This window comes from Tamandua tetradactyla, assembly GCF_023851605.1.
Source record: "Tamandua tetradactyla isolate mTamTet1 chromosome 18 unlocalized genomic scaffold, mTamTet1.pri SUPER_18_unloc_1, whole genome shotgun sequence".
Classification (NCBI taxonomy): Eukaryota; Metazoa; Chordata; class Mammalia; order Pilosa; family Myrmecophagidae; genus Tamandua; species Tamandua tetradactyla.
This window is the reverse complement of record NW_027518250.1, coordinates 1691342-1763430: the sequence shown is the minus strand read 5'-3', so window position 1 is coordinate 1763430 and position 72089 is coordinate 1691342. Positions and strand designations below refer to the sequence as shown.

The 72089-nt window shown below is 35.7% G+C and overlaps 2 pseudogenes; both read right to left on the bottom strand.

Moving 5' to 3' along the window:
* Positions 1–30204: 30204 nt before the first annotated feature.
* Positions 30205–31141, bottom strand: LOC143672858 (olfactory receptor 5W2-like; annotated as a pseudogene).
* A 14196-nt stretch (positions 31142–45337) lies between these two features.
* On the bottom strand, positions 45338–48195 carry LOC143672855 (olfactory receptor 5W2-like; annotated as a pseudogene).
* Positions 48196–72089: the final 23894 nt, after the last annotated feature.

Sequence of the window (72089 nt, the reverse complement as noted above, 5' to 3'; positions counted from 1 at the left end):
GCCTACGTATGCCTACCTACATACCTAGGTATGATTTCTACAGGGCATCCTGTGAGAAATCATTGTACATCACTGCTTAAAGACCAGGATGGTTGCAAATTAGATTTTAATAGGTAAATTTGATGCTTCCTCTTCAATGCTTGTGAATTTGGGTAGACAAGGAGATTGCTTCCCAGATCACCCTTCAAAGAGAGACTTACTATGGAGTTGAGGAAAATGTAATCCACAGAAAGCTGGGGTCACCCCTTCCCAGGGCTGTCTCCTTCTAGTGACTGAAATTGGTGGAGCTCTAGGACACTGATAGGCAACACTTGCTCCAGTGACTTCTTTCTCAGTTGAATCCTGCTTCTTCTCCCTGTCCTTCACAAGCCTCAATCTCTCATAAACATCTTATGCCCAGAACTCTGTCCAATTTCTGCTTCTGAAGAACCCAACCTGTCACAAGAGTGGATGTTCTCAGAGAGATATGAGGATTGAGAAACCTCCCTGTTTGTACAGACATAGTTGAATGGAAAAGCAAACTCCAGAAGGAATCTGTCAGTAATACAAGCCCAAAGACCCTTGTTTTTTTTTTTTTTTTTTTTTTTTTAGAGAAAGGGAGGAAGGGAAGGAAAGACAGAGAGAAGGAAGGAAGGATGGAAGAAAGGGAAACATCTTTAAAGATTTTCTTGTTTTATTGTATTTTGTTTGTTTGTTTGTTTTTTACATGGGCTGGGGCCGGGAATCGAACCGAGGTCCTCCGGCATGGCAGGCAAGCACTTTGCCCGCTGAGCCACCGCGGCCCGCCCCCTTGTTTTTTAATTTACATAGAATTTCTTAATTGTGGGCAAGATGCTAATTCCAAAAGAAACTTGGAAATGAACAATTGCTTTGCAAATCCAGTCCTTTAATTTAGATTAAAAACAGTAGAATAGTCGTAAGCAATCTCCTTTAGGATACTTGCCCATAAGTGCTGTGTTAAGACCATTAACATTTTAATAAATAACTCAAAAATGGCCATGGTAGTGAGCTGGCAGAGCTTCATTTGTTAGATTTTTGGCACTTTCTGTGAACCATAGTCAAGAATGTTAAAAGCACCTGTGCTGGTTTGAAAGAAAGTATGTCCCCTAGAAAAGCCATGTTTTAATCAAAATACCATTTCATAAAGGTAGAATAATCCCTATTCGATACTGTATGTTTGAAACTGTAATCAGATCATCTCCCTGGATGATGTGATTTAGTCAAGAGTAGTTGTTAAGCTGGATTAGGTGATGACATGTCTCCATCCATTTGGGTGGGTCTTGATTGGTTTATTGGAGTCCTATAAAAGAGAAAACATTTTGGAGAAAGGAAGGGATTCAGAGAGAGCAGAGTAGAATGACATAACCATGAGAAGCAGAATCCACCAGCCAGCGACCTTTGGAGATGAAGAAGGAAAATGTCTCCTGGGGAGCTTCATGAAACAGGAAGCCAGGAGAAGAAACTAGCAGATGATGCCGTGTTTTCCATGTGCCCCTCCAGATGAGAGAGGAACCCTGACTGTGTTCACCATTTACCTTTCTAGTTGAGAGAGAAACTCTGACTGTGTTTGCCATGTGCCTTCTCACTTGAGAGAGAAACCCTGAACTTCATTGGCCTTCTTGAACCAAGGTATATTTCCCTGGATACCTTAGATTGGATATTTCTACAGATTTGTTTTAATTGGGACATTTTCTCAGCCTTAGAATGGTAAACTAGCAACTTATTAAATTCCCCTTTTTAAAATCCATTCTGTTTCTGGTATATTGCATTCCAGCAGCTAGCAAACTAGAACAGTACTCATTCACTATTATCACCCCCCAAACATGTCACAAAGTCCCTGAACTAAAACAACCACATCAAACCTTAAAGCAACCCTGAGAGTATTGTTTGATTCAAAAAAGCAATGGCAATAAACTGATTTATGAACCTCATAGATAAGAAGCCAAGGATCTGCAACAGGACACATAAGAGCTGAAATAATGGCTGCATTCTTTCTTATATAAGTATATATAAATATAATCATTATTTCTTATATTTATGGAACATCTATTATGTTCTGATAGGAGCCTGGATGAAACAAACAAAAAACAAACCTGCCACTGGCCTTCAGCCTTGATAATATGGTGCATAGCCATAATGAACTGTGAGTACCAATGCTTCTCTTTGCAAGGTTCTGGAACGTTAGGCAAATCTTAATTTTAAAGTTGCCTCTCCTAGGTACTTGAAGGAGGAATGAGTGTAAATTTATCTCTTATTACACAGCTGTAGCAGTTCAGTTGAGCTAAATTGAGCCAATCCCTTCCCCTCCCCCACTGCAACATGAACCATTCTTGAGACACTGTGGGTGGGCAGCAGAGGAGCCAATGGAAGGAACCATCAGCCCCATAAAGACAGGCGGCTAGTCCAAATGATGAAAACTGCCTATGTAACTTCTTTGATAAACTGAATATCAGGGGTAACACAACTTCCCAGAAGGGTATGTGACTGAGCCTCTTGGGATGGGAGCAAGAGGGGGCTGGAGGGTTATATTTTTAACATACACATTGCCATATGCACTGGGAAGTTTCATCCCTCCATGCTCCCATAACACCTACATACTTCTTTGCTAGGTCTTCCAAAGCAGTGGCTGTTAGGTGGGGTATCTAGGTTGTAAGTTAAGATATTTATTGCTCAGGAGATGCATGAACATAGTTTAGGTGTGTGAAAGTATGTGTAGGACCAACTGTACTACATTTGAATAAAGGAAGGCTGAAACCCTTTGTATTCTGATCATACAAATAAGGAAGCTGAAGCCTAGAGTTAGTAATCAACTTGTCAAAGATGACAATTGTGAAAAATTTGGAATTCATTCTAGATTCTTTGATTTCAAATCCAAGCACTGGTACCCCAGAAAAGCCATGTTTTAATCTTGATCTAATCTTGTGGAAGCAGTCATTTATTTTAATCCTGTTTCAATACTGCAGGGTGGAAGCTTTTGATTAGGTCTCCCTGGAGATCTGACATGCCCAGTTGTGGGTGTGACTTTTTGATAAGATGGAGATGTGACTCCAGCCATTCAAGGTAGGTCTTGATTAGCTTACTGAAGTTCTTTAAAAGAGGAAGCATTTTTGAGAAACAGCAGAGCCAACAGAGGGAGCCAGTGTAGACTTTTGGAAATCAAGATAGAAATAGCCCTGGAAGTTTAGCAACTACTCACAGAAATAGCCAGAACTTGAAGAGACGAAATATACAGCCCTGGCAGATACTAAACTAAGAGATAAAATTCAAATTTTTGCCCTGGAGCAGCGAAGTGAAGGCCCACAGACACCCAGTGAGGAACCCCCACAGGAAATAGAGGCCGAAAACAATGGAGCCCAGGAGCAAGAGACTAGCAGATGCCAGCCACATGCCTTCCCAGATGACAGAGGTGTTCCAGATAGCATTAGCCATTCTTGAGTGAAGGTAACCTCTTACTGGTGTCTTAATTTGGATACTTTCACAGCATTAGAAATGTAATTTTGTATCTTATTATATCCCCTTTTTAAAACATCATTCCATTTCTGGTATATTGAATTCTGGCAGCTTAACAAACTAATACAAAACTGCATTGAAGGGATAGGAAGGGGACAAGATTTATTAAACACTTTATAGGATCCAGGCACCAAGCAAGGCTCTTTACTTGTGTTAACTTATTTAATCTCAGTAATCCTGGATGGTAGATATTATTCTCATTAATTCAGTCTGACATTGAATATTTATTGCCGTGACTCAGAGTCATATATGAATTTGACTCTGTATTCTCTGATTAAGAAGAATTGCATATATATAATGCCTGGAAATTATTTTAGTTGTTTGGAAAATTTGTTTGTGTTGAAGAGTCACCCTCTGTCAATGTTAAACAAATTTTTACTGTATGACGATTATGACCAACCATTTTCTCCAAACAAGTCATAGTAGTATTTTTAATATCCATTAAAAAGTGGGCATTAAGTAAACTAAGATTTATTTCAACTTGGACAAATTATGAAGCTGGGTATTGTTCAATGGGCTCAGAGAACAGAGCTCATTGCCTTGGATTTCACTTCCCTTTAGAACAATGTTTGTTGGCATGTCATGTCTGAACACTGGATGAGTTCTAAAGAATCCAATGTATATGTGAAATCTAATTTGCTGATATGTTTTTCTTGGTTTTCCAATACAAAACTTGCTGGAAAAATGTGGTAATATAAATATTTGTATTAAGCAAAATTAAAGTACTGACAGCCAGGATAATAACTTGAAATAAAAACTCCTCTTTAACCAACATTAATTGTCAAACAGGCTATATGTTGAGAAAGAGAAAGAAAATTTTTTTGATTTGTAACTTTCAGGTTAAACAGTTTGTAGCTAACCTGAATTGTTTTTGTTTTTTACATTGACCTTATCACTTTTTTATTAATAGTTTTTTTATAAAGAAGTTGTAGGTTTACAGAAAAATCATACAGAAAGTACAGAGTTCCTATGTACCCCTCCTCCTTGTACACAGTTCCCCCTATTATTACCACATTGCACTAGTGTGGCAACTTTGTTACAATTGATTAAGCAATATTATTATAATTATTCTGTGAATTATAGTCCATCATTTACATTAAGGTTTGTTTTTTGTGCTGTACAGCCTACAATATTTTTTTCTATTCTGGATAACATATATACAAGTTAAACTCTCCTTTTAACCACATTCCAGTGTTACTCAATGATGTTATTTATGCTCACAGTATTTTGCTACCATTACCATCATCCATTACCAAAAGTTTCTGCTACCCTTAAGAGAAATTTAATGCCAATTAAATGTGAATTCCCTGTTCCCTATGCCTGCCCCAGCCCCTGGTAACCTGTGTTCTAGCTTTTGACATCATGAATTTGCTTCTTCTAATTTTTTCATGTTGGTGAGATCATGCAATATTTGTCCATTTGTGCCTGAATTATTTCCTTCATGATGTCTTCAAGGATCATCCACATTGTCACATGTATCAGAAATATTTTCCTTTTTATGGCTGAATGATATTCCATTGTGTATATGTACCACATTTCTATGTCCACTAAGTGTTAATGGACACTTAGGTTGCTTCCACTTTTGGCAATTGTGAGTAATGCTGTTATGAACATTGGTGTGCAAATATCCATTCAAATCTCTTCTTTCAATTTTTTTGGATATATACCTAGAAGTGGGCTTTATGGTAATTCTATATTTAAACTTTCAGAGGAACCACCAAGCTGTCTTGCATGGCAAGTACACCATTTTATATTACCATGATGAATGAGAGTGCCTATTTCTCCACATATTCTCTGTATTAGTTAGGGTTCTCTAGAGAAACAGAATCAACAGCAACACTTGCAAATAAAAATTTATAAAAAGTGTCTCACATAACTGCAGGAATGTAGCGTCCAAAATCCGCAGGGCAAGCTGTGAAGCCAACGACTCCGATGGAAGGTGTAGATGAACTCCACAGAAGAGACTCGCCATCCAAAGCAGGAATAGAGTCTGTCTCTTCTGAATCCTCCTTAAAAGGCTTCCCATGATTAGATTAAGCATCACTTATTAAAGAAGACACTCCCCTTTGGCTGATTACAAATGGCATCAGCTGTGGATGCAGCTGACGTGATCATGATCTAATTCTATGAAATGTCCTCATTGCAACAGTCAAGCCAGCACTTCCCCAACCAGACAAACAGGTACCACAACTTGGTCAAGTTGACACATGAACCTGACCATGACACTCTCCAACACTGATTATTCTTTTTTTTTTTTTTTGGCATAGTAACCATTCTAGTGGATGCATAATGGTATCTCATTGTGGCTGTGATTTGCATTTCTCTAACGGCTAAAGGTGTTGAACATGTTTTCACGCACTTTTTGTCCATTTGTATATCTTCTCTGGATAAACATCTATTCAAGCCTTCTGCCAATTTTAAATTGGGCTTATGGTCTTTTTGCTGTTGAATTGTAAGATTTATTTATATGCTCTGAATATTAAACCTTATCAGATATGTGGAGAAAAAATATTTTCTCCCTTCTATAGGTTGCCTTTTTGCTTTCATGGTGTAGTTCTTTAGTGAATGAAATATTTATATATTTTTCTTCTGTTTCTCATGCTTTTGGTATCATATCCAGTTTTGACAGCACCATTAGTTAAACAGACCATTCTTTTCCCATTGAGTGGACCTGTCACTCTTATCAATATCAGATGACCATAGAGGTGAGGGTTTATTTTTGAACTCTGGATTTGATAAGTCTGTTCTTGTGCTAGTACCATGCTGTTTTGATTACTATAGCTTATTAATCTTTTAAATCAGGAAATGTCCTCCAAATGCATTCTTCTTTTTCAAGATTGTGTTGGTCATTTGGGGCCACTTACCTGTCTATAAAATTTTGATGATTGGATTTTCTTTTTTTTTTTTTCCAAAGAAGGTTGTTGAAAATTTTTGATTGGGATTGCATTGAATTTATAAATTACTTTGGATGGTATTGACATCTTTTTAAAAATGTTTTTTATTGTAAAATATAACATATATACAAAGCAAAAAAAAAAAGAAAGAGCAATAATTTTCAAAGCACACTTCAACAAGCAGTTACAGAACAGATCTGTCATGAGTTATTCCATCATCTCAGATTTTTCCTTCTAGCTGCTTAGAAGTCAATAGATACAAGAATGGAATGATCATATGGTAAGAATGTTTGTTTGTATGTGATTATGTATCATAAATTTAAAAAAAAATTAAAAAAGGAAATAAATATATCTTGAGGGTCTACCAAAAAAAAAAAAGTAAATACGAATGATGTTGATTGGAGTTTAGCAAACCATGGCAATTAGCACTATTTAACTGAAGCTTGCATGAGAGTAGCTTCCAAAATAGCCTCTTGACTCCATTTGATCTTTCTTGGCCACTCATGCTTTATTTTATTATACTTCTTTTCCCCCTTTTGGTCAGGAAGTTTTTGTCAATCACAGGCTGCCAGGGCCAGACTCATCCCTGGGAGTCATGCCCCACATTTTGAGGGAGATCTTTACCCTTGAATGTCATGTCCCAGAGGAGAACAATGATTTTCCTTGCAGAGTTGGGCTTAGAGAGAAAGAGAGAGGACACATCTGAGCAACAAAGAAACTTAGGCCTCTATATGGGTAGTATTAGCTTGTCCCCTACAGAAATAACTTTCATAAGGGCAAGATTCAAAACCCAGGACTTGGCCTATTTTCTTGTGAGTCCCCAGGGTTGAGAGGGTACCCAAGGTTTCCCAGATGGGAGAGTTTAAAAATTCCATATATATTTATATACACACAAATATATTACTCCCCTCCCTTCAGACCCTCAAAGGACTCTACCAATATATTTTAGCTATCAGCCCACCATAGTCTGAGATGTATCCTAGTGTTACATTAGGCTATACAGAATTATATATTCTGTATATAAAATGGGAAAGTCATTCCCATTCAGGACTTTCGGGGTTTAGGTTGTTTAACTGAGTTATCCAGAGTGGTTGATTTAAATTATATTTACAGAAAATTTAGGTTCTAGATATAACAAACCTCTTTGTCTTTGGTCTTATACAGTAGCTGAAAGTCTAGAGTACATACATCATCATCTTTTACCCTGCATTCTAATTTACCTTGGACCAAGCCAGACTGGCTTCATTTTAGAGTCTAATTGAGCCCTGATCACTTTTTTGGTTACTTTAACTGTTATTTATGTATAGCTATACTAATTTTCAGGGGCTGCAGCACTCCATTTCTGGGTCTTAGGTGTCACAGAGTTACTCAAATTTCCAGGAAAATAACCAGCTGATACACATATAGCTGAGCATCTCAGCATCTAGAAATACATTTACAACATCACACTCAGTGTGGTTGTTATAAGGCTTACAATCTAGATTCCTATTTTCTTATAAGTGTTTTCTGAAAGAGACCTTAGGGTATTTGTTCTTTTATTTCTGGCTTTTTTGCATAACATATTTTCCCCAAGCTTTATTCAGTTTGTTGTGTGCCTCTTGATGCCCTTCCTTTATTTGACTGCACCATATTCAATCATACAAATATATTGCTGCCATTGTGCTTCTTGGTCATTGTATCCTTTGGGTCCTCCATCTGTTGGGCATCATGGATAGCATCCAAAATAAATAAATCATGTCCTACCATATCCTTGCTAGGTTGTGTTATCAACAGTACTCTCAATTTAGAGTTTTCATTGGTCCATAATGACAAATACAATGTCACCAACTATCAAATCAAAAGTACTCCTTATCATTTTGCCCTATGCCCCAATTAATTGCCCCTGGTCATGCCGTGGTACTATTAATGCCTTCCTGTTAACTATTGGCCATAGCATACAGTTTTAGGTTTCTCCCTATATCCCTCTACTCTTGACTCTTTGTCCACTACCAAACCATTGAAATAGTTCAGGTGAAAACTTATTTATAATTGTAGATTTAATCATTGGGATACATGGCATTATACATCCCCTTTTAATCATATTCACCTTCAGTATAGCAATGTTACTTATCAACTAACTAATTAGTTACCATCACTTCTATCCTTCCCCTTGCATTTAGATTCTACCTCTTTTGGTAGTCTTACCTCCTTCTCTAAACTTTGTGTACCTCTAAGTCTGCAATATGGTACAATGTAAACTCTGAGGTTACCTTTATCAGAGTCATAATAGTAGAATCATACAGTATCTATCCTTTTGTGTCTGACTTATTTCACTCAGCATTATGTCCTCAAGGTTCATCCATGTTATCATATGCTTTGGGACCTCAGTTCATCTTATTGCTCTATAATATTCCATCATATGTATATACCACATGTTTAAATTCACATATCTGTTGATGGGCACTTGGACTGTTTCCATCTTTTGGCAATTGTGCATAGTGCTGCTATGAGCATCTGTGTGAAAATGTCTGTGTCACTGCTCTCCATTTTTCTGAATATATGCCAAGTATTGGTATTGCCAGGCCATGGGGTAACTCAATATTTAGTTTTCTGAGGAATTGCCAAACTGGCTTGCACAGTGGGTACACCATTATAGTTTCCCACCAACAGTGAATAAGTGTTCTATTCTTTTTCCAGATCTTCTCCAATATTTGTAGTTTTCTGTTTGTTTAATAGCAGCCATTTTCATAGGTGCAAGGTGGGTGATATTATTGTCTTAATTTGCATTTCCCTTATAGATAGTGAAAATGAGCATCTTTTCATATGCTTTTTAGACATCTGTAATTGCTGTTCAGAAAAGTATCTATTCATATTCTCTGCCTGTTTTATAATTGGGTTGTTCATTCTTCTGTTGTTCAGCTGTATAATTTCTTTATGTACACAGGATATCAAGTTTTTATCAGATAAGTGGTTTCCAAATATTTTCTACCATGAATTGGCTGCCTCTTCACCTTTTTGACAAAGTTCTTTGAAACAAAGAAGCTCTTGATCTTAAGGAGTTCCCATTTGTTTATTTTTTATTTCACTGCTTGTGTTTTAGGTGTAAAGTTTAAGAAACTACCTCTTCCTACTAGATCTTGAAGATATTTTGCTCATTTTCTTCAGAAGTTTTATGGTACTAGTTCTTACATTTAGGTCTTAAATTCATTTTGAATTAATTTTGGTATGGGGCATAAGCTGGGGGTCCTCTTTCATTTCTTTTTGCTATTGATATCCAATTCTCCCATGCCCATTTATTGAAGAGACTATTCTGTCCACAGTCAGTGGATTTGGGAACCTTATCGAAGATTAGTTTTCCAAAAATTTGGTGGTCTATTTCTGCACTCTCACTTCAATTCCATTGGTCAATACTTCTGTTTTTGTGCCAGTACCACACTATTTTGACCACTGTGGTTTTTAGTAAGCTTGAAGGTCAGAAAGTGTTAGTCCTCCCATTTTTCTCTTTTTTAAGGGGGTCTTTAGCTATTCATGGTCTATTTCCCTTCCAAATAAATTTGATAATTGGAAGATGGCAGCTTAGTAAGATGCACAGATCTTAGTTCCTCCTCTAGAACAGCTACTAGGGGAGCAGAAATGATACAGAACAGCTCCCGGAGCCACGACAGAGATAAAAAAGACAGCATACCCCATCCTGGAACGGCTGACTGGCTGAGAGAACCCACTCCAGTGAGATCGCCGAGGGGAGTGGGCTTCCCTGGGCTGGGGTGGCAGGCGGCCGGAGTCCCTCCCTTACTCCTTCCCGGGCCAGCTGGGACAATTGGACAGGTGGTCCCCTCAAGCTGTGGCAGCTGGCGCCCCCCCCATGCCTGGCCCCCCGGACCAACTGGGAGAATTGGATCGGAGATACCCAGGCCGCGGAGAATGGTGACCGGGGTCCCTTCCAAACCCGTGACTTCCCGGTCCAGCTGGGAATGGTGCACTCTCCTGGGCCGTGGCAGCTGGTGCCCTCCCACCACACTTGGTGACCCAGGCCGACTAGGAGATTCGGACGGGTGCTCTCCCGGGCTGTGGCAGCCAGCGACCCTCCCCGTGTTCAGATCCCCGGGCCAGCTGGCACTCTTCCAAGCCACTTCGGCTGGTGAACCTCCCCCAAGGCGAGAGTTTTTCAAAGTTTAAGGACCCACAGCACCTTTTACTGGTGGACCCACAGACAAACGTGTGCCACGAGCTCCACCTACTGGGCAGGATAAGAAAAACAGAACCCAGAGATTTCACAGAAAAATCTTTCAACCTGTTGGGTCCAACACCCAGGGAAATCTGACTAAATGCCCAGACACCAGCAGAAGATAATGGATCACGCTCAGAAAATTGAAAATATGGCCCAGTCAAAAGAACAAACCAATAGTTCAAATGAAATACAGGAGCTGAGACAACTAATGCTGAATATATGAACAGAAATGGAAAATCTCTTCAAAAATGAAATCGATAAATTGAGGGAGGACATGAAGAAGACATGGGCTGAACAAAAAGAAGAAATAGAAAAACTGAAAAAACAAATCACAGAACTTATGTAAGTGAAGGACAAAGTAGAAAAGATGGAAAAAACAGTGGATACATACAATGATAGATTTAAAGAGACAGAAGATAGAATTAGTGAACTGGAGGATGGAACATCTGAATTCCAAAAAGAAACAAAAACTATAGGGAAAAGAATGGAAAAATTTGAACAGGGGATCAGGGAACTGAAGGACAATATGAACTGCACAAATATACGTGTTGTGGGTGTCCCAGAAGGAGAAGAGAAGGGAAAAGGAGGAGAAAAACTAATGGAAGAAATTATCACTGAAAATTTCCCAACTCTTATGAAAGACCTAAAATTACAGATCCAAGAAGTGCAGCGCACTCCAAAGAGATTAGACCCAAATAGGCATTCTCCAAGACACTTACTAGTTAGAATGTCAGAGGTCAAAGAGAAAGAGAGGATCTTGAAAGCAGCAAGAGAAAAACAATCCATCACATACAAGGGAAACCCAATAAGACTATGTGTAGATTTCTCAGCAGAAACCATGGAAGCTAGAAGACAGTGGGATGATATATTTAAATTACTAAAAGAGAAAAACTGCCAACCAAGACTCTTATATCCAGCAACATTGTCCTTCAAAAATGAGGGAGAAATTAAAACACTCTCAGACAAAAAGTCACTGAGAGAATTTGTGACCAAGAGACCAGATCTGCAAGAAATACTAAAGGGAGCACTAGAGTCAGATACGAAAAGACAGAAGAGAGAGGTATGGATAAGAGTGTAGAAAGAAGGAAAGTCAGATATGATGTATATAATACAAAAGGCAAAATGGTAGAGGAAAATATTATCCAAACAGTAATAACACTAAATGTTAATGGACTGAATTCCCCAATCAAAAGACATAGACTGGCAGAATGGATTAAATTTGATAACTAACTTTTCCAATTCTTTAAAGTGGGTTGTTGGGATTTTGATTGGTATTGCATTGAATCTGTAGATCAATTTGAGTAGAATTGACAGCTTAATGACATTTAACCTTCTTATCCATGAGCATGGAATGTCTCCCCATCTATTTAGGTCTTTTAAAATTACTTTTAACAACTTTTTTGGGTAATATTCCATGTGCAAATCTTTTTAATGTGTCACTGGATTGATTGCTCGTATTTTGTTAAGAATTTTTACATCTATGTTCATTAGGGAGCTTGGTCTGTAGTTTTCCTTTCTTGTAGTGTCTGTTTTTTGGGGGGTATTAGAGTGGTTAACATCATAAAATGAGTTAGGTAGTGTTCCTTTTTCCTCATTTTTTTTGGAAGCATTTGAGTAAGATTGGTGTTAGTTCTTTTTGAAATGTTTGATAAAATTCCTCTGTGAAGCCATTTGGTCCTGGGCTTTTTTGACAACTGATCAATTCTCTTTACTTGTAATTGGTTTGTTGAGATTTTCTATTTCTTCTCAAGTCAGTATATATTGTTCAGTTTCTAGGAATTTGTCCATTTCATCTAAGTTATCCAGTTTTTTGACACATAGTTGTTCATAATATTCTCTTATGATTTTTAAAATTTATTCAGGATCCATGGCAACAGCTTCCCTCCCATTTCTGATTTTGTTATTTGTGACCCCTCTTTCTTTTTCTTTTTTAGTCTAACTAGGGGTCCACCAATTTTCTTAAAGAGCCAACTTTTGGTTTTATTGATTCTTCCTATGTTTTACTGTTCTCCAGTTTGTTTATTTCTGTTTTAATCATTGCCATTTCTCATTTTTTATTTGCTTTGGGGTTAGTTTTCTGTTCTCTCTCTAAATTGTCCAAGTAAGCAGTTAAGTCCTTAAGGTTTGCTGGTTCTTACTTTTTAATATAAACATTTAGTTCAATAAAATTCCCTCTCAGCACTTCCTTTGCCACATCCCATAAGTTTTGATATGTTGTATTCTCATTATCATTCATTTCCATGTATTCACCAATTTCTCTATCAATTTCTCCCTTGACCCACTGATTATTTAAGAATGTGTGGTTTAATCTCTACATATTTGTGAAAGCTCTGCTTCTTTGCTGCTTATTTATTTTCAGCTTCATTCTGCTGTGGTCAGAGAAAGTGCTTTGTATAATTTCAATCTTAATAAATTTATAAAGACTCAGTTTGTGTCTTAGCACATGATCTATCCTAGAGAATTTTTTGGGTCTAATGATCTATATATGCTTATTAGGCCTAATTCATTTATCCCATTATTTAAGTTGTTTACTTCCTTGTTGATTCTCTGTCTGATTGTTTTACTACAGTGGAGAGAGGTGAATTGAAGTTTCTCACTATGATTTTGAAATATCTTATAACTCCCTTCAGTTTTGCCAATGTTTGCCTCATGTAATTCAGAACTCCCTGATTGGAAGTGTAAAGATTTATGATTATTGCCTCTTGGTTTATTGTCCCTTTTATTAAAATAGAGTGACTCCTTTGTCTCTCATCTTTACATTTAAAGTTGATTTGATCTGATATTGATACAAGAACTTCTGCTTTCTTTCATTCACAGTTTACATAAAATGTCTCTTTCCATTCTCTCACTTTCAATCTAATTGTGTCATTGGGTTTAAGATGTATCTCTTGTAAACAGCATATAGATGGTTTATATTTTTTAATCCATTCTGCCAGTCTGTGTCTTTTAATTGGTGAGTTTAGTCTGTTAACATTCAAATTACTGTAAAAGCAGTTCTTGAATCTACCACTGCCTTCTTGTTTCCATGGTGACTGTTGAGTAGTCTGAAGTCAGTTTGGTGTGTTTTCCCTTGTATGTAGTCAATTGCTTTTCATGTGCTGCTTTCAGGACTTTCTATTTCTCTTCAACATTTGACTGTTTGATTAATATATGTCTTGGAGTAGGCCTATTCAGATATATTCTATTTGGAGTTTATTTGACCTCTCTGATTAGCATATTTATGCCTTTTGTCCGGGTTGGGAAGTTTTCCATGATTATATCTTCAACTAACTGTCCCAGCCCTTTACTCTGTTCTTCTCCTTCTGAGATACCAATGATTCTTATATTTGTGCACCTTTATTGTCTATCATTTCCCTAAGATCAAGTTCTACTTTTTCCCATATTTCATGCCATTTATTCTTTTGCATGCTCTAGTTCAATTGTTCTGTCTACCTAACTTATTCTTCCTTCTGCTTCTTCAAATATGTTATCATGTTTCTCTAGTAGTATAATTCTAATTTGGTCTACTGTATCTTTCATTTCTGTGAGGTCTGCCATTTTTTATTTAATCTTTCAAATTCTTCTTTATGCTATTCTAGTATCTTCCTAACATCTGTTATTTCTTTATAAATATCCTTGAGTAGTTGTTCCATGTTCTGTGTCCTCTCTGGAGTTTTGATTTGGTTGTTTGGCTTGGCCATTTCTACTTGCCTCTTCACATGCTTTGTGATTTTCTGTTGTGTTCAGGGAATTAGGTTATCTTAATAAGGTTATTTTGGAAATTGGTTTTCTTCACTTATGTAAAGTTTTTACTTGGTTTTACATTGAAAATTTCCTTTTCAACTTGGTTTGTCAGATATTCCCCACCAAACCAAGGCCCAGATCTCATGTAGGGGTTACAGCTCAACTTGAGAGTGTATTAGGAACTAGGCCAAGGTACACTTCAGTAGTAGAACAGCCACTCATCACATGGGTGATCCAGGCTTGTTTCCAGGCCCACGCATCCAAAAAGATTAAGAGAAAAGAAAAGGAAATAAGAATATAATAAATATATGAAGCAACAATAACACACACCTCAACAGTAGTAGGCCTCAAAGTCAGAAGGAGACACTTGAAGATATAATGGGTATGAACTCAGACTGGTGCCTACCAAGGGGGGGGACAATTTTAGGAAAAAACCATAATAATAAAAATGAATAAATAAAATAATAAAAATATGCATATAAAATAAGAAATTAAAAATAATAATATATATAACTAAAACAATAAAACTACTAATAAATATATAGAGAAAAAATATATAACAAAGAAGGGAAAAAGAAAAAAGAATATTAGGAAAAAAATAAAAACCTAGACAGATAGGCAGTCAGCCTGCCTGCATGTACCCCTTGTTACCAGGAGGTGGTGATCCTGAGGCACCTCCTCCCCCATGTCCACCCCTCCCAGACTGCTGTGGCTGCTGGAAGACATGCATGCATGGTGCGGGGGCTGCCCCAAGCTCACCAAGGCTGGATAGTCAGTCCTGGCCTTGGGACTGGGGAGTCAACCAGAGCCCAGGGATCAGGTGACCTGGCATCTGTGGGTCCATCAGACATTGTGCCTATGAGGCTGCTTATTCTTAGCACCCATCTGGGATTGCTCTCCATGCCCAGGGACCCACCTCTGGGGTCCCCACTGGCGCTGTTGACTACGGAGCTGCTCAGGGAGCTTTCCCCAGTCAGCAGTTGAGGCAGGTTGGAGCATACCTATGATAAATTCCCTCTGATCACAGTTCCCCTCAGTGGGGATCATGGTTGGTTGACTCACCTCACTTTCCCCATTCCAATCCACCCCCTACCTCTCTTCTTCCCAAAATTACCTACAGACCCTGTTTGATTACTCATAACTTAGGAGCACAGTCCGGTCATTTTCTCCCAGTCCCCTATCTTGTTCCATGAAGCAGGATTGAATTCCATCACTCAGCTCCAGCATCTACTGGGAAGACAGTATTGACATCTTAATAACACTTAATCTTCCAATCTATGAACATGGAATGTCCTTCTATCTATTTAGGTTTTATTTGATTTGTTTAAGCAATGTTTTTATAGTTTTCCATGTATAAGTCCTTAACATCCTTGGTTAAATTTATTCGTTGACATTTGATTCTTTTAGTTGCTATTGTAAATGGAATTTTTTTCTTGATTTCAAAGTATTAGTTGTTAGTGTATAAAAATACTACTTAATGACTCTTTGTGTTGGTCTTGTACCACTTTTCTGAATTTATTAGCTCTAGTAGTAGCTTTGCTGTGGATTTTTCAGGTTTTTCTATATATAGGAGTATGTTTGCTGCAAATAGGCAAGTTTTACTTCTTCCTTTCCAATTCGGATGCCTTTTATTTCTTTTTGTCACCTAACTACTCTGGCTAGGAATTATAGTATGAAGTTAAATAATAATGATGAAACTGGGAATACTTTAGAGGAAAAGTTTTCTGTTTTTCACCACTGAATGTGATGTTAGCTGTAAGTATTTTGCAGATACCCTTTATTGTGTTGAGGAAGTTTCCTTCTATTCCTAATTTTCAGAATGATTTATCAAGATGGGGTACTGGATTTTGTAACGGTCTTTTCAGCATCAATGAGATGATTTCATGTTTTTACATTTCATTCTATGTGGTATATTACATTATTTGGTTTTCTTATGCTAGCCACCCTTGCATATTTGGAATAAATCCCACCTGATCATGGTGTATCATCTTTAAATATGCTGCTGGATTTGATTTGCTAAGGTTTATTGAGGAATTTTGCATTATCTTCATAAGGTATTTTGGCCTATAATTTTCTTCTCTTATAGTATCTTTATCTGACTTTGGTATTAGAGTGATGTTGGCCTCATAGAATGAGTTAGGGAATCTTCCCTCCTCTTCAATTTTTTGTTTGAGCAAGGTTGGTATTAAAATGTCTTGGAATGTTTGGTAAAATTCACCAGTGAAGCTATCTTATCCTGGAGTTTTTTGTTGAGAGCCTTTTGGTTACGGATTCAATCTCTTTACTAGTTATTGGTTTGTTGAAACTATCTATTTTTCTCCTTAGTCATTGTAAGTAGTTTGTGTGTTTCTAGGAATTTGTTCATTTAATCTCGGTTATCTAATTTGTTGGCATACAGCTGTTCATAGTAACCTCTTATAAATCTTTTTATTTCTAGTAAACCTGTATTAATCTCCTCCCCTTCACTTTTGATTTTAGTTATTCGTGGTCTCTCTTTTTTCTTTATCAGTCCAGTTAAATCTTCATCAATTTTATTGACCATTTCAAGAATGGTTTCATTGATTCTCTCTGTTGTGTTTTATTCTTTATTTAATTTTTTCTGCTCTTATCTTTGTTATTTCTTTCCTTCTGCTCTCTTTGGGTTTAATTTGCTCTTTTTTTTTAAATTTTTTTTATTAATCAAAAAAAAAGAAAAGAAATTAACACAACATTTAGAAATCATTCCATTCTACAAATGCACTCAGTAATTCTTAGTATCATCACATAGATGTATGATCATCATTTCTTAGTACATTTGCATCGATTTAGGAAAAGAACTAGCAAAACAGCAGAAAAAGATATAGAATGTTAATATAGAGAAGAGAATTAAAATAATAATACTAATAATATATATATATATATAAAAAGGAAAAAGAAAAAAAACAAAAACAAAAGATACAAACACACAAACAAACAAACAAAAAACCATATTTCAGGTGCAGCTTCATTCAGTGTTCCAACCTAGTTACATTACACTTAGGTATTATTGTGCTGTCCATTTTTGAGTTTTTGTATCTAGTCCTGTTGCACAGTCTGTATCCCTTCAGCTCCAATTACCCATTATCTTACCCTGTTTCTAACTCCTGCTGGTCTCTGTTACCAATGATATATTCCAAGCTGATTCTCGAATGTCGGTTCACATCAGTGGGACCATACAGTATTTGTCCTTTAGTTTTTGGCTAGACTCACTCAGCATAATGTTCTCTAGGTCCATCCATGTTATTACATGCTTCATAAGTTTAGTCTGTCTTAAAGCTGCATAATATTCCATCGTAGGTATACGCCACAGTTTGTTTAGCCACTCATCTGTTGATGGACACTTTGGCTGTTTCCATCTCTTTGCAATTGTAGATAATGCTGCTATAAACACTGGTGTGTAAATGTCCATCTGTGTCTTTGCCCTTAAGTCCTTTGAGTAGATACCTAGCAGTGGTATTGCTGGGTCGTAATCCATTCTGCCATTCTATGTCTTTTGATTGGGAAATTCAGTCCATTAACTTTTAGCATTATTACTGTTTGGATAATATTTTCCTCTACCATTTTGGCTTTTGTATTATATATATCATATCTGATTTTCCTTCTTTCTACACTTTACTCCATACCTCTCTCTTCTGTCTTTTCGTATCTGACTCTAGTGCTCCCTTTAATATTTCTTGCAGAGCTGGTCTCTTGGTCACAAATTCTCTCAGTGACTTTTTGTCTATAAATGTTTTAATTTCTCCTTCATTTTTGAAGGACAATTTTGCTGGATATAGGAGTCTTGGTTGGCAGTTTTTCTCTTTTAGTAATTTAAATATATCATCCCACTGTCTTCTAGCTTCCATGGTTTCTGCTGAGAAATCTACACATAGTCTTATTGGGTTTCCCTTGTATGTGACAGATTGTTTTTCTCTTGCTGCTTTCAAGATCCTCTCTTTCTCTTTGAACTCTGACATTCTAACTAGTAAGTGTCTTGGAGAATGCCTATTTGGGTCTATTCTCTTTGGGGTGCGCTGCACTTCTTGGATCTGCAAATTTAGGTCTTTCATAAGAGTTGGGAAATTTTCAGTGATAATTTCTTCCATTAGTTTTTCTCCTCCTTTACCCTTCTCTTCTCCTTCTGGGACACCCACAACACGTATATTTGTGCGCTTCATATTGTCATTCAGTTCCCTGATCCCCTGCTCAAGTTTTTCCATTCTTTTCCCTATAGTTTCTGTTTCTTTTTGGAATTCAGATGTTCCATCCTCCAGTTCACTAATTGTAGCTTCTGTCTCTTTAGATCTACCATTGTAGGTATCCATTGTTTTTTCCATTTTTTCTTCTTTGTCCTTCACTCCCATAAGTTCTGTGATTTGTTTTTTCAAATTTTCTATTTCTTCTTTTTGTTCAGCCCATATCTTCTTCATGTCCTCCCTCAATTTATTGATTTGGTTTTTGAAGAGTTTTTCCATTTCTGTTCGTATATTCAGCATTAGTTGTCTCAGCTCCTGTATCTCATTTGAACTATTGGTTTGGTCCTTTGACTGGGCCATATCTTCAATTTTCCGAGCGTCATCCATTATTTTCTGCTGGTGTCTGGGCATTTGATCAGATTTCCCTGGGTGTGGGACCCAGCTGGTTGAAAGCTTTTTCTGTGAAATCTCTGGGCTCTGTTTTTCTTTTCCTGCCCAGTAGGTGGCGCTCGTGGCGCTCGTCTGTCTGCACAGCAGTCGGCCCGGGAAACCACGCGTGGAGGCGGGGGTCGCTGGCCACCGCAGCTTGGGAGAGTGCCGGTCCTAATTGCCCAGCTGGCCCGAAACGCCAAGCGTGACGGGAGGGCCCCGCTATCCAATGTTCCCGGTCAGACCGGGGAGCCACGTGCGTGGAGGGGACCCCAGTCGCCAGCTGCCCCGGCTGGGAAAACGCGTGCCCCTCAGGTATCTCACCGCAGCAGATTCTCCCTGCCCGTTCAGCTGTTCCAGAATGGGGTACGCTGTCTTTTTGGTCTCTGTCGTGACTCCGGGAGCTGTTTTGTATTGTTTCTGTTTCTTTAGTTGCTTTTCTGGAGGAGGAACTAAGACTCGCGCGTCTTACTAAGCCGCCATCTTCTCCGGAAGTGCCTAATTTGCTCTTCTTTATCTAGATCCTGCAGTTGTGAGGTTAAATCTCTGATTTGAGATCTTTCCTTTTTAATGTAAGCATTTAGAGCTATACATTTCCCTCTCAGCACTGCCTTTGCTGCATCTTCTAATGACTCTGCCCTTAAGGGTGCACATACATCTGTAATTATTATGTTTTCTTATTGAACTGACCCCTTTTCAGTTTATAATGACCTTCTTTATCCCTCATAGCAGTTTTTGACTTAAAGTCTAGTTTATCTGATATTATTATAGCTGCCCCAGCTCTCATTTTGTTACTACTTGCATGGTATATATTTTTCCACCGTTCACTTTCAAGCTACTTGTTTGTTTGAATTCAAGATAAGTCTCTTGTAAACATGATATATTGGGTCATTATTTTTTAATGTGTACTTCCAATCTCTGCCTTGACTATCAAAGTCATTAAACTGTACATATATTATACCTCAATAAAGTTTACTTTTTAAAATTTGGAATGTTTCTTTTCCCTGCCTCCCTGGTGCCACCTCCACTTTGCTTTTCAGAATAAGATACCCCTAGCAGAGTTTCTTGGTTACTTTGAATCAGAAATTCTTTGAAATTCTGTTGATAAATACAGAATCACAAGAAGGCAATTTGAGCAGCTGGATATGACATTTAAATGTAGAAATTTTCAGGAAAGAAAACAACTGTTTGAATCGTGCTATGTAAAGCGTGGAACAGAGAAGACATTGCAGTACATTGTCCCTGTAGAGTTCCCTTTTTAGGGAAATGGAGAAGGCAGAGGACCAGTAGCTCATGGTCTTCTGCTTTTTTTCTTACAGCTTTCAGAACTATTTCTTTATCCTTGGCATTCAACTGTTTGATTATTATGTATCTGGTTAAGGTTCTCTTTGAGTTTATCCTGTTTGGGTTTCATTGGGCTTCCTGAATGAGCATATTTATGCCCATTCTAGCTTGTTAGCTGACAGAATACAATATACTAGAAACCCAATAGCCTTTAAAAAGTGGAATTTATGCTAGTTTACAGTTCTAAGGCTAAGAAAATGTCCCACTTAAAATGAGTCTATAGAAATGTCCAATCTAAGAGAGCCAGGGAAAGATACCTTGATTCAAGAAGGCTAAAGAAGTTCAGGGTTTCTCTCTCAAGTGGAAAGGCACATGGCAAACATGGTATCATCTGCTAGCTTCCTCTCCAGCTCCCTAAGGGGCATTTTCCTTCTTCATCTCTAAAAGTCATTGGTTGGTGAACTCTCTGCTTTGTGGGTCCTGTGGGGTTCTTTGTTCTGGCTTTCTCATGTCTCTGTCCTTCTGCTCTCTCAGAATCTCCTTCATTCTCCAAAATGTTTCTGCTTTTATAGAATTCCAGAAACTAATCAAGACCCACCAGAAAATTTCCACCTAATCTAGTTTAACAACCACTCTTGATTGAGGCACATCTCTGGGGAGATGATATAATTACACTTTCAAACATTCAGTACTGAATAGGGATTAGAGGAAACACCTGCCTTTACAAAATGGGACTAGGATTAAAACACGGCTTGGCTGTGCTGGTCTGAATCTGTGGTGGACCCCAGAAAAGTCATACCCTTTGATCCTCATTTAATATTGCTGGGTGGGAGCATTTTGATTGTTTCCATGAAGATGTGACCTGCCCAATTGTGGGTGGTAACTTTTGATTAGATGATTTCCATAGAGGTGTGTCTCCACCCACTGAAGGTGGAGTTGCTTACTGGAATCCTGTAAAAGAGGGAATATTTTGGAAAGAATTCCCTTTTGGTAGAGCCACAAGAAAGCCAGCAGATGCCACCATGTTCACCATGTGCCCTTCCAGCTGAGAGAGAAACGTTGAACGTCAGCGGCCTTCTTGAACCAAGGTATCTTTCCCTGGATGCCTTAAATTGAACATTTCTATAAACTTGTTTTAATTGGGACATTTTTTTGGCCTTAGAACTGTAAACTAGCAACTCATTAATTTTCCCTTTGGAAAAGCCATTCTGTTTCCAGTATATTGCATTCTGGCAGCTAGCAAACGAGAACACTGGCACAGTGCCTTTCATTAAATTTTGGAAGTTTTCTGCCAATTTCTTAGAATATTTCTTCTGCCCCTTTCTCTCTTTCTTTTCCTTCTGGAACTCCCATAATACATATGTTGGTACATTGATGATGTTCCACAGATCTCTTAGGCTGCATTCACTGCTTTCAAATTCTCTTTTCTTGCTGTTGCTCAGCCAGAATGATTTAAGTTGTTTTGACTGTAATTCATTCATACTTTCTTTTGACTGCCCCAATTTTCTCAAACCCTCTAGGGAAGTTTGTGTTTAATTCATTGTGGTCTTTAACTTCAGTGTTTCTATTTGGTTCTCTCTCTCTCTCTTTTTTTTTTTTAACTCTTTTTATTGTGAAATGCAACATATATACAAAAAAGCAATAAATTTCAAAGTACATTTTAACAAATAGTCGTAGATTAAATTTCAAAATATGATATGGATTACAGTTGCACAATTTCATGTTTTTCCTTCCAGTTGCTCTAAAACACTGTAAACTGTGGAGGGCCAGGAGCAATCAATCAGGCTCAAGCAGGGAAAGTCCCCACAATGTTGGGGTGGAATGTTCCCAAGAGTTAAACAATAACCAATATTAGGAAACTGAGGGAACGGGATGTGTTTTGACGACAGCTAATGGCATTCTTCTGCTTCTATGATCATGCTTGCTTGCTAGCAACTGCAAAACCATAATATGATTTTAGCCTTTATAAGCACACTTTGAAAACCTCTGGGGGTTGCTCTCTGAATCTTCTTTCTTGGAGGTTTCTGAGGCAATTGCTGGCTGGCTAATAAAGACTCCCAATTGTCTTGCAGTTTTGAATTATGTGGTCTCTCTTTTGGTGCTCCCCACAACATAAACTAAAAAGAAATATCAATATAATGATTCATAGTCATACTAATTTGTTAAATCTTATCTTCTCTGTTACAACTCTTCCTTCTTCTTTGATCCTTCTCTCCATTTTTATGGATATTTGGGCAATGACTATTCTAATATCATTTTGGAAAGAGGTGTTGAAATTATGGGGTAGGGAGATACACCTGATTGATGCTTTTGGAGAGAACTTGTAACTCTGGGTTTCAGGGCTTACTTGGCCTAGGAACTGTTTGGTTCTTTTTAAAAATTTATTTCTTTTTTTGAGATTCTCAAAAATATTGCTCATTCATTATTTTCCTGATATCCCATAGTTCTTTCTCTGTGTTTTCCTCTATCTCTTTGATCATGTTGAGGATTAAGTTTTTAAAAAATATTTGTCTGATATGCCCTTTGTCTGGTGTATCCCAGAAAAGCCATGTTTTAATCCTGATCCAATCTTGTGGGCCCAGACCTATTGTTTATGGTGGAATCTTTTGATTAGGTTATTTTCATGGAGATGTGACTCTACCCATTCAAGGTGAGTCTTTATTAGTTTGATGGAGTTCTTTAAAAGGGGAAAAACTTAGGAGAAACTTCAGATGCAGACACAGATTTTTGGAAATGCAGAAGCCCCAGGAGACGTCAGAGCTGAGAGAGCCAGCAGAAACTAGAAAAGAAATAGAGCTGACACAGATGCAGATATTTGGAGATGCTTGGCATGCCAACAGAGAGAGCAGATGCCCAGAAATAGATGTTTGGAGATTTAGAGCCCAGCATACATTGCCATGTGCCTTCCCATGAGATGATAAGAAAGCCAGAAGCCAGAAAGATCCACAGGGACTGAGAGAGCCATTTGAAACCAGAGCTGGGCAAGGCTTCAGACACCAGCTATGTGTCTTCCCAGGTGACAGCATTAGCCTTTCTTTGGAGTCAAGGTACAGCCAAGTGTTTGGGAGGGGAAGCAAAGCTACCACAAATGGTAATAAGTTTAGAACTGAGAAGTCATTTTAAGGAGAAAAGCAAAAGGAAGAGAAGAGAAGATCACAAAAATCTTAGGAGAAGATAAAGTTCTAGTGGCTTATCTGTAGGAAAAGAATAACCTGTTGTTAATTGGGACTGAAAAAGCAGTGCTTGGGACTGAATATAAAATTTCCTATCCTACAGACCTCTTCCAATGGAAACAATTGTCTCTATTTGGCCCACAAAATCTCTATTTAACCATAGCAAATTCCTCAGCAAATCATGACAATTTAACCCTTCAAATACTATGTATATTCATTCTTCTCCTCTCCACTGTTAGCTGTCAACATCAGCCAAGGTCTCATTGCTTTTCCCAAGGTCTTTTCACCTCCTGTCTTTCCTGTCTCAATTTATTGTCTTACTTTGCCAGGCGAATCTTTTTATATGGTTGAGACTATTTTATAATAAGTAGTCCAAACATCCCAATCTACTACAGAGGAGGTTATTAGTTCCCAAGCCCGGAATCCCAGGCCTTTCCCAACTGTTCGTGATTTGCTTTGCCAATCTTGTCCACTGGTTTCCTTTTCTTTCCCTAACTGAGCTATACTATTGCCTTTGTTTCCTGGCATTGCCCTTCTGATACAACAGTTTCCTCTGCCTGGAAATCCCCTCCCAACCGTTCCCAGTCCTCTGCTTATTTATATCCTCCACTCAAATGCCTTTTCCTCCATGAAAACCCCCTGATTATCACCAACCTTACACTGAAACACCACCCTTTAACTTTCTAGCTGGAAACAACCTCCAAAGTCTTTGGACTCTGTACCTTTCTCTTTCACATGCATTGGTTTAGCCTTTTATTTAAAAAACCATTTGTGGCAATTTCTTGTCTCTGCTTTTGTATTATGACCCTCTTGAAGGTGGGACTAGATTGGATTCTTCACATTATCCCCCATGCCTAGCATGGTGCTTGACACAACGAGAAAAACTTGCACCTCTGAGTGCTTCTGTAAATCGCTGCAAAGTTAGAGTCTGCAAAGGTAGCTGTTAGTAACAAGAATAATCTTAGAACAATGGTAATTCATATCACTATTTAGACAGAGAAACAACAAATCCCAAGAGGGTTTTCTCTTAATGTTTATCTTTGGAGGCCCCATGAATTATAGTTATGAGAGTCTTGGTCTTGCTCAAAATTGTTTTTTCTTCTGTATTTATGGCCCTCCCCCACCCCACTTTCTTTTTATAATGTTCTTAAAAAGTTGAGAATGGTTTATCTTAGCATTTGTAAGTTTATTTGTGGATGCAATTGGGAAGCTCATCATGTCAGTTTTATGAGAAGTCTGAGCTCATTGTCCTTAGAAAATGAAAATGATTAACATTGATTTGTTTTGTTACCCAATTGTTTAAATTATAATAACTCCTGATCAGGGTTTTTTAAGTACAGCTGTGTTTATGGGTTAAGATCTACTGACTCAAATATTTACAGTGTTCCAAAAATTACTAGAATGTACAGTGTCAGGAATTTTCTATAGGCTGTCTCTCTGAGCTGGAGTGGGTTTCTGTTCAACTTGAGAAGAAGACTGTAGGACAATTTCAGAGGGAGCAATAGGCCTATGTGATTGGATCCCCAGACAAGCACTGCTGGAATAGCCATGGAGGAGGGAAACATTGACTAAAATGGCCATACTAACAAGAAGCCCATGACTGTTTTAAAGAAGTAGACAGAGAGGATTGAGGCCCTAAAACTATGAAGGACTTCCCCTCCTAGTTTCTAAGATTTAGCCCTTTATATTGTTTGAAGATGTCTCTACTTTAACATATTTGAAGTTCAACTAGCCTGCGGTAGAAGTAAAGTTTCACAATTTTATAACTATATGACCTGAGGCAAAGTCCTTAGCCATTCTGGATCCTTTTTACCTCAGCTATGAAATGAGAATACTTGTGGGAACATCAAAAGAAAGTGCTCTGCAAGTATAGATGTTCAGTGATCCCCTCATTTACCTTCTCCATATAGCCAGATTCTGATTTTGGAAACATTGGCTTGGAGGTGGTATTTTTTTCCCCCCAGAAATACAGGGTAGGGAGAATACTGTCTTGGGAATATGAAAACCTGGGCTCTGTTTTAACTCTGCAACCTCTTTGCCATGAATTACAGCTAATCCACCTCTCCTGTTTTGATCCTGTCCTGCAGTTGTCCACTTCTTGTGCTCAGCAGAGGTCATGGCTTGTTTCACCTTGTATGCTAAGGCACAGTGCCGAGCTCATGGTAAGATGTAAAATGTGTTTTACAAAAGAAGGGAGGGAGGGAAGTAAGGTGGAAAAGAAGAAATAAAATGGAAAGAAAGAGGGAAGAGGAAAGAAATAAAGAATAAAAACTCCACCAACCTGAAATAACCAAACTTGTTCTACTTAATTCTTAGGGTTGTTTGGAGATTTAGTTAAAAATAAAACCCATTATGATGAATGGTAAAATCATAAGAATAACCTGCTATCCTTCTGCATCTCCATTGTACTTGTAGTTTATTAAGTATTTTAATATCCATTAAATTTGATCCCCCAAAGTCCCATGAACTAGATTGAAAAAGGCTAATTACTCCCACCTGATGTTTGCACCACCTGATCCTCAGCTTATTGAAGTTACTCACCCAGTTCAGATTTCACTTCCTAAGTATAACTGCCTTTATAGATCACATAATCTAACTTTTCTATAGCCACCCCCTTAAAATCTGAGTTTGCATAGCTAGGTTATTAATACAAATTAGATATACTAATTGGCCTTCCAAAGGGATTTGTGTTTTACCTCAGAATGGCACTCATAACTGAAATCAATGTCTTTAGAAGGAATTTAGTCATCAGAAGAAAGCACATGAGAAACATAGTTCTATATTTAAAGCTTTTTGGGTGACCCAGCTGACACTATAACAATGCTTTGTAGACAACTGTCTATCTATGAGACCACCTTCTTCAGAAATCACTGCCTGACCAGTTCATGCATATTGCTAATATTAAGCCTTTTGCTGATAGAGAATGACTATACGTTTCCATGTATTGACAAAGACATTTTGTGTAACAGAAAGCATATTTATTGTTTGATACATTCTATGAAATTTGTGTTCTATATTAAATTTACAAATACTTTGGATTGCTCATAAGAAACTACCAGAGATTAAAAAACATATTGAGTTGCTCTAGTTGTTTCTGATATGACAATGAATAGACTTTTAAAAAATAACTTTTAAAAATTATTTTATAATTATTATACATGAAAGCAGTTTTCAGAAATGAAAACATTTCTTTATCCAGAAGCTGCCTACCAAAGAGGACATTACTAAGCAGCCCAAATATCACACACATATCAATCAAAAATTCATGTCCAATGTAAGAGCTTAGGTTGTATTTTTGAACTATGTGGAAGTGAAATAAGGCTGTTTGTGTACAATTATGCTTGGCTTTTTTCACTAAAGTTGATGTTAATGAGATTCTTCCTTGTTGTTTGTTCTATTAGTTTATTCATTCTCATTGTTGTGCAGTAATGCAATATATAGCATACCATAAGATATTTATGCAGTGAGGAGCAGGTAACAGCACACTACAGTCCATAGAAGTTTAATGAGGCAGTTAGCTCAATTCATTTACATATTATGTTTGGTTGTTTTGGTACAAGGGAAGACTCGAGCACTTGTAAGAAAGCCTTAGAGCCAACAAAACTTAAACCATTTTCTATCTGCCCTTAAAAAATCATTGAACTCTGAATTTATGAGTTGACATAAATTTGACTTCATTTCAGTTTTATGGTCTTGTAAATAATGCTACTGTGAAATTTTTTGTATACACCCTTAGGTGGATATTCACCCATTTCTCTTGGATATAAAAGTAGGAATTGAATTTTTAAGTTCTATGCCGTATTTATGTCCAAGTGTAGTAGATAATTCCATCTAGATTCCCAAAAAGATCCAAAGATATGACAATTCTTACTTGTCATATTAATGTGTGAAAGGTATGGTTGTTCCAATATTTGTTTGTTTACTGTCATTTAAGCCATTCTATATTTGACTTATAGTACCTCACTAAGGTTTTAATATTTATTTACTTGAGTAATAATGAAGTTGCATATCCACTTCACTGATGAAAACATTGATGAAATCAGAATGTGAATAAGAGAGAAGTTAAAAGATTGTGTTCAAAAGTGTTTAGTCTCATGATAATCCCACTATCTCACTGATATTGCTACCATTGTTATGTCAGTCCAATTCAGCCTAGAGAAATAGTGCCTTCCTTTTTTATAGAGATGAAGCAACTTTTTTGTTGTATCAGTCCAATATTGGGATGCATTTAAACAGCATCAGAATCATAAGTATGCATGAGACAAAAGGCAGCAGCTGAAAAAGCCTTAATGATGTTGAAATTGGACCCCTCTTTTACAGAGAAATGAAGTCTAGCAAGGAAGAGGGATCTGTTGAAGGTCACATTGATTTGAAAGGCATTGGGTATCTACTGATCACATGTTTATAGGATTTCTTCAAGAGAGGTAAATTTGTTGCTTCAGGCTTTACTGCCCACCTCCCACTAGCTGGACCACTGAGCATTATTACTGCTCTGTTCTCACAAATGTGATTAAAGATGCTATCACCAACATTTATCCATGTACTTACTGTTTTATATATGTATATTTATATAATTCCCATGCCATTCTTACATTTAGGGATTTCAATGGCAAGGCTTAAGAAAGAATTATAAATATAAAAACACATCTGAAATATAGCCACATTATTAACACAACACATATTATTAATATTATTAGGAAAATAAAGTCCCATTATTTGTTGATAGATATATGAAAAAAGTGTGAGATAGAGAAAGAGAGAATGAAAGGAACTAAGGAGGAATGAGGCACAGACTAGAGCAAAGTCTTTCAATGTTATGTTCTCTGCAGAATTCCAAGAGGGATTGGTCACAAAACATGCCATTTACCAAGCTCTTATGTGAGTGATGAATCTCTTAAATAGTATTCCTGGTACTTGGCTATTCAACCTCTACTTGTAAAACTAAGGGAGAGTAAACACCATATCAAATCAGTCAATTCAATTTTTATTCATCTGTTTATAAGGTTTAAAATTTCCTTATCTTTAGGTCATACCCATTAGGTCTAATGAAAGGGAACAATATGGAAATCAAGTAAGCCTCTAGATGCAACAAAGTATGATATCCTATGGAAAGGAGATGATTTAATTATTTACCATGTTTCCATGCTCTAATTAGTGACAAGCCAGTGAAGCCCTGCACTTAGCTTGGGTTTTAATGTTTTAGTTAAAGACACAGTATTCTACCATGCTACTGTTCATAAGAAATGATTCCATCACATATAGGTTAATTGATAAAAACATGGCAGAGGAAGAATATCTTAAAGCCTTTCACCAAACCAAGCATTCTGCAAAGGATTTTTCTTCTTTTGTACTTTCCTTTAAAATGTCCCTGTGTTTCTTAAAGAAATGACAATTGAAAAGCATTTGGGGTTCTTATCTTTATTCCCATTCTGAAATGCTTTCACACAGGGTATTTCACATTTCACAATAACTAGGAGTGTTCTTAAGTCTTGTATGGTCCTTCAAAGATATGGCCATATCCATGTTTTCTCATCAAGGTGACTCATTGCTTTGGCCATAAGAAAGCTAGAAGAGAGTCAGATATAGTGGCAAATATCAAGAAAAAACACCAACGAATGCTTTGTATTTCCACAAAATATTTAATGTGCATTCCTGTATGCATTAATAACATCCAGTAATCACAGCCACTGTATGTAATTTAAAAAATATATTAAAAATACATTCAGAGCATGTAATATACCTTCAGTTGATTTTGTTTCACTAGCAACCTCTAAGTAATTAAAATATTACTGAGGTTTTGATTTTATCAATTATTTGTTGATTTCCCATTTTGTATCTGAGACAGAGGCAGACTTTTTGGATAACAAGAATGAAATATTCAGATCTTGAGACTAAAATGCTAAGAATCCCTTATTATAGAAAATAACTTAAAAAAACAAACTAATATTTTTAAATGTCCCCAGAAAAGTGTTGTTTGTGAATCCAAAAGAAGTATTTAGTGCTGGCTGAGAATGGTGAAAAAGAGAATGAAAGCTTTCTGTAGGGAGTGGTGGAGGAATAAAGAATTATCATTCAAGTATGTATTTCGCTGAGGCCCTTCCTTTGTTCTTTATAATCTAAGCATGTTAGGCTTATTTTGTCTAAGAGGGAAAGAAGTTATCTTCCTCAATACCGCTTTAATAGTTCATCTAACTATAATTCTTTCCTCTCCCCAAGTTGCATCTTTACTCATTCTTTAGTTCTGAAACAAAATTTTTCCATCCATGGAAGCATTTCTTCTCTACAACTAAATACAGTTGTTTGGTTTCTGATTCATAGCACCCAGACCTTTAATTCCATTATGGTTTTCAGCTTTTTATGGATTATTTGAATGCTAAATTACTTGTTTGTTGATTCCACTAGATTATTATATTAACTAGTGTATGGCTACTGAATACACCATGAAATACTAAGAATCTAAATGTACAATAGACACTTAGTAAACAGGCAATACATCACCGAATAATTGAAACAGCATACTCATGAAAGTAGAAGAAATAAAAGACTTGGTAAGAAGCATCAGACAATATTCCACAAAGATGAATTAGTTTATATAAATTCAGGATCTGTAATGCAACATATCCAGTTTGGAAAGTGTAAATTTTTGATATGATTGGGAATTAGTGAAACCAATCTTTTTTTTAATGAGTATTTGAGGCAACATATTTCCCATTTGTCCTCTGATTTTATGAAAAAAAACATAGCTATATATATAAACATACACATTCATATCCATAATTTAATATAAATATTTAAAACCATCTTTTATTTTTCAGTCTTTCAAGGGCTTCCTTCACATCTTTACTCCATAGGCTATAAATCAGAGGATTTAACATGGGAATCAAAAGTGTGTAAAACAAAGAAATTATCTTGTCTTGATCTAGGGAGTAAGAAGAGCTGGGTCAGAAATACATGAAGAGCAGAGTTCCCTGGAAAATTGCAACAACAGTCAAATGGGAAGTACAGGTGGAGAAAGCTTTGAGTCTCCCTTCAGCTGAGTGGATCTTTAAAACTGATAGGATGATATAACAATATGAAACAAGAACTCCAGAAATGGTACTCAGTAAAATCAAGCCAAAAACAGTGAATATCCCTACCTCATTGACCTGTGTATCTGAGCAAGAGAGCAAAAATAATGCAGGAATATCACAGAAGAAATGATTAATCTCATTTGACCCACAGAAACATAAGCAGAATGCTAAAATTGTATGTATCAGAGCATCCATCACTGCCACCACATAAACCCCAACCATGAGCATGGAGCATACCCTGCTGGACATGTTGATGGCATAGAGCAAGGGGTTGCTAATGGTTCTGTACCTATCAAAGGCCATCACTGACAGCAGCAAACACTCTGAATCTGTAAAGATACAGAAGGTGAGGCATTGCAGAGCACAACCAAAAAAAAGGAATTGATTTGCTCTTTGCAAAGAGGTCCACCAGCATCTTGGGTCCAATTGATGTAGAATAGCAGAAGTCACAGAAGGCAAGGTGACTGAGGAAAAAGTACATTGGTGTGTGAAGCTGGGAATCCATTCTAATTAAAATGATCATTCTGAGGTTTGCCAGAACATTAATGAGATAAACAACTAGAAGTATGGTGAAAAGGATACCTATGATTTCAGAATTAGTAGTTATTCCCAAGAAAACAAATTCAGTCAAGGAGGAGCAATTTCCATTGTCCATTCTTCTTTGCTCTTGTGCTACACTATCACAAAAATGACCAAGAAAATAGTAGATTCACCTTTAAAACTCTGCATATTCACAAGCAATTTATTATTTGTAAAGCAGAAAGTGATGTTTCTCTAAATTTTCTTTTTATCTTAGAAAATTACTGAGACATTTCACTTTTGAAAAGGCATGCTTTTTGGTTGAAACACCAAAATATCTGAGATAAGAATTAGGAAAATTTAATTATAAATCTAGATGTCATTCATGAGATATTTGATGTCTTGGCTTCCATTTGACTGAAGTACAAAGTAGTACACAAGTAGTACATTTGACTGAAATTAAATCTCATTCTGGAACAAAATGAGGTCAAAGAAACACCAAAGTTAGATTAACAACATCAGGAGATACAGAAGTAAATATTTCATATATTTAAAAATAAGTACCCAAATGGACAAAATAGCAATTGCATTTATGGCATATTTCAAGAAACTTGATGGATTTTGAAAATTTCAGTAATAAAGACTATATCATACACTAAATTAATGATATTGCATGTAAGTTAATATATAAAATAATTATGTTATTGTTTTTGGTGTACAGTGTCTTTTGCATTTTCAGAAATATGAGACATATCCTACTGAACTTTTCTATCATACTTCATTTCTTTTCCACAACATTTATAACCCAATTGTACTACTGATCTGACAAAGTTCTTGAGAAACCAACCAAACATGACACAAAGTAATGGAAACCACATTTTTAACACATATATTTTTATTTCTCTGTATTTTAAATTGACTTTTCCATTAAAAGTGGTAATGGGAAGAGTAACAATAAATATTTTCTACATATACAGGATTATATTTCTTGTTGTGTGTTTGTATTTACATGTTTGTTTAGTGTATTTGCATGCTTATGTTTGAATGTAGGTTTTGGTCTGATTTTAATATTTCTCAAATTAAGTGTTGTATTATATGCTCCATAGGAGCTTGAATTTATACAAATTTAAACATATTGTATCCAGAAAGTAAAATCTCAGTTATTATTGGCATAAGCTAGAATAAATTAAACTAATGACAACAATTAATTTACAATGGCACAGTGGTAAAAATAATAGCTTACCTACAAATCTTGGTTAAAATATAAATAAGTAAAATCTATACTTTTTTCATACAAATTCCATCAATCAAATTAGATTCAGAATCCATTTAATGGTTTAAATTGGCATAAAAAGATTTACTTAAAAATTCTTCAGTACTTCATTTTTCTAAAAAAAATAATTTTTTCTCTTCAAATGTGTCAATTCAGAACCTTAGGTGGGTATGTCTTTATGTTCATTTCTCTGGTAGATGAACAATAGGCAGAACACATTTTATTTTTATCTAATGGCTGTTGGGACTTGAGTCCCAAAGCCTCTGCCTTCCCTCTACTATGGTATGTAAACATGAGATTAGTTAGATTTATTTTTCTGTATTCCCCCACGAATACTGCAACAACTTTACCAAAGACAGAACTTTTAATTCTCCACTCTTGTCACCAAATTAATGAATGTCAGAATGGAGACAGAGCAAAATTTAATGTTTTGCTTCACATGTACCCTAGATCTATAAAGGAGCCATCTGATGAAACTCATTAGAGTCTATCAGATGACTTTAATCTCCTTTTCATTGTACATCCTATTTATTCAATTTCTAAAACAGTCTCCTTCAATTTCCCTTTTAGAAAATTTTAAAAGGGAAAATTTTCCCTTTTAGAAATTTTAGAAGATTGTTGTCTGGTCCTGAGGCATGAACTTCTATGAAATAACATCGATTGCATGATACTGATATGAAGATACACTGTCTCCCTGCTGATGATAAATGCCTACAAGTGCTCATGTATAGATAAAGACATTTTCATTCTACAAGTATGTCAGCACATTTTGATACAGAAAGCATAATTATTGGTTGATATATTCTATGAATGTTGTTTCCTACACTAAATTTACAAATACACTTGAACACATTGTATATAAGGAACTATTAAAGATTAGAAAATATTAATTAATGAAATGGAAAAAGTTCCTTACATATGATAGCAAATAGTCATTTTTTGAAACCTTTTAGGAAATAATCATATAATTATTATACATCAAGTGAGTTTTCAGAAATAAAAATATCCTCTTACCCACAATTCAGAGAATAAAAGAGAACATTTGTAAGTAAATCAGAAATCATCCACCTACCCCATCACAAATTGACATTCAAAATAAGAGAGTTTGGATGTTGTAACTATGTGGACATGAAATCATACAATTTGTATACAATTATATCTAGCTTCCTCCACAAAAGCTTATTTTGTGAGGTTCCTCAATGTGTTAGTTTGTTGTGGTCATTATTCAATGTCATTCCTGTATAGCAGTTAAATGTAGGTTATTTAATGTAGGGTACTTATTCAAAACCATAAGGTGTAATTATTTTATAAGAATCCAGTCTTCCCATTCATTTGTATATTGTCTCCAGTTATAATGCAAAGGCAAAGTTGAATTATTGTTACAGGTATTTTATGGCCTGCAAGGTCTGAAATATTTTTACCTGATTTTTAAAAAATCCTCAAGTCTGCTCTGATGTATGATAGGAGTTAGAGGTTTTTTCTGATTTATGTTATTGCAAATAATGCCAATGTAAATATTTGGTGTTTATTTACTTTTCTCTTTTGGATATAAACTAGCAATCACATTGTTGAGATCTATGTCATATATAAGTTCAGCTATAGTAAATGTTTCCATACCATTTTTCAAGTAGGGATGACAATTTCAGTTTACTAGCAACATGTGAGAGCTACAGTTATTTCACATACTTACCAGTACTAGTGAGTTTTCATTATCTTCATTTTAGACATTATGTAGGTGAGTCATTGTGCTGCATTGAGGCTTTAATGTTTATTCACTTGAGGATAAATGAAGTTGGATAACCACTTCTATGGCATTTCTGTGAAAATAAAAATGTGACTAGGAAGTGTAAAATGTTGCATTTAAAAGTATTCAGTGTTATGATAATCTCACTCACTCACTGATATTGTTACCACTGTTACATCATGTCAAATCAGTCTAGAGAAGCAATGCCTTCCTTTTATATAAAGGTGAAGTAACTGTATATATTTTTATGTCATATCAGTTCTATAGTGTGATGACTTAAAACAGCATTTGCCTCCCATGCAGGAGACCCAGTTTTGATTCCCAGACCATGCATTCCCCCAGAAAACCAGCATTAGAATTATAGTTCCACATAGAGACAAACTGTGACAGCTGGATCGGGCTTAGTTATATTGAAATTGAGCTTCTCTTTTATAGGAAGAGAACCAAAGTCTAGCAAGGAACAGGGACTTGTTAAAGGGTGTAGTGACTTGAAAGGTATTGGACACCTAGTCCATTGCATGTTGCTAGAGTGGGATCTCTTCAAGGGAGGTTGGTATTGCTTCTCATTTTCTGTCTACTTGCCACTAACTGGTCACTGAACATTATTTTGCTGCTTTGAATCTGTGGTGGACCCCAGAAAACCATGACTTTTAATTCTCATTTAACATTTCTGGTTGGGAGCTTCATAATTGTTTCCATGGAGATGTGACTCACCCAGTAGTGAGTGGTAACTTTTGATTAGATGATTTCCATGGAGGTATGTCTCCATCCATTGAAGGTGGGGTTATTTACTGGAATCCTTTTGGATTTTGGAGAGTCACTTTTTAAAGTCATGAGAATGCCACAGAACCATTAAGCAGAGTCCCCCAGCCAGCAACTTTTGGAGATGAAAACAGGAAACACCTCCCATGAGCTTCATGAAACAAGAGGCTTGGAGAGAAAGCCAGCAGATGCTGCCATGTTCACCATGTGCATTTCCAGCTGAGAGAGAAATGCTGAACATCATCAGCCTTCTGGAACCAAGGTATCTTTCCTTGGATGCCTTAGATTGGTACTTTCTATAAACTTGGCTTAATTGGGACATTTTCTCAGCCTTAGAACTGTAACTAGCCAACTTATTAAATTTTCCTTTTTAAAAATCCATTCTGATTCTGTTATATTGCATTCCAGCTGCTAGCAAGCTAGAAAAGATTTGGCACCAGAGGAGTGGGGGAGCTGCTGTGGTTTGAAAAAACCAAACAGGTTGGAATCACTTTTCAAATGGATAAGGGGAAGATTTTGGAGGAGTTGTGAGGAGTTCAATAGATAAGGCCTGGAATGCTTTGAAGAGATTGTTAGTGGAAACATGTACTCTAGGGATGCTTCTGACCACACACCAGACAGAAATGAAGCATGTATCATTACAAATTGGAAGGAAGGTGATTCTTGTTTTAAAATGGTAGATAATCTGTCAGAATTAGCTAGTGGCTTTGGCTGGAAGGCAGATTTTAAAAGCCATGATCTTGGATATTTAGCAGAAGAGGTTTCCAAATTAAATGAGGAAAATGCAGCCTGTATTCTCATCACAGCTTATAGTGAAATGCAGCAGGAAAGAGAGAAGCTGAGAACTGAAATCTTGGTTCAAAGAAAATGAAAATTGATGTTCTATAAAATTTTTGGCTTCCAGGAAGGAAGATCCCAAAGAATAGTGACCTATGTGAGCATTTAGCCAAGTATGGAACCAATCAGATATTTCAGAGAAAACCAGGATTGGACATGGAGTTATCCAGGAAGAATTTGTGAAAACTTCTTATTTCTGTTGGGCATGATCCAAGGCTACTGAATAGAAAGCCAATGATAGCATTGCTGGATATGTGTAAAGAGAACCACTCTCAGTCAGTGGTCTGAGAGGGACAGAGAGGGACATATTGGAGGAAAAACAACTTCAGAGACAAAGGCATACAGGCTGCAGTCTGAAATCAAGAAGCATCAGGCAAGGAGAATGGACCCACCCAAGCACATGGAGAGGGTGAGTTTGCCCTGAAGGCAGAGAATGGGCCTACCACCTTGTTGCAGTAGAAAAGCCATACTGCCTCAGGCCTTGGAGAAGGTAGAACATGTTATTTGGTGTTTGGGGAGAGCCTGACTGATTGCCACCATGTGGTGGGGTTGAACATGGGCCCAGGAGATGGCAGAGAGCCTGGATGCAGCCCTGATCCTTGGAGATGGTGGAGCCAACAAAAAGGTGGTCTTCTCAATGTCCTACAAGGTTGCATTCGGGGGGGCACTGCATAGACCCTTGGAAAGGGTGGGACTGCCACATTCAAAAGCCCTGATGATAAATGACTCTCAGGGTTTGAAATCTAATGGACTTTGCCCTGTAGATTTTTGAAACTGTTTGGGTTCTGTGACCCCTGTGTTCCTCCCAATTTCACTATATGGAAATGGGTATATGTATCCTATGACGGTTCCTCCTTTGTATGTTGGAAACAAATAGCTTGTTTTGTGTTTTACAGGTCCAGAGACAGAGGACCATTTTACCCTAGGACAAACCATGCCTGTACCTGACTTGATGAGATTTTATACTTTTCTTGATTTTGCTTTGTATTTGTGTTGCTACTGAAATTCTTTAAGGTTCTCTGATGTTTTATGGAATTAATGTATTTTGCATTTGAAAAGAACATGTCCTTTTGGGATCCAAAGGGTGAAATGTGCTGATTTGAATCTATGCTGGACCCCAGAAAAGCCATGTCCTTTAATTCTCATTTAATACTTTTGGCTGGGGGCCTTTTGATTATTCCCATGGAGATGTGAGCCAACCAATTGTGGGTGGTAACTTTTAATTAGATGATTTCCATGGAGGTGTGTCTCTTCCCATTGAAGGTGGGGTTGCTTATTGAAATCATTTAAAAATGGAAATATTTTGGAGAGAGTTCATTTTTAGAGCCACATGAACACCACAGAACAGGAAGTAGAGTCCACCAGCCAGCAACTTTTGGAGATGAAGAAGGAAAATGTCTCCCTGGGAGCTTCATGAATCAAGAAGCCTGGAGAGAAAGCCAACAGATGCGACTGTGTTCACCATGTACCTTTCCAGCTGAGAGAGAAATGCTGAATGTCATTGCCCTTCTTGGACCAAGGTTCCTTATATTGGACATTTCTATAGCCTTGTTTTAATTGTTACATTTTCTCAGCCTTAGAATTGTAAACTAGAAACTTATTAAATTTCCCTTTATGAAAGCCATTTTGATTCTTGTATATTGCATTCCAGTAGCTAGCAAACCAGAACAATTATTATGGCTCTATTTTCACAAATGTAGTTAAACAAGCTATCACCAGTATTTATCTTCCTACTCACTGTATTATACACATACCCAAATCTACCATCTCCGTGCTGTTCTTATATTTAGGAATTTCATTGAGCAGGCTTAAGAAAGGAGTATAGATATAGGAACATAGCTTTAATATTAACACACTCTACACTCATATTGTTAATATCATGTCTGGAAAATAAAAGTACCTTAGGTATTTGTAGATTGTTGAGAAGAGTGTGTGATAGAGAAACCTAAAATGAAAGGGACTAGTGAGGATGAAGTAAACAGGTTAGAACAGGTAAAAGGCTTTTGATGTTATATTCTCACTATATCCATAGATCTTAAAGGGGCAAAGTTCATGCCATCCTCCCAAACTCTTATTTGAGTTACAAATCTCCTAGTCAGTATTCCAAAAATTTGGTTATTCAACCTCTACTTGTGTAATTAAGGGAGAGGAAGCAGAACATCAAATCATTTTATCCCATTTTGAGGCATCCATTTATAGGGCTTTAAATTTCTTTATCTTTAGGTCATCCTTCTAGGGCTAATGCAAGGCAACAAATGTGGAGATCAGTCTTTAGTAGATGCAGTAATACATACAATATATGGAAATAGGAATGATTTAATTAGATGCCATAATTATATTTACATAAATATTGAAGTAAAGTGGTATAATCCTGATATTGTTCTGTTTTCAATATTGTTTTGATTATTTAGGCTTTTGAAATCAGTGGAAGTTTACATCTTAGCAATGTTGAAGAATGGTAGTAACTTCTACCATTACATTGACTTTGCATTTATCTCTATTCATTTAGTTATGTATTAATCAATCCACAATGTTTTGTCATTTTCAGTGGTGAGGGCTTGTATAAGTTGTCCATGCATTTCATGCAATCAACTTTAATTTTAATTCAAATGTCTCTTAAATTTTATTGTTTAATTGTCTGTTGCTAGTGTACAGCACCATAATTTGTTGTATATTCACCACATTAAAAATTCCAAGACAATTTCTTCTTTGTTCTCTCAAGAAAATTTTGGACCTGTTTGGGAGCCACATTGCTCTCCTCAGAAAGCCTCATTATGCAAGTAAAAATCCTTTCATTCATCCTCAATGTGTTCCTTGCATTATCTGTCTCAATATCTGAGCCAAATTTTTGACTGTGGGAGGTCTATCCTGGTTCTGCAAAGTGACCTCAAAGGAAGGATAACTCTGAGTGCAGCAGGACCAAGAGCTCAGAGGGTAGAGTTTGGAACTATGGAAAAATAGTCCCAGACCTTGGAAACCTGGGTGCATTCCTGGCTAGATTTCAGAGTTGCTATGGACCCTTGGTAACTTCCATTTGTAACAGTGACTCGTATGTAACTTCCATTTTAACATGGGACTCTCGTTCTCTTGCTGGCATTGATGAAGAAGTTAACAATGTCGAAGGCCAAGGTGAAAAGGCACTGAGGGTGGCCTTTAGGAACTAAGAGTAGACTCCTGCCCATAATAAGCAATGTAAAAGAGTTCCTCATTCTCCAATTGCCTTTTCCAGTCACATATTCAGTTGTTATGTCAGCTCTAGTTAATACTTAGATTGCAGTCTTGTGGAAGATCCAGCTAAGCTGTGCTAACATTCCTGTTCCATATATAACAAGTAGATATCATTTTAATCTGCTATATCATTGGTAATTTCTTATGGAGTATTAGATAATGAATGCAGGTGCCCTTTATCAGCCCAAGAAAGGTTTCTTTCTTTTTTTAATTTAATGAAGCATTCCACTGGAATGTATATTTAATTTCTCATGTCTTTTACCCCATCTATTGAGATGACTGTATGACTTTTCTCCTTTAATCTGTTAATATCAAATTTTAATCAGCATTGAATTTCCAGGAATTATCCTTCTTGCATATATTATCTTTTTTTTATATAGCTTTGTGTTATATTTGCAAATACTTTGTTAAGGAATTTTGTATATATCCCTATAAGTGATACTAGTTTGTAATGTTATTTTTTTGTAAGATATCTTTCAGGTTTGTGTTCTTGATTATTTTGGTCATAGAACAAGTAGATATGTTATATATCTCCATTCTCTGAACAACTTGGCATAATCTTTTATTGAAGTTGTGACATACCCAATTGTGGGTTGAATCTTTTGATTAGCTGGAAATATGACTCCTTCCATTCAAACTGGGTCTTGATTAGTTTACTGCAGTCTTTAAGAGAGCTCATGGAAAGGGAAAGAGCTCAGAGCCACCACAGAGATTTGGAGATGCAAAGAAAATATTCCCATGGAACCTGTTTGAAACTAAAATCCAAATACCAGAAGATGCCAGCCACAAGCCTTCCCAGCTGACAGAGATGTTTAGACACATCAGCCTTTTTTTGAGTGAAGGTATCTGTACCTGGATGTCTTAGTTTGGAAATTTTTATGGACTTATAACTGTAAACTTGTAACTTAATAACTCCATTTATAAAAGCCAACCCATTGCTGGTATATTACATTTCTAGCAGCATTAACAAACTAAAACAACACCTTCATTTGGACATTTTTATAGCCTTAGAACTTTAAACTTCTAACTTAATAAATTCCCTTTATAAAAGCCAATACATTTCTGGTACATTGCATTCTGGCAGCATTAACAAACTGAAACAGCCCTCAAAGGGATATGGCTTTGTGTAGAACATTGCATAAAAGAGCCTGTGTATTAAGCCATGATAGAAACAAGGCTTCTGCTTTAGCTTTTATAGCAGAAGCTGTTAGTTAACTAGAACATGGGGGCCTTCTATGTATATGATAGGAGTCATTGTTATTACTAATTCCTCTCCCTGTTCCCAAGGAAAAGAATACTTATCCACTTCAGTGGTATTTTCTAGCATAAGCCCCAGCAAGTTTGTTTATTACAAACTGGGCTCTATTTCTGGGGCCTGTGGCAATCTCAATATGAGTCCTTGTACTTTTATAATAGGAGGAATACCCTTCTACAATGTCACTTAACTTCTATTCTTCTTGTGATGCAGTGGATATCAGGGTCTTAACATACTCAGATACTGAGGTTTGTTCAGCTGTTTGTACCCAATTTATCAGCACCCATGGCTGGGTGCTTCCAGTAAATAATGCACCCAGCCATGCAATGAGTGGTTGAGAGATATCTTCTGTAGCTGTTGTTTTAATATACCATTCTTCCTTTCTATCAGGCAAGCAGTCTGGGGGTTTTATGGCAGATGAAAATGCCAGGCAATTTTGCTCTCCCGTGCCTAGTCCTGGATCTGATGATCTGTAAAACGGGTGCCTTGGTCACTTTCAATGTGTTGTGGTTACCTACACAATAGAAAAGTCCTTGAGTACTTGTTTTGTTGAAACCTGACTCACTATCACCACCCAAAAGCCAGTAGAATGCCAGCTATGAGTCATTTCTCCTAATGCCACTGATTCATCCAAAGAATAACCATGGTACATAGCAGAGTTTTTGGTGCCTATGGAAAACAGCATAAGATCGTGGACTATAACCATCCAGATATTTCATAGCTGAGTCCACTGTCTGCTCTGATATTTTACTTCATTCATTCATATGAGTAGGAGATAGAAGGGGGAGAGAGAGAGAATGACATGGAAGGAAGAAGCTGAAATCAACAAAAACCAGAAGAGAAGAGAGAGCCCAGCTGATACCACCATGTGCCTTGCCATGTGGCAGAAGAGCCAAAGAGCACTGGGAACTGATTTTTAGGAACAAAACATTTTCATCATCATCATGTCCTTATTTGAACATTTTTCTCAGCCACAAAACTATAAGTTTGCAAATGAACAAATTCTGATTGCTTAAGTCAAACCATTTCATGATACTGTTTTCAGCAGCCTAGGAAATTAAAACACCAGGCACCTTCTAATGGGGTTTATACATCCTCTATTACTGCTGTTGTTTCTTCTATTGCTGAAATGGGTGGTGTAAGGGAATTAAGTACACCCTAGTACTTAATTGACCCTAAAAATTTATGCAATTCTTCAGTTAGTGGACTGATTTGGCAAGAACCCTATTGTTGCAAATTAATATCCCATTTTCATAGTGTGCTAGCTGGTAGAGAGTAACTTTTAGACTGAATACTAGTGTCCTTGACCTATCCACTTAAGGTCAGTGGTGTTTTTTGCTAGGTTCTCTAGAGAAACAGAATCAGCAGAAAATATCCATAAATATAAAATTTATAAAAGTGTCTCATGCAACAATGGGGATGTAGAATCCAAGGTCTGTGAGGCAGGCCACATCTCTGATGAAGGTCCTAATGAATTCTCAGGAGAGGCTGGCTGGGCAACCATGGGATGTAAGTGTCCAAGATCTGTAGCATAGGGCTCAAGCTGGCACCTCTCATAGACGACTTCAGTGAACACTCATGAGAGGCTGGCTGAGTGAAGCAGGAAAAATGACCATCTCTTCTGAGTCATCCCTAGAAGAATTCCGGTGATTAGATTAAGCATCACTGATTGCAAAAGACACTCTGCTTAGCTAATTACAAGTGCAATCAGCTGTGGATGCAGCCAGTGTGATCTTAATTTAAGTCCATGAAATGTTCTCATAGCAACAGACAGGCCATCACTTGCCCAACTAGACAACTGGGTACCATCACCTGACCAAGTTGACACATGAACCTGACCTTCAGAGTCCACCCCTTGTGAGCTTGGCAGCTTCACATATCACCTTAAACCATACTTAATCTATAAATAGAAAACAATAATAGATACATTTTTCCTTGCCTAACAATACTCAATTGTCCCTTATACAACCAGAAATATATTAAATTTCTCCAGAATAGGCTGCAAATTCTTGAGTAATATTTACTCTTAAACTGATAACTTACAATTTAAATACTATAACATGAACAAAACAGCATTATAGTCCTCATTTCTGTAATTGATCATGTAGTTGTAGTTCATAATTATCACTGCTTTCTTCCACTACCCTTTCCATGTTTCCTTTACCCTCAGCAAGCACTTCAGCTGGTCAGGACTCTCTGTTTTTATAATTCAAGTTAGACTTCTGCTCACTTGACTTAGCACTTATTTGCTTATTTAGCTCAAACAAGAATTTAATGAACTGACCATCTGTTGTACTTCTGGCTACCCAATAATCTACTAGCCAATGCCACAAGTCTCTGTAAGTCAGATTATTTTGACTCCTGTTTTTTTCAGATATGAAAATACTGTGCTACTAGAACTCACAGCATTAGAGAGGACATCACTATCCATCTCAGAAATCATCCACATACCCATCATAAATTGATGTACAATATAAAAGATTATTTTTTATACTTTTAACCATTTGGAAATGAAATCATAGAGTCTATATGCAGTTATGTTTGTGATATTCCTCTATGTTGCTGTTTGTTGTGGTCATTCTTCATTCTCACTGCTATATAGTGGCCCAATATACCACATCCATATGTTATTTATTTCATCTAGAACAGCAATTTGCAAATATTGCCTGTAAAAATTTATTGGAACACATTAACCTGAAAAATTTGTATATTGTCTCCCGTTATTGTAATGCAAGGAGAAACTTGAATGCTTCTCACAGAGACTTTAATGCCTGCAAAGTAAAAAACATTATTAACAACACTTAAAAGTAATCATTGACTCTGATCTCGTTTGCTGATAGAAACTTGATTTATTTTCAGATTTATGTTTTTGTAAATAATTCTACTGTGCATATATGTATATGTTGGCATGGATAGGCTCCAGGAATAGAACCTGGGTTTCTGGCATGGCAGGTGAGAGTTCTGTCACTGAGCCACCATTGCACCACCCTACTATGAATATTTCTGTACATGCCTTTATTGGATATTCACTCATTGTCATGGATATAACTGGGAATCAAATTTTTGGATTTTTCAATGCCATATGTATATTCAAATAAAGCAGATCCTTCCATATCACTTTCCAAATAGGGATGATAATTCTCACTTGTACTACCAATATGTGATAGGTACAATTGTTTCACATACTCACCAATACATGTTATATTTGCATATCATCATTTTAACTGTTCTGTGAGTCATGGTGCTGCTTTGATGTTTTAATTCTTATTTACTTGAGTATATATAAAATTGGATAGCAATTCCTGTGATATGTCTATGTAAGTAAGAATGTGAATAAGAACCAGTTAAAAGGTGTGTTGTGGTAGATTCCTAACATCTGGTTATTTTACCTCAACTTGCACATTTAAAGGAGAGGAAACATGCAATCAAAGCAGCCAATTCCATTTTGGGTCATCAATATATAGGGCTTAAAATATCCTTCTACTTATTTCACACACACTAGGTGGATAGAGGCCTACCTAGAGATTAAATCAATCTCTAGAAATAGTAATATATAAGGTCATGTGAAAACACAATGAGTTAATTAGATGTCATGTTTAGATAATCCAAATAACTGCAATAGCTAGATGTCTTTCTGCTGTTTGAACTTTAATATCTCAATATGAAACACAGTTTTCTGCTGTGCTTCCATTAATAATAACAATTCCAACACAATATGAGTAAATTGAGAAAATGTGATGGAGGAAGAATCCCTTAGTATCCTTTGTCTAAAACAGGGTTTTCCCATAGAACTTTTTTACTTCTATATTTTCCCCTAACATGTTACACAAAGAAATAGTAACTTGTAAACCACAGGAGTTCCTTGGTCTTTATTCCTGTTCTTAACTATTTTCACACAAGGCATTTTACAGTGTCACTTATCAAGTTTAAGATGTTCAATGACTTTAGCTTCTACAATTTTAATGTATAATTAATTAGGAGCGTCCTTGAGTGTTGTTAGAACTGAGAGAAATCATGTAGGTGAATATCTAGAAAGAATATCAATAAATGCTGTTTTTTCCTAAATTATTTCTATGTATTTACATATCCAGTGTTTATAGTAATCACACGTATCTGACTTACAAGGTATCAAATATATTCAAAGGCCATACTATATTTTAGTTAATTTTATTTTGATTAACATTTATTAAATAAGCACAAAAATATTAATGTGGTTTTGATTTTATTATTTGTCTGTTTTATTCCTAATTTGAATACATGACATGAGGCAGATACTTTGGTAACATGAATGAAAAACTCAGTTCTTGAGTACTAATTTTTCACAATTTCACATTGGAGAATATTATTTAATAAACAGAATAAAGAATAATATTGTCAAAATACTTTGAGGAGATAGTTGTCTATAAATACAAAAGGGAGCATTTAACATGGGTGGAGAAAGGAGAAGAGAAGAAAATTTGTGGAGGAAGTTGATGGACCAGTTAAGAATTATCATTCAAGGGTGTACTTTGTTTGGGTAGTTTTCCTTGCTCTTTATATCTTAGGCATGTTGGATTTATTGCTTATTTAAAGGCAAGTTTTTGTCCTCCTCAAGTCTTCTCTAATTGTCATTCCTTGTTCCTGTAATTCTTTCCTTTCCCCAGCTTGCCCCAGTTTACTCAACATTTAGCTATCTGAAAAAATTACTCCATTGAGGGAAAACTTCCTTCTCTGCATACCAAACACAGACATTTTGTTTTGGATATTCATTGGTCTTTTTATTTTGTGATAATTTGCTATTTGTTATGAATTTTTGAGAGCTTAACTAATTGTTTGTTTTTCAAATAAATTGTTCATTAGCATAAAAACTGTGGGATTCACCATGAAATAAGCACCTAAATGTACAAAACAGACTTAGAAAGCATGCACTACATTTTTGAATAATTGAAACAGTACACAAGTGAAAATTTGAGCAAATAATAGTTTCCCATGACATGCAGTGTCAGGCAAATTTTATACTTTGAAGGAGTTAGATATATGTAGTTTCAGGGCATATAATGAAGCATAAACATTTAAGGAAACACACAATTTTGGTATGACTGTGATTTAACATTCTATTCTGAAAATTAGTATTTGAAACAACTTGTTTCTTATGTATTTTAGTATGATTTTATGAAACCATGAGTGCAAATATATACACACTCTTACATGCATGCATAAACATACACATACATATGTATTTATTTAATATAAATATTTACAGCCACCTTTTCTTTTTCAGCCTTTCCAAAGCCTCTTTCACATCTTTATTCTGCAGGCTATAAATCAGGGGGAATCATAAGGGTGTAAAACAAAGTGTTCATTTTCTTTTGATGTAAGGAGTAGGAAGAACTGGGCTGGTAATACATGAAGACCACAGTTCAGTGGAAAATTGCAAATACAGTCAAGTGGGAAGTGCAGGTGGAGAAAATTTTGAATCTTCTCTCAGAAGAGTGGATCTTTAAAAACTGATGGGATGATCCAACAATAAAACACAAGAACTGCTGAGCTAGCAGTCATTTCAATGAAGCCAAAAATGGTGAATAATACCAATTCATTGATATCAGAACATGAAAGGAGGTAGGGAAGGGGCAAATAACAGAAGAAGTGATTAATCTCATTTGACCCACAGAAACATAAGTGGAATGCTAAAGTTGTATATATCAGAGCATCCATCAATCTCCCCAGATAAACCCCACCCATGAGTGTGGAGCACACTCTGCTGGACATGTTGACTGCATAGAGCAAGGTGTTGCTAATGGCCTTGTACCTATCAGAGACCATCACTAACAGCAGCAAACACTCAGAATCTGTAAAGATACAGAAAACAAAGATTTGCAGAGCACAGAGTGAAATTTATTTGTTCTTGGCAAAGAGGCCCACCAGTGTCTTATGCCCAATTGATGTGGAATAGCAGAGGTCAGAGAAGGCAAGGTGACTGAGGAAAAAGTACATCAGTGCATGAAGCTGAGTATCTATTCTAATTAAAATGATCATTCCAAGGTTTGCCAGAATAATAATGTGGTAAACAATTAGAACTATCATAAATAGGATTCCTTTGATGTCAGAATTAGTAGTTATTCCCAAGGAAAGGAATTCAGTCAAGGAGGAGCAATTTAACTTGTCCATTGTACTTTGTTCTAAAACTAAACTATTGCAAAAATAATTAAGAAGATGGTATATCCATGCTAAGTCTCTGGACATCCACAAGCTATTACCTACAATCAGGAAGTTATTTGTTTTTTTAAAGTTTCTTCTTTATCCTCAGAATATTACTCAGACATGTGTCAGTCTATAAAGAGGTATCTTCAGCTATTACACAATGTTAAAAGTAATCTGTGATAAGTACTGAGAAATATTGCTCTCCATGTAGATGCTATTCATGAAGGATGGGCTTTCCTCACATTCCTTAATTTCTCTCGTTGTCACTTCTTTATATCAGGGAATTTAATTAGATTAATTCACCCATGTTATAAGGACAGGCTCAAAGTTACAAGACCAATGACCTCACATGCTTGAAAGTATTTACTCCACAAAAATGTGATCACAATTACTATGTTCCTCCAAAATCAACATTAGTTGAAAAGACTTACATGCTCCAGAAATATTGAGCTTATCAGTGACTTAACAGTGATGAAAACCATTATATAACTGTTCTTTGTCACTACTTAGTGATATATGAAATATGTTCTATTGATATGTTCTCTACAAAGGTATTACTTCTTTGTCACACTAGAAGTGGTTTCACATCAAAGAAGAAGTCTCTTGAGATATGAAAGAGAACAAAATTTAACTTACACATGTGCACCTATTTTGATTTTAATTTAACATTTCCATTGAAGAAACAGATACAAGAAATGAGGCAATAAATATTCATGAGATATATAAAGTTCTCTTGTATATTTATATGCATATCTGTGCTGTCATTTTGTATGTGTGTATAATCTTTCTGTTGATAAATGAGATTTGGAATGCTGATGACAATGTTTTATTTTAATTTTTAAGCCTAAGTAAAAATGGCATGTGAGCCACATGGAGTTGAATTTGCACAAGTTGATATTTGCAATGAGCATCCAATTATTTTTTAAATAAAACTAAAAACAAAACCTGAAAGTCAGATATAAACTTGCACAATGAAAAAGGAGTAAGATATTCTCATGTACCTAGATTAAATAAAATATTTAAAACCATTTTTTAGCATGTAGAATATAATGTGATCAACCAGATTCATTCATCTCTAAGAAGAAGATAATTTTGGAGCTATAGTTCAGAGAATTTATTATCTTGTATGTGAGAATGCCAGTCTCAAAAGATTCATTTGCAAATACCACACATATTTTTGCAAAAATATGCTTCTTTTTTATCCATATTCTTTAAATTTGAAGACTTGGAAGCCTACCTAAAGTGTTTGCGTCTTTCTGTTCTTGCCTACAGTTACTGAGCAGTAAGCAGATGACATTTAATTTTACCCAGTAACATTTGGGACTTAAATCCCAGGAGCCTCTGCCCTCACATTCTGTGTTATACAAACCTGGGATTAATTAGATTAGATTCCATATTCCCTCCCCCCTCCCAGGAATACTATGATAATTTTCACAAATACTAAGCTTTTAATTCTTTATTCATGTCACCAAATCAATCTCTATCAGGAAGGTACCTCTAATTGGCATTTTTTATTATTTTTTTGGTTAGAGAAGTTATCTGTTTGCAGAAATTTCATGCATAAAACATACAAAATGCAGAGTTCCTACATACCACCATATTATTAACACCTTGCATAAGTGAGGTTCATGTCTTCTAATTCATGTAAAAACATTTTTATAATTCTATTAACAGTAGTTCATCATTTATAATATTGTTCACTGTGTTGTACAGTCTTATTTTTTTTTAGTTTTTATTTCCATAGGTATATGATGCAAAATTTCCCCTTTAGCCACATTCACATTTATAATTCAATGCTGTCAATTAGATTCATGATGGTGTGATACCATCACTATATCCATTACCAAAACATTATAATCAAGCCAAATAGAAATTTTGTACAGTTTAAGTATTGGCTTTTCATTTACATTCCATATCCTCCAGCCCAACCACTGGTAACCTATATTCTTGATTCTGACTTTATAAGTTTGATTATACTAATTATTTCATATCAGTGAAGTCATATAATATTAGTCCTTCTGTGTCTGGCTTCTTTCACTCAACATGATGTCTTTAAGTTTCATCCATGGTATTACATGACCAATTGTGTCAGGCTTCTCTCACTTTCCATGTTTTCCACCTTCACTCATGTTGTAGCATGTATCAGGACTTCAATCCTTTTTATGGCCAAATAAGATTCCATTGTATGGCTGTATGGAATTTCATTTATCTGTTCATCAGTTGATGTGTATTAAGGTTTATTGTTTATACTTTTGGTAATTATGAATAATGCTGCTATGGATTTTCATAGTAATAAAATTTAAAATGCTGTTTTTTTCACTATGCACAGTTTAATTCTCTTCACCCAGCAAGATATCTTCTTTTCATTAATTTGATGATTCTGTCACATTCTCAATACTCAATGAACTCTTTCTTGAATTATGTTTCTTTTCTTCATATATGTATATCTCTCTACTACACTTAAGGTTTTAGGTATAAAATCAATGTATTCATATTTATTCCCTGCAGTCTGTAAAAAGGATTTTCACTGTTTACTGCTTATTAAATATTTATTGTAAAGTATTTCAGACTATATATATTGTAAGGTTGTGAACAGAAAGTATAATTATAATAGCTTTTGGATTATTTCTACTAATATAGTTTATAATATTTTGCTTAATTATGATCTTAATAAATAATAAATTAAACATCACTATAAGGCCCAAGTCAATAGTTGAGCCCATTGAAGATTTTAAATAATCTACCTCTTTGTAAGTTGATATGTACATGTCAATGGGCAAATCTACTCTATTCACCCATATTATCTCTCATCTTCTTACCCCAGGGCCTTTTATTGAATTATGTACTCCTAGTCATAGGAGAAAACAATCTTGATTGGAAATGTTCTAATTCACACATACTCATAGAACACATTTGTATGTGTAAAGGACAGTAAAAAAGGAATAATTTATGGAATTAATGTTTAGCAAATTTGATTACTTTTAATATTTATCTTGCTTGTTTCATAAGGAAGTCATCTTTTTTCTATGATTTTGAGCACATTTCTTCTGAAAATTTAATTATGCTGTTTTTTTCTTATGCTCACTTTGATAAATGTGTCTGTTTTTATGTGGACATGCAACATATATCCCAAAAGATTGTTTTCAAAATAAACTGGGGCATATAAAATGCAACTAAGATATTTAAAAACTGAAGTGGCAATGCAATATTCCATTCTCCTTGCACCTTTGTCTACCACCTTGGTCTCTGGTTTGATTGATTATTTCTTCAGGTACCAAAACCAGCCATATTTTCACACAAACCTGAACTATGGAAATATGCCTGTCACTCTCTCATTTTATAAGTGTGTTGTTTAAGTACATCTGCTTTCCATCGGTTTTATTTAGGCATATGCACAACAAAAACAATAAGAAGAGATCACATATACATGTATTTGCTTAAAATGATAAAAGCTATTAGCAAAAGAGAGTACAACTGGGCTGGTGTTAGTTGTGGCAAATTAAAAATATTACAGTTTTTAAAAATGTATCTCTTTTAGAGACATGATGCCCATTTATTCCTACCACCTCTCACCTCCCAGTGCATAGCTGGCATGTGAACTAAGGCAATCTGGTTCCTTCCCTCAGCAAGTAATCTAATATTTACATGAGATATTTTATATAGAAACAAATACACAAACACAATCTTTAAGGTAGTCACTATATTCCTTAAGACAACCTAAAACAAGCCATTTTAATTTAAACCCAAGCTAGTGTTCATTAAACAGTAATCTGACCATTATTTAAGAGTAATGGTAAAACTATTAAATGTTTTCTTGTATTCTCAGGTTGTGAAATGCAATTGGCTGCATATTAAAATGGAATATTTGATAAGATCCCTTGTGTGACAAATTATGTGTGTGATGGTGAGATGATTGCAGATTTGCAGTTGGAGATTACTTTTGGGAAAGGAGGTGAGCCTCAGAGCCTTAAATCTCATGAGCAATTTACCTTTGGTCTTGGTATTTTTCTTAGCTGCTTCTTTTAAATCTTTGAAATTACATATCAACCTGAATGTCAATGGATTCGGCAGTGGCAGTATAATGGTGTAAAACTGAGACACTTTCATGAGTGTTGGGAAAATGCAGGTAGCTTAGAAATGAGTAAATAAAGTGAAGAGTTCCTTGATAGATGGCCACAGATGTCAGATGAAAGGCACATGTGGCAAAGGATTTTTTCTTTCCACTAAAAGAGGGAAACTTTAAGAGTGAAAGAAGAATAAAGAAGTAGGAGAAAATGATGATGAAATAGAAAACTTTCACAGAGCTGTCATATGTAGAGAACAGCCACTCATTAATTGAGGTATCTATGCAGGATGGCTTAAGCTGGAGAGGGAAGTTACAGAAAAAATGATTAATAGCATTATTGTCATGGGTTTTCAGAAGAAAGGCAAAGGATGGACCAGGGAACTCATGTGACTACTAACATTGGATAAAACAATCAACCACATACAAATGCCCAAGGACATCATAGCTGTATACAGCAAAGGGTTATAAATAGTGTCATTAGCACTCATACACCATGGCAGCCAAAATAAAGGATTGAGTATCTGCAAAAGTACAGAAAAAAATAAAACTTCAGGACACAGCCATAATAAGAAATAGATTTGTCCTCTGAAAGGAAATTGACAAGCATTTAAGGAACAGTGCCTGAAGAATAACAAAGATCAATAAAGGATATGTTGTTAAGGAAAAAATATATGGGGTGGGGGTGCAAGAGTAGTTCAGTGGTAGAATTCTTGCCTGCCATGAGGGAGATGCAGCCCAATTTCTGGCCTATGCACTTCCCAAAAACAAACAGACAGACAAGCAAATGAAAAAAACAAGCAAACAAACAAATATTCAACAAATGCTACCACAATAATAGGATATTCACATGGAAATAGGATGTAATGTGACACTGAGCATATAGCATACAAAAAAGAAATACATGAGGATTTGAAGCCAGATGTAAGTTCAGATTAACACCATCAAGACAATGTTCCCTGTTAAAATCACACCATATGATTTCAGAAGCAGGAAGAATACAGGGACCTGCAACTCAGATAGAGTTGAGAATCCTAGTAGAATAAACTCAGTCGCCAACGTGTAGTTTTCTTCTATCAGTTCCATACTTTACATTGTTCTTTATTCTGTTTTATCAGATTCCTAATATCCTAAAATGTTCTACTGATGAAAAGAGAAAAGGAATTTGATGTGACTGCTGGGTGAATTTATTGTTTCACTAAACAAACAAGCAATCAAATTTAGCAGTTTCAGAATTTCATAATTGCAAGTTTTACTTTATTTGTGTGATTAAAAACAATATGTTCCATTAAAAAGTTGGGTTCCTATGCAGAGAGATCATGTGTGATTATGTTTACCTATCTGTACCACCAAATTTATCATAACTGGCATAGAAAATTAAACAGATTAATGAACTAATGACTGGGCTTATGATAGTATAATGGAAAGAATATATATATATATACATAAACAAATGTAAGCAAACATGAGCGTGTTAAAACAAATTAACTTGTAAAGTATGCAATGCAATGAAGAGAACTATGGGATCATAGTTCTGTCAAGTAATTAAGATACACTAGCATACTCTGTCTTTTGATACAGTGGATAGGGGGTGTAATGATATGTACACCAGCTAATTGCAAGTAAAAGTAATATCATTAAATTGAAAACAAATATTACTAAATATTAGCATTGAATTTACTGTTGTTTTGATAGAAAAAATTTAGTTCAGGCTAATTTCTTAAAACCTGTTAAACTACTAAACCAAGCTGATTAAATTAGCTAACTATTTATTCCTATAGCTTTGCAGCTTTCACAAGCCTGTTCTTAGTATCTAATGAAAATTAGTTAATGAGTGAATAAAGAAGGCAAATAAATTATTATATGTTCTAGTTATAGTTATGTGGCTTATTCTATATGTCCTTCTCCCTCATAAAATATAATCAGCAAACAAAATAATTGACATTTATTTTTATGCCGGTATAATCCAGGGTGTTAAATCTGAAAATTTAGTCAAACATGCTTCTGGGGTCTCAAAATATTCCTGGAATTAGAAGGGAATTAAACTTGACTTTGAAGTACAAGGATTTTGAATTTGACTTGGAAAATTACTTAGAAATATGTAAAACAAACAAAGCATCCAATGAGTTATAATAATATTGAGATCCAGGAATGGAATTAAAAGTATTTTAAGATCACTCTCTCTTTTATGGATTAAATATCAAGACAGCAAAAATGCTAAGAATTTTATTTCTTTTCCTAATTTAATCATTAAAACTTCCTTGTGACATGGGCAGAAGGAAGTCTATTGAGAAGTAAAAGGGTTAATCACATTTTCAATGTTCTCTTTTATGTTATCTCAGTGAGTATGAATGAAATGCAGGGAAACCAGAACAGCAGTTAATTTATTCTTTTTTTTTGTATGCTGTATGGTGGAGTCATATTTCATTTTCTTTCATGTGAATATCCTGTTATTGCAGCACTGTTTTTTGAATTATTTATTTGCTTGTTTGGCTTTTTGCTTGTTTGCTTGTTGTTGTTGTTTTTTTTGGGGGGAGTGCATGGGTTGGGAATACAATCCAGGTCTCCTGCATGGCGGGCAAGAATGCTGCCACTGAACTATATTCACACCATTAATTTACTCTTATTTTGCCTGTTCTCAAAATAACCAAGGTATTATAAAAATCTTTGTCTTATTCTTAGAAAGAATTTGGTTGAAGTTCCATCTTGGTCACATGTGAGCTGCATGAACTTGGACATTTAAGTATAAATTCTCCTATTTTTAACATAAGAATGACAACAAATACAACACAGGGTTGGTGAATGGATTAAAATGAGGAAAATATCTATCTATCATCTAACTGTGATCTTTTAATCTACCCACGTATCCACCCATGTAGTCAGTCTGTACAGAAACTGACAGAAGTAGCTAAATACAAAAAATAGTTTCAGTTGTCCCACTGCTATCCTTTACTCTCAGTTTATGTCCAGCACTATGAAGCAAGGTCGAACTGATAATCCCAATATTTATGTAGTGCTTCTCAGAAAAGGCAATAGGGTAAACAGTTTGCATAAAACTTATTTGATTGATATAATAAAACTAACAAATTTTGATGTAGGTACCATTGTTATTTTATATCTTTTACAGATGGGGATTAAGGCACAAAGAATTTGAAATTTAGGGTTTAATGGAGACAGGATTAGAATTTAAACTCCTGACTCCAAGGCTTTATGATTCCTTGTGTCTTGAGGACATAAATTGTCATCATCACCTTCCTATTTTGGATGAGTAAATTGAGGATTAAAGTAATTTCTTAAATCATGTATTTCACATCAGCAATTCAAATTCAAATGTGTTCAAAGTCAAAAGCCTATGCTCTTAGCCATGAGGTTAATCATGATATTAATGTGACCACTGTGAGGCAGATGAGGGATATAGAGCAACTGTAAGAAGAGAGAAAGAGCTCACATATTTACTGAAGCAACAGGGCAGGTACTCTTAGAAACTTCACATTGATCATTCCTGATTATAGCCTACAATTTCAACATTAGAAAGGTGAGAAAGAACAGAAGCATTGTGTATAGAAGATAGAGGTCCTGGGATCCTTGCTTTAAATAGGAATGAACAAATATTCAATCAAAATGTCAAGATTATAGTCTTACCAGTCTATAACAACATGACCTTAGGAGAGAAAAAGTTTAAATTAATTTGGGTGATCATATAGTCAGTCACATTTCAGTTCTCTGTAGTAAAATGTTTATTTCAATAAAATGTGTTTAGATCCTCAGTGAAGCTACATCAGAAACAGTCATAAAATTAGATTATCTTGTGCATACAAAACTAACTGGTGAAAATTCTTTGCTGTTTATAAATCAATGGTTCATGCTTTCAGAACTGCAAAAGCCAATTTATACACCACTAAAACCAGTCTAATAATCACAGAAGCTTCTTGTCAAGTAAGGAGATATTCCAATGACTTACATGAATAATATTACCAATATTAACAAAGCCTTTTTACATGCATCCTTATGAGACTAGGGACCTAATAATTGAAGGATTCAAAAATCTGCTGATTTCAAAAGGGCACTTAGGGAATAATTAAAAGGATATTGACATTATACATGTGTGCCAGTTTGAAAGGATTTATGTACCTTAGGAAAAAAACAGGTTTTAATTCTAATCAAGCTTGTGAGAGCAATGATTTCTTCTAGTCCTTATTGGTACTATAGGTTGGAAACTTCATTAGGTTATCTCCATAGACATCGGCTTAATCAAGTGTGCGTATTAAACTTGATTAGGTGGAGACTTTTCTCCACCCATTCTAGGTGGGCTTTGGCTGGTTTTACTAGAATCCTTCAAAAGAAGCACATTACACAAAAGCTAGGGAACAACAAGAGAGAAAGCCATGAGATTCAGAGAAAGCTTCAGAATGCCACAGAAACACAAAAGAGAGAGTCTACCAGCAACAACTTTTGGAGATAAAGAAGGAAAACCCTTCATGGGGAGCTTCATGAAATAAGAAGCTGGAAGAGAGAGCTAGCAGACTTTTTCATGTGCCCTTCCAGCCAAGAGAGAAACCCTGGATGTCATCTGCCTTCTTGAACTTATGTAGCTTTCCCTGGATGCCTTAGATTGGCATTTCTATAGTTTTGTTTTAATTGGGACATTTTCTTGGCTTTAGAACTATAAACTGTCAATTTATTAAATCTCTTTTTAAAAGACCATTCTTTTTCTGGTTTATTTCATTCTGGCAGCCAGCAAACTAAAACAGATTTTGGTACCAGGAGTGGGTTGCTGCTGCACTTTGCAAATACCAAACATGTTGGAATGGTTTTTTAAAGAATAAGGGGAAGGGTGGGCCACAGTGGTTCAGCAGGCAGAATTCTCACCTGCCATGCCAGAGACCCAGATTCGATTCCTGGTGCCTGTCCATGCAAAAAAAAAAGAAGAAGAAGAAAAGAAGAATAAGGGGAAGATTTTGGAGGAGTTGTAAGAAGATTGATAGAGGAGGCCTAGAATGCTTTGAAGAGACTGTTGGTAGAAATGTGGGCTCTAAAGATACTTCTGATAGGGCCTTGGGCAGTGATGAAGAATGGGTTATTGCAAACTGGAAGGGAGGTGATCCTTCTGTTAAAATGGCAGATTGTCTGGAAAAATTGACTAGTGGCTTTGGCTGGAAGACAGATTTTAAAAGCCATGAACTTGGATATTCAGCAGAAGAGATTTCAAATTAAGTGGAACACATAGCATGGTTTCTCCTCACAGCTTACAGTGAAATGTGACAGGAAAAAGATAGGCTGAGAACTGAATTTCTGTTTACAAAGAAGCTAGAATTTGATGTTCTGGAAAATTCTGGGCTTCCAGGAAAGGAAACCCCAGAGAGTGGTGCCCCATGTGAGAATTTGGCCAAATGTGGAACCTGTCAGACATTTCAGAAAAAGCCAGGATTGGAAATGGAGTTATCTAGAAAGAATTTGTGGAAACACCTTATGTCTGTAGGGCATGATCCAAGGCTACTGAATAGAAAACCAACAAGAGCATTATGGGATCTGTATAAACAGAACCACTGCCAGTTAGGACTGAGAGGAACAGAGAAGGGACACACATGAGGAAAAATAACTTCAGAGGCAAAGCCATGGTGGCTGGTGTATGAAATCAAGAAGCCTCAGACCAGGAGAGCAGACATGCAATCATGTGGAGAGGGTGAGATTGCTCCAAAGGCAGAAGATAGGCCTTCCACCTTGCTGCAGTGTAAGAGTTATGCCACCTCAGGCCTTGGAGAGGTAGATCACATTCCTTGGGGGTTGGGGTGCCACCAAATGGTTGGATTGAGTATGTGCCTGAGAAAGAGTGGAGTGCCCACGTGTGACTGTGATGTTTGGAGAAGGTGGAACTGAGGAAAAGCTAGTCTCCACAACATCCCCCAAGGTTGTATTAGGGAGAGGAAAGCCTCAGTATAGGTCCTTGAGAAGGGTGAGACTGCAACTTTCTAAAGTCCCAAAGATAAATGACTCTCAGACTTTGAAATCTAATGGACTGTCTCTTCTGGGTTTTCAAAAACTTTATGGGTCCAGTGTCCCCTGTGTTCCTTCCAATTTCTCCCTATGGGAATGGGTATATGTGTCCTATGACTGCTCCTTTTTTGTATGTTGGCAGTGAATAACTTGTTCTGAATTTTACAGGTCCAGAGCCAGAGGAGAATTTTGCCTTAGAACAGATCACGTTTGTAACTTTGATGAGAATTTGTACTGGTTTTAACCTTGTATTTGTATATTGTTACTGAAATTCTTTAAGGTACTTTGATATTGTTATAGAATGAATGTATTTTGTATATGGGGAAAACATGTCTTTTTTAGGGTCCAGAGTGTGGAATGTGCCAGTTTGAAAGGATTTATGCACCCTAGAAGAGCCATATTTTAATCCTAATCAGCCCTGTGAGAGCAATGGTTTCTTCTCATACCTATTCAGTACTATAGATTGGAAACCTCATTAGATTATGTATATGGAGATGAGACACGATCAAGCATGGATATTAAACTTGATTAGGTGGAGACCATTCCAGGTGAGCTTTGATTGGTTTTACTGGAATCCTTTAAAAGAACAAGCACTTTGGAAAAAAAGCTAGAAATCAAGAGAGAAAGCCATGAGATTCTGAGAAAGCTTCAGGATGCTACAGAACCACAAAGCAAAGAGTCCACCAGCCAGCAACTTTCAGAGATGAAGAAGAAAAACACCTCCTGGGGAGCTTCATGAAACAAGAAGCTGGAAGAGAAAGCTAGCAGACTTTTCCAGGTGCCCATCCAGCCAAGAGAGAAACCCTGAACATCATCAGCCTTCTTGAACCTAGGTATCTTTCCCTGGATGTGTTACAGTGGACATTTCTGTAAACTTGTTTTAATTGGGGCATTTTCTTGGCCTTAGAACTGTAAACTAGCAAATTATTAAATTCCCCTTTGTAAAAGCTATTCTGTTTCTGGTATATTGCATTCCAGCAACTAGGAAACTAGAACAACATGTTTCTTCCTAAAATACATTTTGTGTAAATATAAAAGAAATGCTATTATTGTTAATTTTAGCAGTAACTTTCCCCTCTGTAATACTGGAGGGGTTTTCTCTGACACCTGGAGTCCTCCAAAAGACTATCCTTCTGGTGGGGGATTTGCAAATAGTTCAAATGTTTAAAAATATTAACTATTGCCATTTAATTTATTTCAGAATCTTCACAGAAGCTCAAAATTGATATTTATTATACAGGAAATAGACAAATATTTTCCCCAGCATAGAAGGGTGTGTGAGATGGAGGCATTTGTAGAATTTGGTGTCAGCAGGTGTTTTCTGAGAAGTTGACAAGATATAAAAATAAGAAACATATGCCAAAGAGCATCAAGCTTCAGGCAGTGATATCCTCTGATAAACAAATGTCTTTTCATACACTTAATACTTTGATCTTCATTGCACATGGTAGTGAAACTAAAGCAATCTCATTAAAGGGCTATCTGAAATTAGTAGAACTCCCAATATATTACAAACTCTAAAAATTGTTCATGGTGTAAGATGGCTTTCATAAATCACACTATATTTGCTGAATCTTACTGGCTATCTAGTTGAAATTTCTCAGGACAGCATGGTGACAGGGTTGAAGAATGGTAAGTTTTGCTTTTAAGCAGAAGGTAAAGTTAGACCTTTCAGCATAATATGGACAAAAAGGGAATTTAATATTTCCTGTTTACTGTGATAATGATGGTACCAGAAAAAAATGAAATATGTTGTAATGCTGCATAAATGCTATTTTTCTGAGATGTTTCCTTTACAAATTTATACATCAAATTTCTAAAAATATAGTAATTTAATATTTTACATAATGAATATATGAATAATAATTTTCTTTCCTTATTTCTTCCCTTCAGACTGGGTAGTTATAACCTAACACTAATACTTGATTGTTCTATTAGAGTCTGTCAGCAGAAGCCCAAGCCTCTTAGATTATTGTTACAAAAGACCATTCTTTCCAGTAATTGAAGCTTTGTCTTCACAGAAAAAATTGCAATTTCTGTCTAATTCCTGGGACTTTTACCACACTTCATTGTGACATTAAATTTCTGAGGATGTGAAAGGATAAAGCAGAACTATCTTATCCCATTAAGCTAAGTGGAAGTCCAGCATTCTAGAAAAGCATAGTTTGGGGCACTAGCTGAGATATCATATTGTGCTATTTGTGTTAGTTTTTGGTTTGAGTTTGTAAAGAAGATCCTTTAGATGATCTGCTTCTATGTTTTCTGATATCAACAAACTACACAGGACCACTTTGTTATTGAGGCAACTGGTTAGTTCTTTCCCTTATGTAGAAAACCTCAATACACAAAATACATGCTAAGATCCTTTGAATCTTTTGCCTCAAAATCCTTGTCTTGCTAATTCTTCTAATCCCTTGCTGTGAAAGACCCACCTTTGGCCAAACTTTCCATCCTTAATAAATTCTGACTTTGCCTTCCCTGCGCTGAGATTTTGCCTAGGCTTTTGGAGGCAATGTTCTCCTTCAGAGGAGCAGTAAACTCAGCTTTTTCTTATTAACTGGTTATGTCTGTGATTAAAAAATGAATCAGATTTCACATCATATATGTAAAAAATGGATCAAACTGAGTATAATAAAGAGAGAGTAAAACTATTTAGAGTGAGCAGAAGACCTGAAGATGTCCCTAGAGGCATTGATCAGTTGTGGGTATGGATGAGAGGCTGAGTGTACAGGCTTGTCCAGAGTTTTGGGTAGTCATATAGTGTTGGAAAGCCAAAGCCAGAGGTTTGATGAACCTCAAACAAAAGGCCAATTTCCTTCTCAAGATGTTTTCTAAAATCAAGAACATTATTTGCAATAATTTAAAGGCACTAAAAATGGGCAAAGCAAAATGGGAGAAGCCCAATTTCTGTTATTTAGGATAGAAAGACCTGCTCTGGATTTTGTTCTGAGAACAAAATACAAGAGTAGAAACCTCTGGAGTGAATGGTCCTTTGACACTGACAACCTATAAACATATGCCCTTGAGAATACTTACTGATCTAGGCACATGTCAAAGCAAAGACTAGAAAAAGGCTGCAGCTGGGAACAAGGAAACTATCCCAATTCTTGGCAAGTGCACAAAACTAAAATACCAGCCAAGAACATTTTTTAAAATGATATCCAGTTTCAGTATTTTAACTACTAGCTTTTTAAACTGATATTTAACCAACCTTTACACCATTGAAGGATGGATTGAACTCTCTTTGGAGGTAGAATCACTTAGAGAGTCTTTCTGCACATTTAGTGTATTGCATATACATACAATAAATAAATAATTATTAAACATGGGGATAGGCAAGAATTTATGGCCAAAAAAGAAAAAAATATATGGAAGCAAATGCATGCTTGGTCTGGGAGATAGAGTTGGAAAAAATGGCTTTAAAATAGCATGGGATAGAATGGAAAGGGAAGGTTAGCAGAGTTTATATTAAGAATCTTTGACTTGTTACCTACAGGTAATATGATATATGATGCCATCAGAGAAATGTATGGTGGTATCACCCAAATACTCAGACTATCCACCTTGAACAGATCTTAAGAAATCAGATATTCTCTGACACTGCTTGTTCCTATTTGAACTGCCTGGGTTGATGAGTGATCAAAATGCTTTTCTTTTGAATATGTAAAAACCTACACTGTTCTTACATATTCTACACACTAGATGGCACTAAAGACAATTTTTTAATCACTTAAGCCAGTTCAAAATCCTTTATTGAGCTTTGAGATCATTGATGTAATTGAGATTTCACATTAGGCTGTGCAAAATTGTTTCTTTCTCAGTATAAATGTTTTCCATCATTGGTTATTACCTTTTAAGTTACAGTGCTTTTACTTCAGTAGATTGATAACATATTTCTTTGTGCACATGATATTGTAACCCTCAGCTGCCAGTAAATCATTATCAAACCATGAGGCTTGACTTTTGTTCCTCCCATCTTTTGTATCTCTATACAAGTTAGTTGACTCCGCATTCTGAGACTGACCAATTAAAATACAAATGAATTAAAATCGAGTTCATGTTTTAGTCAAGTATCAAACTAACAAAAACAATAGATCATTTTCCTCAAATCAATCCTGACATAAATGTTAATACAAGAAAAATTGAACTTTATAAGAAAGTAGAAAAATATCTTGTAAGAGGAGAAACTTCTCTTTTGGAAATATGGCAAGCTAAAACATCCAGACCAACACATTCAAGGGAAACAAAATTTGAGTAAAGCTATTTTAAATAGACTCAAAAACATCAGTCAGTTATTACAAGATCAAGCACTTAGGAAGGAAATATCCCTACCATTTACTATGTTTGAATAATATATGTATATATATTTAGAGCCAGTGGAAAAATGAATTTAATTAAAAGTGTAACAAAGCCCAGACCATGATCAACTACAGACTCAGCCCATCATAGCAGGTGAAAATTTGATCTACTTGAGCCTATATTAATCTTTTACACAAACTGTCCAGCATAAAATGAAAGAAAGAAAAGAGACATGTTTAGAAGTAGAGAAATGTGATCCTCAATTAAGAAAAAACAGTGATTACAACTAAAACACAAATAACTCAGATATTGTGAATATCAGGCAAGGAAATGTAATAGTTAAAATAAACATGCTTTACAAACTAGGAAAGACTGGATAGCAGCCACAAATAGATAGGAGACCTTAGCAGACAACTGGAAATCTAAAGGAAGAACTACATGGAAATTTGAGAACTGATAAATATGATATCCAAAGTGAAAATTTCATTGAAAAGAGTTAGTATCATGCTGATACAAATGAAAAATAATTGGCAACATTCTATAGCAGTGAATAATAATATATAATAATAATATTGCAGGAAAATAATAATAATAACACACTTTTAAAATATATCATTTCCAAGACTTTGGGCATTGCGTGGCACAATATTAAATGGCTTGACATGTATAATTTCAATCTAGAAGGAGAGGAGAGCAAAATGGTGTAGAAGAATTATTAGAAAAGATAACTGAAGCCAAAATTGATAAAATACATCAATACTCAGATCTAAGAATCTGAGTAAGCACAAAGCATTATGAATGCAATGTGAATCAATCTTAGGAATAAAGGAAAACCAAACCTAAATATATCTAAAGAATAGATAATACACCCAGAAAAAAATAGATATTAGTTGATTTTTTCATCAGAAAATGATAATAGTTTCATCAGAAAATAATGCCAAAAGACATTAGAACATCTTTATAAAGGTGAAACTAAATTAAAATTAAGAATCAGTTATCTTCTATCTAGAAAAAAATATACTTCAAAAATTTTCTTACAAAAATATAACTACTTACAAAGAACTTCACTGGTGAATTCTAAACATATTAGCAAGAAACAATATCAAATTATGCCAAGTTGTTCAGAGAATGAAGAAATATAGCATCTGTTCCTACTTGTTTTATGACAGAAATGAGAAGAAAAAGCTGTAAAGTATCTTTCAAAAAATAACATTACAAAATAATATAACTTATAAGAATGCATACAAAAATCCTTAAAGTATTAGCAAACATAACACAGTGCTATATGTAAAAATACATACACACACACACACACACACACACACACACACACACAAGAGGAATATTTCTCATAAATTCAATGTTGGTTAAAATCTGAAATTCAATCATTAAACCATGTTATCAGATAAAAGGAGAAAAGCCATATGGTCAACTTAACAGATAGGGTAAAAGATGTGAGAAATTCAATATATATTCCAAATAGAATGTTTTATTTGAATTATAGAAAGAAAGAAACCTCTCTTAGGTTATTCTTATTCATTATATAGATATCACCTTTTTAGTTAAGGCGTAATGAAGAGGCTGGAGGGAACTGCCTGAAAATGTAGAGCTGTGTTCCAGTAGCCATGTTTCTTGAAGATGATTGTATAATAATATAGCTTTTGCAATGTGACTGTGTGATTGTGAAAACCTTGTGTCTTATGCTCCTTTTATCTACCTTTGCAACAGATGAGTAAAGTACATGGATTACAAATAAATAAATAATAGGGAGAACAAATGTTAAAATAAACTTAGTAGATTGAAATGCTAATGATCAGTGAAAAGGAGAGGTAAGAGGTATAGTATGTATGAATTTTTTTCTGTTTTCTTTTTATTTCTTTTTCTGAGTTGATGCAAATGTTCTAAGAAATTGTCATGATGATGAATATACAACTATGTGATGATATTGTGAGTTATTGATTATATATCAAGAATGGAATGATCCTATTGGAAGAATGCTTGTGTTTGTATGTTGTTTGTTGAATAAAAAAGATATTTGCATGCAACAAAAATAACAGAAGATCACTGAGCATATCACAGTCAGACAGATATATCCCAGCATACTGTCCAAAATAAAACACCATAGGAGACACAGATGCTGGAACAACTAATCAAAGATGTTCATATAACTCTACTTAATAAAATAAGTGGCTAGTTAATGACATAAAGAAGATTAAGAAAATAGTAGAAGAAAATAAAGAAGAATTTGGGAGAATAAATAGAAAAATAGCAAATATCTTGAGATTAAAGTCTCTGTTGACAAAATTATAAACATACTAGAGGCACACGACATCAGATTTGATGAAACAGGATAAAGAACAAGTGATACAGAGGATGGAATAACTGATTTCAAACACTCAAAACAGCAAATGGCAAAATCTCACTAATAAACATAGATGCAAAACATCTCCACAAAATAATAACAAATGGAATCTAACACCACAATAAAAGAATTATACACCACAATCAAGTTGGGTTTACACCAGGGATGCAAGGATGCTTCAACAGAAGAAAATCAATTAATTAATACAGCACATAAACACATTGTAAGAGAAAAATCACATGATCATCTCAATTGACACTGAGAAACATTTGACAAAATTCAACATCCTTTTCAGAGAAAAACACTCCTAAGATAGGAATCAAAGGTAGCTACCTTAATATGTTAAAGGGAATATGTAAAAAACCAGTAGCAAGCATCATACTCAATGGAGAGAGACTGAAAACTTTCTTCCCAATGTCATGAATGAGACAAGGATGACCACAGTCACCACTACTTTGTGCCAGAAGTTCTAGCTAAAGCAACCAGGCAGGAAAAAGAAATAAAAGGCATCTGACTTGTTAGGAAGAAGAAAAACTTTCACTATTTGCAGCTGACATGATACTATACTTGAAAGATCCTGAGAAATCTATGCCAAGTTACTTGAACTAATAAACAAATTCAGCAACATGGTGGAATATAAAATAATGTACAAAAATCAATAGTGTTTCTATACAGAAACAATGACCTAACTGAGGAGTCAGTTGAACAAAAAATTCCATTCAAAATAGCAAGTAAAAGAATCAAGTACTGACGAATAAACTTAACAAATGATGCAAAAAAATTGTACATTAAACTACATTCCTGAAAGAAATCAAAGATCTAAATAGATGGAAAGACATTTCCTGCTCATGGATAGAGAGGCTAAATATATTTAAGATGTCAGTTCTACACAAATTGATTTACAGATTCAACACAGTACCAACCAAAGTTTCAACAACCTAATTTGAGGACTTGGAAAAGCTAGATACCAAATTCATCTGGATGGGAAAGAGAACCCAAATAGCTGTATGCATCCTAAAAAGAAGAATAAAGTTGGAGGAGTAGCACTCCCTGAATTTAAAACCTATTATGAAGTCACAGTGGTCAAAACAGCAAGGTGCTGGCACAAAGATAGAAGCATTGACCAATGGCATCAAATCCAGGATGTAGAAATTGACCACCAAATCTATGGTCAACTGATATTTAACAAGGCCCCTAAATCTTTAGAACTGGGACAAAAGAGCCCTTTCAATAAATGGGGATGAAAGAACTGTATATCAATTGCTGAAAGAATAAAAGAGGACCCCTATCTTAAACCCTACACAAAAATGAACTGAAAGTGGATCAAAAACCTAAATATAAGAAGTAGCGACATAAAACTCCTAGAGGAAAATTTAAGGAAATGTTTTCAAGACCTAGGAAGAAGAAGTAGCTTCCTAAAGTTTACACCCAAAGCACAAGCAACAAAAGAAAAAAATAGATAAATGGGAATTCCTCAAAATTGAATGCTTCTGCACCTCAAAAGACTTTGTCAAAGGGTAAAGAGGCAGCCAATTCAATGGGATAAAATATTTGGAAATCACATATCACACATCATTCTTGCAATAGAAAAGATAAAATCAGAGCCTTATAATACAGAATATTGGGGACTTAGAGATACATAGAGGCTAGAGATGGGTTAACCATTAACTAATGAGATTGAACTCCAATATAAGGGAATAGATAGAAGTGAAGGCAGCTCACTAGTGAGTTTATAGGTAATATTACCATGTCGAAGATGAGCAAGACTGAAAGGGGTTGTATAGACCAATGTGTCCCCTGAATAACACTAGAAATAGAAATTAGTTCTTGCAAGAACTACTTCAAAGGTGTGATTCTTGTACAAATAGTGTTTAAGGCCATAGTACAGGGGGAATACTGCTATTGCAAGCTATGGACTATGTTTAAAAGGAAGACATCACACCACTACAGCAGAGGTAAACAATGGGGGGAGTGACAAGAGTTAAGAGGAGGTTTAGATTCCCCATTTGGTAAAGCTGTGTTTATTGGTTTTCTTTCTCTTGGGGACTATGGAATTATCTGAAATTGAGAGTGTTGATGAACTGTGGACATTGAGCACTATACATGATCCCTGATGAATGCAGGTGACTGAAGGATGAACTGACTGTGAAGTAGACTGACAAACACTTTGTGCTGCCACAAAAAAAAGAACAAAATTGTGAGGCAAAAAACCATGTGAATGAATGTGTGGGATATTTGGTTAGGTAAAATAAGCCAGAAAGCAAAGAACAACAATGGTATGGTCTCCTTTAGAAAATGATTACCTAAAAACAGGGGCCTAGATTGTAATCTTTTATAGCAGAACATTTACTCAGGAGTGGTAATTATTATTTCTGGATTTCAAAAGACTGTTTCATAAATATATAACCTGGCATTTGGAGATAAGAATGAAGCCAATCACATAATTCAGAACACAGGGTTAAGTTAGACAATGTCCATATTTAGAACCACACATACTCTTTGAGACCAAAGGAAGAAATGTTTTTTGGTCTGGAACTGAAATTTTCTTTAGCAAACAATCTGGCTCAACCTATCTGCATAGCTCATTTCAACAATTGAAACAGGAAGACTAGAATAAGAAAGATGTCCTTAATCCTGTATAGCTTAATGTAACTCCTGGATACATCCTAGAAAATGTGAAGCAAATAATCAAAAAGTATTGGCAAAGCCACTTGGGGAATGGGATAAAATATATGTAACTATTAAACTTTACCATCAGGAGATCCCCTGATATTGGGTCAAATTTTAGAGACACCAAAATCAATAGGCTATACCCTTGATATTGAAGCTTACTCTTGTGAAGCATATGTAGGTGCTGGAGAAGCTTAACCTACCTATAGGTATGAATAAAAGTTACTTCTGGGGGATCATTTTGGTTGCTCAGATGTGGTCTGTCTCTAAACACAGCTCTGTGAGGGAAATCTTTGTCCTTCCCACCTATGTCAGACATGACATCCATGGATGAAAATCTCCCCGGTGTTGCAGGAGATGAATCCCAGGGATGAACCTGGCCCTGGCACCATGGGATCAACAATTTCATTCTGAACAAAAGGGAGAATGGCTACTCTGGAGTTTTCTCTTATACAAGCTTCACTTAGACATTGCTATTTATCATAACATGCCAAACCCCAACCAGGACCGTTCCAGCCAATGTTCAGAACACTAGGGCAATATATCAGAGTCCACAAGTGTTCTGTGCACTAGAGTAACTTTCTAGAAACCTACAACCCACAGATGGGTCCCTGGACCAGAAAAGTCCTGAAACCTAGAGGGCCCAGCCTCTCCAGAACATCAAATAGTTACATCTCCCTACCCCATATTAGTGACAGACCCCTCCAATATGAAAAATTTAGAATGGCCATAGCTCAAGCACCACTAAAGAGAGGGATAGAATATCAAAGTTGAAGGTGGGGCTATGAAGAAGAGATAGGATTTAACAAATGAATGATTGCTGAATCATTAAATTCATATCTCTTTTAGTCTCCAATATCTTAGAGCAGCTAGAAGTAAAAATTTAAAATTGTGGAATTATAACCCATGCCAAACTCTGAAACATGTTCTACAACTAATTGTGGTGCCGTGCTTTGAAATTTATTGTCTTTCTGTTTATCTGTTATTTTTCACAGAAAAGAAAGGAAAAAAAGGTGATCATGATTATAAAAAAATATTTACACCTTCTAGTCTCTTATATTCTGGAGCTGCTAGAAGGAAAAATATCAGAATCATATGGTAGTCCATGACAAACTCTGAGATCTGTCTTGTAACTACTTCTTGAAGAGTGCTTTGAAACTATTGATTTTTTTATTTCTTTGCTTTGTATATATGCTATGCTGTACAATAAAAAAGGAAAAAAAAACAGATTGGGGAATGGTCAAATGACAAGGAGTAATTGTAAATAAAAAGGTAGAAATTAACAAGTGATTTTGATTATTAAATCATAAAAAGTAAAAAAAATCAAAAGCATTATTGGAGAATCAATTGACTGTATGGAATCAACATAAATGGTGTTGCATATTTTTAAGTTATTTGTAGATTGTTTGCTACACACCTATTAAAGTTTATTTTATGTGCATGTATATATACATAACCTCCATATTCACTTAGAGATGTTCAAGTTTTTAAACTTTGCTCCATTCTGCTCTATCTGTAATTGGGTTCTAATGTGCTTTTATCTTGGTATTCTTGAGGAGTGGATGTTCTGTGCAATGGGATGTATTTGCTGATTCAGTTACACATTTACTCATCCTTGGGTTTTTAGTGGGTCAGAGCATGTACTTGAAGTTTTTGTTTGACTATGAGTGGGAAAGAAGTGACTGTTTATCTTCCTGGAAATGGAATATTCTATATATGTTTTTCTGGCCCTCTTTAGTGTGTAAAATTTCAGGCGATGAGCTATATTGTGCATGTTTTGAGGATTGTGAATTCAGTTTTGGGTTTTTGTATATATTTAATGAGTTGACAGAAATGTGATATATATGTATATATATTCAAATGTGTGGATTGGTGGTGTTGGTGTAGCTGTTTGGGTATAAGTAGAAGTCATAAGTTATTTTTGATTATGGCTGGAGCTCAATGGTTTTGTGAAGTGTGATGCACGATGTATATATATAAAGTAATTGGGATTACTTATAATTTGAAACTCTGGGAATGTTTTTTTTTAAGATGTGTGTATGGGTCACCCAATGATTTTGGAGATTTTTGTGTGCAATTGTGGGTTTGTCAAAATTTTCTACCTATGTATACAGGCAGTGTCAGAAAATGTGTTTGGGTATATCAGTTTTTAGGTTCTGTGTGCTTTGTGTATTTGGGGAGTTGAGAGGATCATTTCAGTGTGTTTATCACATGCTTAATGTTGAGCATGTTTTTGTGATTTTCAGAAGTTGTGTGTGTGTACGTCATTGTTCAAGTGGAGCTATAAGACTATTTTGTGTAGCAGGTGGACTTTGTAAATGGTCAGATGGAAGGACTGTGGGATGTCATCAGCCTATATATCAGAAGATGCTGACTTATTCTTTTTGACTATGAGGATTATATGTAGGTTGCTTGATGATGTATGTGTACTGAGGGGAATAGGATGGTACTTTTCATAGTTGTAGCATGCAGTAGAATTGGGTGTATATTTGAGGTATGTGTGTATTGAGTGCATGCATATCCAAGGGTCAAAGTCATTTGCATGTAAATCTCCAAAAGGCTAGGAATTTGTATTTATCAGTAGGGAGGTGTTAGCATGTATTCTGAGAAGTTAATATGTACATGGTGGAGTGATGGGGATGTGTGTTTATACATGGAAGTAAATATCTTAGCTTGCTTGATCTGCTATCACAAATAACTCACAATGTTTTGCCTTAAACTACAAGCATTCATCAATCACTGGGTTGAGGTTAGAAGAACTACAAATAAAGGTTTGGACAAGGCTTGCTTTCTACTGAATATCTAGTGTTGTAGTGTAGAGTGCCAGCCATTCTTGGATGTATTTATACATCCTATCACTAGGCAATGTCCTCTCCTTTCTAGCTTTTCTGACTTCCAAGATCTCTTTATATACACTCCAGCAATCTGAAACAAGACCTACTCTCATGCAGTTGGGTCTCATATTAACTAAAAATAATATCTTCAAGACTTTCTATTTACAATGAATTCACATTGCAGAAAAATGGATTAATATTAAGAGCATGTCTGGATTGAAATACATATTTCAATATAACATAGTATGGTAATTGCATATCTATGTATTGGGTATATGTGATGTGATTACATCAAAGAATTCTAGATTTAGGAGTAGTGGTATGTAATTAGGGACTTGGAAGGGGTTTCATGTGTACTCATATTTGGTCAAAAGGAGATATTGGTTTGTTTCTTCTGAATGTGAGCTGGTTTGCATGCATATCTAAAATTGGGTAGCTGATTTGTATAAATTTATGTAATTTTTATACATTCATTCATAACATCTATGTTGTAAGGATTTTTCACAGTGGTTTTCTTTGAAAAATATTGGGATTTTCACATGTATTTGGGAAATGTTTGAGTATGGGAGAGGTGTAATTGTTCTCAGCATAGATGGAGATGATGTGTAAAATTGAGGCTTGTATATATTCAGTGATTAAGAATTCTTGAGTGAATTGTATGGGTTTCTATAATGTGGTGAAGCTGTGCTTTCATTATAGCAATAGTGCAAGATTCTTGGTACTTCTATCTATGTGAGTGTAGATTGTATATTCATGGGTAGTGTATAAGTGTTGTTTATTGGGTAATAAGGCATTCACTGAATCTCTGTGTTTCTTCTGAAATGTAATGTTTTAATTTGATACAATTGCTTCTATATATTTTCAATGTCAGTTTGGTGATGGTGTATGCAATTAGTGTCTACAGGGGGTTCTGCAGCTATGTGTTCATTTGGGTAAGTGGAGCTGACAAAGTATGTACTTTTGGATATATGGAAAGTTTATCAGGTGTATTAGAAACTAATAGATGGTAAATGTTCTTTGAGTATTACAAAATTGTGTGGAATTGGGTGTGAGTCAATTTTGAGATGGTGCATGAGATAAATCTTTGGGTACTTGATGGTTTTAGAGAGTACTGTGTGTGTATTTAGTGTAGATATACTAGTAATATGATGGTTGTACATGTCTGAATTGAAGTAGATGTCATGTGCATGTGCAGTTGTAAAAGTATCATTGAGTACTCAGAGTGGGTAAATTTTGTATATAAATATTTATGCATAATAGGTGTTATGTCTTGTATTTTCTGTATGGGTAAGATTTGACACATGTAACCAAGATATATGAGGGTTTGTGGGTTCTGATAGTTATGGTAGTTCTGTTCCTATATGTAGGGTAGAAATGGAGGGTCCTATTCAAGGCCCATGTCTATCCTGTGTACACATTGCTATAAAAGGTAGCAATTTTGTTGGAGCTTGCTTTAGGAAAATGGATGTTTCTTTAATATCCTTGTGGTCCTGACATTGGTGGATCCTCAGGGGTATGGGTGTGGACAATAGCTGTAAAGCCAAAATTCATAGGAATGTTTTTCATAGGAAAGTCAGCAATTTTAAAGTATGAGGCTTCCTGGACATGAGCTCAGGTAGGTCAAGTCCTCTTCCAATGATGAAACTAGGTGCAATAGGTTTCTCTGTGTCACAACTGGTGGATATCATCCACTGAGGGTCCTGTTTGGAAAGTGTGCAGAGCCACAAACTCCCATACCACTGTCTGACCACTGGAGGAGTCATATTGGGTAACAAACAGGCCAACTGCATCATCAGCTTCTCAGCCAGCCCATATACATGGATATTAGAGGTTTTAGGGGTAGACAGGATATTTAGGTTTCATTGAGGTGGCATTGGAGTGATTGAGGAAATTCTGTCCATGAAGTATGGCTGGAGGATTATGGGAGCTGAGATCTAGTGAAACTAGAGAAGTCCAGCTATGAGAAATATGGCAACAATTCTCTTGAATATCTTGAACATAGACTGGTTTCTTATCTGAAGGCTCAGAATGTTATTAGCACTGGAAAACTTATTTCACCTTCATGAATTTCCTATAAGTTACCTAGACCTCCTTTATTTCCCTATTTCACACGAAGCTGGATTGCACTGGATCGTGCCAAGCAATGGAGGCCACCCTCAGAACTCACACCAGCCTCCTGTCTCCCATGAACCTACTGAAGTATTTCTGGATTTGGCTCTTAATATGAGTCTCTTTATGGACTTTTCTCCCTTAAGCTGAATGCTCCTGCCAACAAAAGAAACTAGCATCCCATTCATAAATGTCCAAAAAATGTTTCCTTATGATATGGAGGGATTATTGTGGTTCCCACTGACCCATCATATCTTAACTCCAAATTAGTAGCAGTATACTGTCCTTATTATAGTGTATTTATTGGCAGAATGATACTGTGCTTGTTTTAATGCTTTAAAATATCACAAATTAAGTGAAAGTACATTGAAAGTACGAACTGCAGATTTTCTTGTTGATTTTGTTTCTCTTTTTCATTTTGTTTTTAAATGATAGGACATCAACCCTGATATTTAGGAGAAAATAATAGGAGCTTTTTAAAAATCTAGCTCCAGCATTGCTAGGCTCCCACCCATGTTTTATGAGTGGAAATTGCTGGTAGGGTGGAGATTGAGGTGTGCTGGTTAATCTGGTGCAAAAATGTTGTAGAGAAGATATCTTGGGATTGTGAGAGAACCCATCCATAAGAATAGAGTCCTTCTGGCATGGAAAATGTGGAACGGGTCTGGCTGTACCCTGGATCTACCTCCATCAGGGATAGCAATAATCTCCTTCTTTTTAAAAGGAAAATCTACTCTTCTCCCCAAATTTTAAATTAAACAGGCAGAAGCCAGTCCTCTTTCAGAATTTAATTTTAAAAGACTCCTCAGGGTTGACTTGTCTTCCCTTGGGACTCAGAATGGACAGTGTAAACGTCAGCAGGCACAAAGTTGTTCCTGATTCAAAACTCTTAAGAGCCAGTAGGATAATGAAAATCTGAAGTCAAATCGGCACACTCAATCCATTCACTCCTGTAAAATTTACTCAATTTCGTTTATGTAAGCAAATAGGCAAGCCACAAAATTAGGAGATAAAATTCACAGTATACATATTTGACAAAGAAGTTGTGTTCAGAGTACACAAAGTACTTTTACAACTCAAGAACAATAAGAAAAGCCAACACAAAAATAAATAAAACATTTGAGCAGAATATTTACAAAAAGGAGATAAATGAAAGGGTGAAATGCAGGTGAAAATATGAATGATGTCACTAATTAGCATGGGATTGAAAGATCAAAATCTAAATCTAAACCAGTGTACATATGGTAAAAGGGTGAAAGAAAAAGAGAAAAACAAGACTGACTATGTGGAGCAGCTGGAATGTTTCTAAATTGTCTGAGGTAATACAAAATGGTGCAGCTACTTTGTAAATAGTTTGACTGCATATTATACATTCAAACAGGCTCTTCCCAAATACCCAGCTATCCACTTCTAGACATTTAACTAAGTAAGAGATGATATTGAATCACTAAAGTAGCCTCCCAAGTTTCTATCATCT